This window comes from Mesocricetus auratus, unplaced genomic scaffold, assembly GCF_017639785.1.
Source record: "Mesocricetus auratus isolate SY011 unplaced genomic scaffold, BCM_Maur_2.0 Super-Scaffold_6730, whole genome shotgun sequence".
In the NCBI taxonomy this organism is placed as follows: domain Eukaryota; kingdom Metazoa; phylum Chordata; class Mammalia; order Rodentia; family Cricetidae; genus Mesocricetus; species Mesocricetus auratus.
Genome location: NW_024429184.1, coordinates 60,680,123 through 60,736,620, shown reverse-complemented (window position 1 = coordinate 60,736,620; position 56,498 = coordinate 60,680,123). Strand labels below are relative to the sequence as shown.

The 56,498-nt window shown below is 44.7% G+C and overlaps 1 protein-coding gene and 1 long non-coding RNA gene across 2 annotated transcripts; both read right to left on the bottom strand.

The window, feature by feature from the left end:
- Positions 1–8,906: 8,906 nt before the first annotated feature.
- Positions 8,907–37,757, bottom strand: Sbspon (somatomedin B and thrombospondin type 1 domain containing). The gene is made up of 5 exons (XM_005066768.4): positions 37,470–37,757; positions 24,232–24,426; positions 13,968–14,058; positions 12,941–13,117; positions 8,907–10,207 (listed from the first exon to the last, which is right to left on the bottom strand). Exons 1-5 carry the CDS (start codon positions 37,681–37,683, stop codon positions 10,090–10,092), a joined length of 795 nt encoding a protein of 264 aa, XP_005066825.1. The 5' UTR covers positions 37,684–37,757; the 3' UTR covers positions 8,907–10,089.
- Positions 37,758–39,077: 1,320 nt separating this feature from the next.
- On the bottom strand, positions 39,078–49,344 carry LOC121138968. Its single transcript, XR_005875836.1, has 2 exons — positions 49,233–49,344; positions 39,078–39,449 (listed from the first exon to the last, which is right to left on the bottom strand). It is a non-coding gene; the product is annotated as an uncharacterized LOC121138968 (long non-coding RNA).
- Between the last annotated feature and the right edge of the window lie 7,154 nt (positions 49,345–56,498).

Sequence of the window (56,498 nt, the reverse complement as noted above, 5' to 3'; positions counted from 1 at the left end):
AGTTCCTTCACCCCTGTTCCTACATTGAGTTCTTGCCCTGGCTGCCCTCAGTGGTACACTGTTGACCTTGTTCTTTCAAACCACCACAGTGTGTATACAAGTACAGGCCAGGAAAGACTACTATGAGAGGTGGGGAGAGGGTTGACAGGATGCATGGGACTTTATATGGCAGAGTTGGGAGAGGAATATGAGTAGAACAAACTTATAAGGACATGTATAGAAATGCCAAATGAAATTTACTTCTTTTATACTGATAATGCAGACTTAATCTTTAAAAAAAAAAAAAAAACGTACTTGAGCAGACAGCCAAAAACCTAGGAAGGTATTCAGAAGATGGAATGGAATGGGTCAACTTTCATGTAAAAAGCAGGAGGAGAAAGGGGAGAAAAACAAAAATCCAATAAACTAGAAGGTGCCAGGCAGCGTTTGAGTATACTTGCAATTTTTGTTCAGACCCCAGTAGGAAGTAGGAATAAGACATTAGGATGTTAGCAGGTCCTGGCCATTCTGGGCAGATTTTTTTTTTGAACTTTTGTTGATTCTTTGTGGATTTCACATCATGCATTCTGATCCCACTCATCTACCTGTCCACTTGAATCTGCCCTCTGCCCTTGCAACCCTCCCCCCCAAAATCAAAACCAAATTTAAATGAAAAACCGAAATCGAAGCAACACGAAAAAAATGAAGCGGAATCTTGTGGAAGCTGTAGTGGGGCCCATTGAGACACACAGTTTACCCTTTAGTAAGTGTCCATTGCCATGAGTCATTGGTCTGGCTTGAGGCCTGTGGTTTCTGCTACACCACTGATAAGCTCCAATTGGATAGCCTGTTGTCCTGTGTCATGGAGATCCTGCTGTTTTGGATTTGGGGATTCATCCCCTTCACATTCTAGGAAGATTATCACAGAAGTTTGGTTTCTAGGGTTGGTTGCCACAGAATGGGGACAAAGTTCTCTTGTCGTATAAATTCTACCCACTGTCTGTTAAAACATTCAGTCAATGGGAGTTGCCTCCAGTCTGGCTGCTATATTTTTGTGTTTCACTCGAAGTGTAATGCTAGTATGAGTTTGTGTGCACCCATGTGTCTTTCTATCTGTAAGTACACCATGGAGATGAAATCAGGGTTTACCGCCAAGCATCTTCCATTATCATTCTTATTTTCTTGAAACAGACTCTCTCTGAACCTGGAGCCTATCCAATTTAGACTTGGTAGCCAGTGAGTCCCAGGGATTCTTCTATTCTTTGTCTCCTTAGCACCAGCACTTAGTGTTGGAGGAGACGGGCCTCCCTCTCCTCCAACACTAAGCAGGCCCTCTTATGAGCCATGCAAGGCTCGAAAGCAGCCTGCAGTGATGAGAAAACTGGCTGGAGGGTGGAGGAGGTACAGTGTGGGATGGTAGTCCATTTTACTGGACCGTGTGGAATAAAGAACACAGCTCCACCTCATCTCAGGCTCCCATGCTGGATCATAATGCTGAGAATAACCACAATATTAGCTTTATAGCCATGGCATCAAAAGATGATTACAGAGTCTAGCCTCGGGCTCTGGGATCACACGTCTGGCAAAGCCAACTAAATGATAAGTGGCACATAAAATGCTTTTATTTGTTTCCCATGTAGCCTGCACCCTATACACATGTGTTCATGTCATGGGACTTCAATGTTAGGGTGTGTCGTTATTTCAATATGTCATACTGTGTGGAAAAAGCAAGAATTCTAGAAGACATTGTGACACAATAAATGTGATAGCTTCAAATGATCTATAATTCACAAATGAAAAGAATATTAGTGGGTTTTTCTGCTATTTATATGCTTACTTTTTAAAGGTAATTGTTTTTCTCCTTTTCTCTCGAGTCTTTGAGGTGCTCACAACTATAAATGTGTAAATACTTTACGCTGCATGGAATATCTCATTTCTTGCAACCCCTGATAAACACAGCAGTATTAACTGTTGCATGCCAGGGAGGAAAACACAAGCAGCAGTTACTTTGACTCTCTAAATTGCATAAGCATATCACAAAACAATATTCCACAGCACGAATGTCTTTGTTTAGGTAGGATCTCTCCCCTTTACTCCAGCGTGTCAATGTCACTACCATAAGGAAGCGCAGGACAGAGGGTTTCAATACCAGTGCAAGTGTGTGGGTGCAGCAGGTGGAGAGAGGCATGGGGATTGCCAAGAATGCTGTGGTGAAATGTGTTCTTCACAAATGCCTGTCTCGCAGTGTGGATCATGTCTTTCCCTCTCAGATCCCAGCTCACTCACATGGTGACACATCCAACTGCTACACGACTCCTTGCCTTTATGCAGCTTAATTCTTCCTTTATTTGTCTATTCTGTAAGCCGCCTGCTTCGTTACAGATGTGAGACGCACACCAGGCAGGCTCCCATTCCTTTGGTCAGTTCTCTGACGTCAGGGAGTTTGTTGGTTAACTGCTTTCGTTTTAGTTTGTCATTCAGTCTGACAATCTATTATAATTTAGTATTTGATGATTTAGATATGAGTTGATTCTAAAAAACAAACAAACAAAACAAAAACTATCCAGAAACCAAAATGGTGGCTCTTTCCTTTTCACCTGATTGCTTAGGAGGCTGAGGCAAGGAAGCCAGCTTGGGTTACAGGGACTGTGCTGCCCATGACGAGAGCCCTTCTGACCAAGACCCTACCGCAGTAGCCACTGGTTCCCTCCTCCCACAGGCCATCCAGCGCATGTCCCTCTTAACCTGTTGTGCTGATCATGAAACCACTGGCCACGGCCATGTGTGTCGCAGGAAGGCCTGAAGAACACCCTAGGGAAGTCATCCAGCTGTTTCTCGGCCCCAGGGCTAGTGGTTGCTTTGTGTTGACCGTTGATACTATTTTACTGTATAAATGTAATTTATCATTTGAAAAAACAAAGGCTAGAGAGATGCCTCAGCATCCAAAAACACTAGTTCCCCCCCCCCAGAGGATCCAGATCTGATTCCCAGCACTCACATGGTGGCTAACAGCCATCTGTAACTCCAGTTCCAGAGGATCGAGATCTGATTCCCAGCACTCACATGGAGGCTAACAGCCTTCTGTAACTCCAGTTCCAGAGGATCTGACCACCTTCTGATCTTTGTTGGCCCTGTACACACATGGTAAAGACAAACATGCAGGCAAAACAGCTATTCATATTAAATACATCATTTTTAATAGAAAAAAAACAGGGCTGCAGAGATTGCTCAGTGGTGAAGAACATACTGTTCTTGCTGAAAACCCAAGTTCAATTTCCAGCACCCACATCCAGTGGCTTACCCTTCCTGTAACTCCAGCTGTAGGGAACCTGTTGCCTCACTTCTGCTGGCACCTACACTCATGTGCACATACTCAGATACATAACAAAAGAAAAATAAGTTTCAAAAGAAAACAAACCTGTTAGGATCGTGTATTGTTTACAGTAGATCCTACAATTAGGGTTAGCTCATCCAGATGTAATGCTGTGTATCTCAGAATTCCCTGAAGTCGGGATAGATCTTGAACTTGTGATACTTCTGTCTCAGCTTTCCCTATCATTGGGATTACAGGTCTCTGCTACCATACCTAGTCCATGTCACCAATCTGATAAAATTCAGAAACAAAACGTATTCTTGTATTGCTGTGGCATTGGTGTAAAATATCCTTAGGAGGTGTTTGAACTCTTGGTCTCCCGCTGATGGCAATGCTCTGGAGGTTATGAAATGTGGGAGGTGGAGCCTTCCTAGAGGAAGTGAGTCACCAAGAGCAGGCTTTGGGACTTTCTAGCCTGGCTTCGCCTTCCCCATCATGGAAGACAGCACTTCTTACTCTGTGAGCTGAAACAAACCTTTCCCACTAAAACCGCTTTCAGTCGTGTACTAGGTCACGGCTAGGAGAAAAGCAGTGTATTCCGACTGAATTCCTCCCTGGTTCATGATTTCTGGGCCTAGGTCCCCAGCCGACAGTGCTGTTTGGGAGGTGATGTAGATACTAGGAAGTGGGCCTAACTGGAGGAAGCAAGCTCCTGGGGCTGAGCCTTTGAAGGTTACAGCTGATTCCTGGTCCCTCCCTCCCCTTGACCCTCCCTTCCTCTTCCTCTCCCTCTCCCTGTCCCTCCCTCCCTCTCTCTCCTTGTCCCTCCCTTCCTCTCCCTGTCCCTGAGTTGAGTGTCCTCTGACACGTGCTCTCACTGGCTTGATGCTATCTCACACATGCCCAGGATCAACGACTCAGGTACTTGAGATCTCCAAACCTCAGCCAGAACAATGCTCTCTGTAAGTCAGTTGTGATGGGAACAAGAAATGTGACCAATACAACTGCCAAGGTCAATCGTACATTCTCTTTTTGTTGTCGCCCCATTCTTGGAAGCTCAAAATCATACCATGTTGAGCTCAAGTTGTATTTTGATACTTTTATTTACAATTTCTTTCTGAAGCTTTTATTTTTATTCTTATGAAAATAATACATCTTCATAATTTTAAAATTAAAATTGCTTGCCATAACTTAAAAATGAAGATCCCTTCCACCAACTTTCAGTATTCCCTACAAGTGGCTCTTCTCAACCATTTTCATTTTTTCTTAGATATTTTAATACTTATTTTTAAAAATGTGTTCATGCTTTTCTGTTGTTTTTATTAACCTCTCATTATAGGTGCGATTTTTTTTATTTAAATTTAAATTAGAAACAAGGTTGCTTCACATGTCAATTCCAGGTCCCTCTCCCTTTCCCTCCCCTCCTCCCATACCCTCCCTCCCACCAACTCCTTCAATATCGTCTCATTTCCCCAGGGAGGGTGAGGCCCTCCATGGGGTGTCCAGAGTCTTTCATTTCATACAGGGCAGGGCCTAGAACCTCCCCCGAGAGTCCAGGGTGAGAGTGCATCTCTCATTGTTGGATGGGAGTCCAAAGTCCATTTGTATACCCGGGATAAATACTGATTTACTACCCAAGGCCCCATAGATTGCCTAGGCCTCCTCACTGACACCCACATTCAGGGGTTCTTGATCAGTCCCATGCTGGATTCCCAGCCATCAGCCTGGGATTCAAGAGTTAACCCTTGTTCAGATCAGCTGTTTCTGGGGGTTAAACAAGCCCAGTCTTGACCCCTATGATCATCAGTCCTCCCTCTCTGTCACTGGATTCCTTGAGTTCGGTTCAGTATTTAGCTGTGGGAGCCTGCCTCTGCTTCCATCAGCCATTGAATGAAGGTTCTGTTTCTCAGACTATCTGGCCATGGGATTGTAGGCTGGCACTCCCCAGAACTATGTCTAAAATCCATATGTGAGAGAATACATGCCATGTTTTCTCTTTTTGTGACTGGGTTACCTTACTCAGGGTGGTTTCTTCTAGTGCCATCCATTTGCCTGCAATTTTCAGGATTCCATTGTTTTTTTCTGCTGAATAGTACTCCATTGTGTAAATGTACCACATTTTCTCTATCCACTCTTCAGTTGAGGGGCATCTAGAGTGCTTCCAAGTTCTGGCTATTACAAATAATGCTGCTATGAATACAGTGGAACAGATGTCCTTGTTGTATGAGTGTGAATCTTTTGGGTATATGCCTAAGAGTGGAGTTGCTGGGTCTTGTGGTAGATTGATTCCCATTTTCCTGAGGAATCTCCATACTGCTTTCCAAAGTGGCTGAATGAGTTGGCACTCCCACCAGCAGTGGAGGAGTGTTCCCCTTTCACCACATCCTCTCCAGCATAAATTGTCGTTGGTGGTTTTGATTTTAGCCATTCTGACAGGAGTGAGATGGTATCTCAGAGTTGTTTTGATTTGCATTTCCCGGATGGCTAAGGATGTTGAGCACTTTCTCAAGTGCCTCTCAGCCATTTTAGACTCCTCTATTGAGAATTCTCTATTTAGTTCTGTAGCCCACTTTTTAATTGGATCCTTAGGTGTTTTTGGAGACTTGCTTCTTGAGTTCTTTGTAAATTTTGGAGATCAGCCCTCTGTCAGATGTGGGGTTAGTGAATATCTTTTCCCATTCTGTGGGCTGCCTTTTTGTCATAGCCGTGGTTCTTAACCTGTGGGTCATGACCCTTGGGTGGTCGAATGACCCTATCACAGTCACCATTGGAAAGCACAGATATTTACATTACAATTCACAGCAGTAGCAGAATTATGGTCATGAAGTCACCACATGAGGAACTGTGTTAAAGGGTAGTAGCGTTAGGAAGGTTGAGAACCACTGCGCTATAGGAACAAGTGTTAGGTTTCTTGTATGTTACACCGCACAAGGAACTGTGTTAAAGGTTAGCGTTAGGAAGGTTGAGAGCCACTGCGCTATAGGAACAAGTGTTAGGTTTCTTGTATGTTACACCTATCTATACCCCAGCCCCTTCCCCCAAATGCCCATAAATTTACAATTGTCTATACCCCTAGACCCCACAAAATTACACCCGTCTATTCCTCCGCCCCTACTCCCAGCCCCCCACACATTTACCCTCATCTATGCCCCAGCCCACACACACACTTATGCCCATCTATACCCTAGCCCCTACTCCCAGCCCCCCACACATTTACCCTCATCTGTACCCCAGCCACACACACACTTATGCCCATCTATACCCTAGCCTCTACTCCCAGGTCCCCAAATCCTTACACCCGTCTATGCCCTGTCCCTGCCCCTGCCCCGGGCCCCCACACACACTGCCTCCACTCCTCGCCATACCTGTGAGTCTCCACTGTCCAGCATTTGTCTTTATACTAAATGAATAGTCATGACTTTTTCATTGTTTTGTGTAATGATGTAATGGTTATATCATAATTCTATGGCTGTTGTTACACCTGCTCTGTATAGCTTCTGTGTGTCTGTAATTTCCATATCTCCAGTTCCTCTAATCAAACCTGCTACCATGTAATGGGCGTTCTGCCACTGCACTGTCTTCTTGTCCTGCCTCCAGGTAGTCTGGCTCTCCTGGCTGTGGGTAGCCTGGTCTGGGCTGCCCCTCTACCCTGACAATCCCATTTGTCTTTCCGGGGAGTGTTCGCTATTCTCTGGTAGTCTTGCTTAGTCTACACTCCACTCCAGTCTAGACCGAGCACCCCTCTGATGCCCTCCCAGAAAAGGGGCATAGAGTAGTTTTTGTGCTCTTCCTGTCTAAAAAATACCTTTGTTTTTTCCTTGTATGTGGTAAATAATTTTATTGGATATAGAATTTTATTTTGAGAAATATTTCCTCTCTGAATTTCAAAGGTATCACTGTTGTCAAATGTTACATTATAAAGTGACCTACACTGTTGTAATTACTGATCCTATACATATGAACCATACTTTTCTGTCTAAAATATTTTGTATTCTTCTGTGATTTGATATCCTGGACTTTGTTCTGTGTCTGGCGTGATGCACCTTAGAGAAAACCAATGAGCCAGGCCCTCGGTGGGCCTTACGAGCTCCCAATGCCTGATGACGGGCTTCTCTGATCCTTTGACTGCCTTATGTTTGTGTCTTCCCCTTTCTGTCTCTTCAAAAATTCACTCTGTGAGGAAGAGGGAGGCGCTTTTAATAAGGAAGTGCATCTGAAACCTCATCTGTCTAGAAGGCTGAGGTGAGCCTTCGTGCTTAGTCAGTGACTCCTGGACAGACAGCTGGCTTCAAGTTTATTTTCTCTCAGAGCTTAGAGGTTTTGTTGTTCGATTTTCAACACTACTGATGCTGAAGAAAGTCTGCCTCCGCAAGGGTCTTGTTCTTCTCTAGGTGGCCAAGTTTTCTCTCAGTGAACAGGATCTGAGACCTCCTACCTTTGGGAAGAAAGCTGCTCGATGCTGATTCCATCTTCTCTGAATGATATAAAATGAAGTTCCTGCCACCTCATCCAGCTCTTGTTTATCCATCAGTAAAATCTTGTTCTCCTTCAATCTTTGAAACGTGTGTCCCAGGTTGCTAGGGTGCTTTCCTAGCATGCATAACGTCTTAGGTTCAACCCTCCATACCAAAACATCAGAGTGAGGATGCACACTTGTAATGCTAGCACCTGAGATGCAGGGGGAGGAATCGGACCAAGGTTGTCCTCAGCTAAACAGTGAGTTCCAGGCCAGTTTGAGTTGCACGAGACCTTGTCTCAAAGGGGGGAAAAGATACATTCAAAGTTACTGAGTTGAGACTGCCTCCCCATCTTCTCACCTGTGTTGTCTGCGTAATTTATTTGGGAAGGAGAAGTAAGCTGTATTCCTCACCTAGACCTAAAAGTTGCATGACTCTTTCAATACACTTAACTGGCTACTTACGCCTGAGTGCCCAACCAAACATCCCAGAGCTATAGGATGTTTGTTATAAGCCATCCTTCATGGGTGCTGGGAATCAAACTTCAGGCCTCTCCAGGAGTAATGATCACTCTCTTAACTGTGAGCCATTTCTGCAGCCCCAAAATTCAAGGGTTATGTTTTTATTAATTTTCCATGAAAACAAGCTTGGCAGTTAAATAAAAATATAGTCACAAATACTATTGGAGGCATTTCCCACCCCTTTAAGCTTGCTACTGGCCTCTTGTTACATGATCAGTGCCAAAAAAATGCATATTTTAGGTGACCATGTTAGTGAATAATTATGCAATTCAATTCACCAAAGGATTTAATACCTTTTAAATATTGATTCCATTTTTCAAAGAAAATATCTTCAATTTAAAACCTCCTTCAAAAGGAAACCAGGCTGAGGTCCTGTACTGGAGTCTTGGGCGTACTCAGAGTGATCTTTACTGAAGTAGAGTCTTGGATGGGGAACCTGGAGCAGATGACTGCAGAATAGCTTGCCATCCTAGATCTGGATGTACACCGTGCCATTTGACTACAAACTCACCTATCTTCCAACCATAAGGTGAAGCTAATATTTTATTGCCTGTGTGTGAGAGCATAACATCTTCAGCGAGGTCAGTGCCTCCTATCATATGTACCGCTACCTCTCACCCCAAACATGTGCTGAAGTTGGACATTAAAAGATTGTTTTATTCTGCTTCAGGTACTAAACATTGGAAACAATCTTACATATGAATGATGGTAGACGGCTTATAATTAAGGCATTTGGCTCATTCATTGGTGCCAAAATTTCAGGAGAAGTTTAGCACTTTAAGCAATTCCCATGGATATTTGATCTTTTCAACTAACGAAAGAAAATTTCTTCTTTTAAACTTTTTTTTAGCATGGGCATTGACTTTTCATTACAAAACACCAAGAGAAATTTTAACAACTCCCTGTGGAAAATTATTTGTGACTATTTACTTGTAAGTTAATATATAGGAACTTGATGTGTGAGAGTCACATATATGTATATTTTTTGAAGTGAGAAGCTTTTTTTTTTTTTTTTTTTTTTTTTTTTGGTTTTTCGAGACAGGGTTTCTCTGTATTGTTTTGGAGGCTATCGGTCCAGCCCAGCCTCGAACTCACAGAAATCCACCTGCCTCTGCCTCCCGAGTGCTGGGATTAAAGGTGTGCGCCACCACCGCCCGGCAAGTGAGAAGCTTTTAAGAATGGGCAGTGCATGTCTTTTATCCCAGCACTTGGGAGGCAGACACAGGTGGATTTCTGAGTTCAACACCACCCTGCTGTACAGAATGAGTTCCAGGACAGCCAGGCTACACAGAAACCCCACCCCTCCCCACTCCAAAATGAAAAAATGAAGGACAAAGAAAAGCCAGCATGGGTGTAGTGGGACACTGTAGTCCCAACACTCACAAGGCAGAGGCAGTGAATATATGAATCAGGCCAGTCTGGTCTGCATAGTAAGTTCTAGGCTACATAGTGAGACCCTGTCTTTAATTTAAAACAAAGCACCAATAAAGACAAAGAATTTGTAGATGCCCTTAAACAAGAACTTACCCCAAACTGGAGCCCATGGTAGTGATTCTAGTACAAACAGACACATATTCTGTGGCCAAATGTAAGGTCAAGGTCATAGGCCACAGAGCCTGTAGTATGGGTCCTTAACTCAGTAAAAATAAAGGCAAAAAGGTTGTGAACCTTGGGAACTATCCCTAAGTTTTCTTTCTCAGAGGCAAAGCATGGCAATGGAGGGTGCCCGGGACTTGGCATAGTTTTGGAGGCTTGTGGAGTGTTGAACTCAGCAATGCTGTGCCCGCTGGTGAACGCACGCGGGTGGCTCCCAGCTGCTCTATATGAAAATGAAGTGGTGCACTTCTGGACAGGAGCAATGCTCTACTCGCCGCACTTTCTTCCAGGTCCCCTGACATCGAGGATTGCCAATGGCTTGCCAGCGAAGACTCTGATTTCTGAAACGATATTGCAGAAATGTAGGTTATACTAAAAGCAAACCAAAGGAAATTCTAATCTCCACAGTTATGTTTTTAAAAAGATCTGTGTATTCTTATTTGTGTGTATGGTTGTTGTGCCCAGACACATGTGAGTGTGCTGTATGCAGGCCTAGTGACCACAGGGGCCAGAAGAGGGTACTTGATCCCCTGGAGCTGGGTTGTTAGTCCCTGTGTGGGTGCTGGAAACTGAACCTAGATCCTCTACAAGAGTACCAAGAGCCAGCCCTACTGTTTTATTGTTTGTTGTTGATTTTAAAGACAATATGCTGACTAGTAGAATGTCAATCTTACACAAGCTAGAGCCATCCAAGAAGAGGGAACCTCAATTGAGAAAATGATCCCCACCAGATTGGCCAGTGGGCAAGCCTATGGTACATTTTGAAAGTTGATGCTTGATGTGAGAGGGTCCAGCTCACTGTGGGCAGTGCCGTCCCTAAGCTGATGGCCCTGGATGCTCTAAGAAAAGCTGAGCAAGCCATGGGGAGCAAACCAGTAAGCAGCACCCTTCCATGGCCTCCGCTCCAGTTCCTGCCTCCAGGTTCCTGCCCTGACTTCCCTAGGTGATAGACTTACAAACTGTAAAGTTAAATAAACCCTTTCCTTCCCAAACTGCTTTTGATCATAGTGTTTTATCACAGCTATAGAAACTATAACTAAGATAGCAATCCCAGTTTCAAAGTATATTACAAATCAGCTTTTTAAATTATTCACTTTTTATTTTATGTGTATTTATGTGTTTTGCCCAAATGTATGCCTGTGGGGGCCAGAAGTGGGCATTGGATCCCCCTGGAACTGGATTTACAAATGGATTTGAACTGCCATGTGGGTGCTGGGAATCAAAACTGGATCCTCTGGAAGAGCATCCAGTGCTCTTAACCACAGAGCCGTCTCTACCCCCTACACCCTCTTTTATAGTCACAAAGATTTCTCTTTCTGGGGTTCTGTCAATGTGAGTTACGAGTTAATCCCTATTCAAGGGCACTTAGGTTCAGAGAATGGTTTGGGTGTTTCCTCGTCCTTTTCTCCCGAGTGGATGCATGTACTGCACACAGGACAATAGTGTGTTGGGTATGTTTTAGTAAGGAGGGTCTAACCAAATGACCATTTTCATCTGTTCCAACTCTTTGATTTCATAATGAAAAATGAAAGAAGTACAGAAAGCAAAGCCAGAGAATTAAAATATTATTTATTAAGTCATTCATATAGTAACCAGTGTTTTAGTGCTTTCTTTATTGGGTACAAACTGAATTATAAATTCATTTAAAGTCATAATGGAGATGAGGTATTCAGAAAAACATCAAATCTAAATACTGGGTTTCATTTGATATGAATTCCTTACCTACTTTATTGCTCACATGGTGAACTCGATAAAGACTGCTAGGCACAAGCGACTAATAAACATGAACCGAATTATTAAATATTAAAACATTACGGGAATAACGATTAACTGGAAAGGTCAGTGTTTTACTTTTAATCTATTTTTACCAGTTACACCTTACATGCTGTGTGTGACTAAATTGGTCCTTGCCCATAGTGGTCCCAGTGATCCGTCTCCTAGCTGTGAATGGCATTTAGTGGGAGAGGCTTGCGGGGAGACACAGTGTCTGCAGTTGCTCCTCTCAGAAAACCCACCTCAAGCACAGCAGCGCTGGAACATCCCCGGGGTCAGAATCACCTGGGGTGGACTGGCATAGTATGATGCCTTATTTGCCCACCCCTTCTTTTGAGTGGCACTTGTGAGTTAAGGATGAATGCTATTTATTTTTTAGATTGTAGTTGTTTTATCGTATACGCACATGTGTGGGGGTCTTTCAGGAACCCAAAGAGCCGAGCTGCAGTTGCCAGCAGTGGTGGCCGCCCAACCTCGGTGCTGAGAACTGAACTCAGGTCCTCTGAAAAAGCAGCACAAACTCTTAACTGCTAAGCCGTCTCTCCAGCCACAGCTTTTATGTTTTTAAGAGTGGAAGGAAGCCGGTATGCTAGTCTACGTTTCTAATCCAGTATTTTGGAGGCGATTCTGGAGGGCTGCCGTGAGTTCCAGGCCACCCTGGTTAGAGTGGGATCCTATCTCAAACAGCAACCAAGAGTTAAGGAAGAACCAAAAGAGTAATATTTCACAACACATGAAAATCATACAAAACGTGAATTTTGGTGTTCACAAATAAGGTCTGTTAGAACAAAGCCAAGGTTTAAACAGTATCAGTGGCTGTTCTCCTGGCCAATATTAAAGTATGGTAGTTATGACAAATGATGTATTGGATGAAAAGCCAAAAATAACTGCTTTCTGATGTTTTATAGGAGAAGTTTCAGGTCCAGACCTAAGAGATTACTAAAACTCTGGTTCATTTGGTCCTAAGAAGTGGGGCCAAGAATGTGCATGTTCTAATTCTCCAATCCAAAAGATTCGGATTCAGGAGTCTATATAGTACCCTTGGAGTGAGCAGGGTTTTGGTAGCCTTTGGGGAACTTCATCTGAAATGAAGCCAATAACAAAACTGGCCTGTGTATTTCTCATGCAGAGAGCTTCTGGGTCCCTTAAATGAGAACCAAAGCCCTGCATTCGGGTCCTGGACAGGTTCTCCTCACTGCCCACATTCTGTGTTGATAGGCTGCACGCTGCTCATCGCTTTAGGACACAGAGGATGGGTCCTCAGGGAGCAGAAAAGCCCGTCAGTCAGTGTCCTTTCTTACCCATCAGAATCCAGGCCATCTCCAGAACAACGCAGGCTCACAGAATTCATAGCTGGAGGCTGACAGTCCACACACACAGTGTATCCCTCTCGGAGATACTGCATCCATCGAGTCAGGGGTCGGTTGTCCAGGGCACAATGAGGAGTCAGAGACTCTGTCTTGAACTCCATACAGTATCTGGAGCAAAAGAAGTCGAGAGGTCACTATACTTAGAAGTGGCAATAGTGTAGGAAGTCTTAAGGAGCCATGTCAACCCCATGTAGCAAAGATTATTCACTCTTTACTTTTTGAGGCAAGGTTTTACTGAGTAGCCCAGGTTGATCTCGTAACAATCCTCTTGCCTCAATCTTGTAAGTGATGACATTACAAATGTGTCACTGCCCAGCATGCATACTTACATACACACATACTCGAGACTGAGATAAGGGTTCACATAGCTCATACTGGCCTCAAAACCAACACTGTAGTTGAGGCTGGCCATGCATTCCTGATCCACTTAACTCCACCCCACACCCCAAATGTGAGGATTACAAGTGTGCACCACCATGCTCAACTCCATACTGTAACTTTTCTAAGGATAAAAGTCTGACGTTCAATGACTCATCGATAGTAAGCAGCATGGGGATCTGAACAAGTGGCTGTTAGGTCCCCTTCTCTGATGGAAGAGCAGACTCGGGTGAGCACGGACATGCCTTCCAGCCTGTGCATGCAGTATCAATGGGAAGCCCTCTGAATGAAAGAAAGTGTGTCAACTTTCAAATTCACAAAACAGTTCATGAAGACTCTCAGAAGCTGTTGGGCATAGTAGTGTACTCCTTTCATCCCAGACAGGCGGATCTGTGTGAGTTAGAGGCCAGCCTAGTCTACAGAGTTAGTTCCGGGACACCCAGGACTACACAGAGAAACCCTGTCTCAAAAACCAAAATGGGAGAAGGGGGAGGGAGGGAGGGAAGGAAGGAGGGACGGAGGAAGGAAGGAAGGAGGGAAGGAAGGGAAAACGCAACAGTAGTTTTAAAGCAACCATTACCCGGCATCTTCGGTGTGTGTAGACCACTGTGGAGATGTGGCTTGTATTGCTCTCTTCTTGTTGAATGCAGAGCTAGTTATAAAGGCAGGAACTAGAGAAGGGAGAATTACACTGTATTCATGCAGTCAAAGTGCTCAATAAGGTTTCCCAAACTGGGTTCTGTGCCTGTCTGAGGTCTCCATTTCCAAACCCAAAGATTTTAGTGACACGGCATCAAGAGTGACAGTTAAAGCATCTTCTGAAGCAAACTGAATAAGTATTTATATATATCTAGATAGCCAGAGAGAGAGCCACAGACCTCTGCTGAACATATTGGCCTCCAGGCGTGAGATCATAAAGGCAGGAGAGAGGCAGAAATAAAAGAAAATGGAGAGGAGACAAGGAAAGTGGTCATGGAGATTATAGCATGAGAAAGGAAGGAAGGAAGGGGAGGGAGGGATGGAGGAAAGAAAAAGACGACATAAGACAGGGAAATGCAGTGAAAATGAACTTCGAGAATAGATGGGAGGAAGACCAAAGGAAAGAAAAGGAGAGAAGGCAAGCAGAGGAAATGAGAAAGAATAAGGGAAGCAAGGTAAAAAGATATGGGTGCCCCCAAGCCTTTTGGGAGCCACAGCCTGGTAACCGAGGTCCCACAAATCCCTACAACTGAATGTGGAGCTTGTGGAAATTTAGCAAGAGTGAAATGTTTCTGGATGTGCACTGACAAAAAAGAAGTAACTTAAAGTCAAGTACACAATGAATAGGAGGTGTTTTAGCAATGGGCACCCTCATTGCATAACATGGCTTTCCCACAGCCTTGTTTCTGAGTATGCACACTTTACACTGTGAATGCCATCACATCAGGAAACACTGGCTCAGCTCTGAGACCACTGTGTATTAGGGTTTACATGTTTTTAGTGTAGATGCAAAGTCTTCTGCCCTTGCTGAAATAGAATGGCTCAGTTACAGTACACAAGGCCTTGATGTTTTCATAGGAGTGTTAAATTAGTATGTTTTCATATAGTGTTGTGTTAGAATGTCTGAATTTAAAAACTGCTGTTTGAGTTGCTGACTTGAGTTTCCTTTAAAAAAATTAAATATCAGTCAGTGATTTTGACTTGGGATTAGGACAGAATTTCCAACAATTTCTGAAATGGCCCTAAACATCCTTCTGCTGTTTTGTACTTTATATTTATGTGAGGCAGGGTGCTCAACATTGATGATTATAAAATCAAAAGTCAAGCTCTGAAAACGTCAAAGATGCTGTGTTCTGTGTATCAACCAGGACTTAACTATTATGTAAACATAAATAAGCCCATCCATCTCACTAGTGTGTATATTTGCCTTTCTCTTTAATAAGGGTAAAATTACATCAAAAACCAACTGTTTTAAAGTAAATTTCATTGTGACAGAAAACATTTCATTTGCTTACCTGTTTTATATACTTATGTATTTGGGGGTGAATTTGGAGGTAAAAATTTGGAGGGCAAAAAGGAATTGCAAGTAAAGAAAAGTTAAGAAGTCCTGGTTTAGTTTGGTGGTGGTGGTGGTGGCACACACCTTTTATATCAGCACTCAGGAGGCAGAGACAGGAAGATCTCTGTAAGTTCAAGGCCAGCCTGGTCTACAAAGTGAGTTCCAGGACAGCTAGGGCTGTCTTGAAGAAAAAAAAAGCAAAGCAAAAGACAAAAACTGCTGGTTTAGAGAACAATACCAAGGGAAAGAAGTTGGGCGGGGGAGGGTGGCTCAGGTGATAGTGTGTCGCTGCTGCACAAACTTGAGGACCTGCGCTCTATGCTGAGAAATCACATTAAGAAAGAAAATCCATGCCGGGCATTGGTGGTGCACACTTTTAATCTCAGCACTCGGGAGGAAGAGACAGGTGGATCTCTGTGAGTTCGAGGCCAGCGTGGTCTACAGAGTGAGTTCCAGGACAGCCTCCAAAAAACCCTATCAAAAAAATTAAAAAGAAAGAAAGAAAGAAAGAATCCAGGCGTGGCGGCAATTCCTATAGAATCCCAACACTGGGGAGAAAGGGGCAAGAGGATCCCTGGGTTCACTGGCCAGCCAACCCAGCTAAATCAGTGAGCTCTAGACCCAGAGAACCACCATGTCTCAAAATGTAAGGTGGAGAGAGGCTGAGGAATAGACCCAGCATCAACCATTGACCTCTGTATGTGTGTGTGCAAGCACATACAGACAGAAGGACAGACAGATGATATACGTGCACACACACATGCACGCGTGCGCGCGCGCACACACACACACACACACACACACACACACACAGCTATGTATGTTCAGTATAGACAATTTTTCCCAGAATATTTTCAGTCCTGCTTGGGTGAATCTACAGATGGACAGAGCCTGTGAGTGACTCAACAACCCCTCCTGCCGTTTGCATCAGAAACTGAACAGTCTAGACAAGGACAGTCACAGGCGGGTGTTAGGTTTTCAGATTCTAAAATTATTAATATGACCAAGCTGGTGGGAGGAAACAAGTTAAAAAAAAAAAAGCTTCCCACTACGTGTTGATTTTCCTGGCACCTGACTGCCACAAGATGGCAGGCCTTAATTCTTTTTCAGATTTTCCTTTCTTTTTCCCCTATTTCTCTCTCCCTCTCTTCCTTCTTATTTTAAGAGAAATGATCGTTTATTGACGTGTTCCTCAGACAAAATCAGTGGAGTCGGTTTTATTGGAAGCATTAGTCATGGACCAAATTCCATATCTTCCTCAGCTCCAAGTCTGGCTGGGCTGCAGCAGCAGCAGGTGTCTGCAAATGCGGAATGTAACAGCCCAGAAGACCTTGGCCTTTCCAGATGGGAAGGTCTAGTAAGTTTTCATAGGCAAAACCTGGACGTGTGTGTGTGTGTGTGTGTGTGTGTGTGTGTGTGTGTGTGTGTGTGTTCATGCAATAGAAGGTCAGCAGAAACATCAGATGTCAGTCCTCAAAGCTGTCTACCTTGTCTTATGACACAGGGCCTCTGCTGAGACTGGCTGGTCACTGTGGTCACTGATCTTTAGAGAGCATCTGTGTCCATCTTCTCGACACAGGCATTATAAGCACATGCTACCATGCCTGGCTTTCACCCATTCGTCTTCAGGACTTACGGTCCAGGGGCTGACAATGTAGCTCAGTTAGTAGAGCATTCTCTTAACATGACTGCGATCCCAAGCCCTATCCCTAGCACTAGAGAACAAAACACATTCTCACACACACACACACACACACACACACACACAATCCTATCCCTCAGGAGATAGGTGTATGAAGATCAGGTCAAGACCAGCCTGGACTGCAGGAGACCCCCCCTACTCATGTTTAGTTTCTGTGCTGATAGTCTGTGTTATTGTTTGTCTTGATAAGTAACCCAGACTGGTCTTGAACTCCCAGTCCTCTTGCCTGAGTCTCCACACCCCTGGCTCATGGCACATCATAAAAGCAAACCAGCTCCTCGGGATCCTGTCCCCACTCCAGCCGCTGCAGGGTTTGGATCCAGGTTCTCCTTCTCCCACGCATGAGTCTTCCATACACAGGCCAGGAGCCAGATGGCCCGCAGCAGCACTGGAACCAACGCCGCTCTTTAATAATAACCCACAAGTTTGACTTTCATATCTTTAGGGTTGTAAATAATTTAAACGTTATTTTTGCCTTCAGCCACACCTCTGCTTCTGTGTGGAAGCACATGCCTCAGGACACAGTCTCTCCATAAATGACGGTCCCCTTCCTGGCAGCAGTGTTCAGATGTAATATAGTCTTTGTTCAGAGGCCATCTGCCAACTCTTTGGCAGCCTATGAACCCACCATTGTTCACTTTTACAACAAACTTCACCTTTAAAAAGCACGGCACTGCACATGTTTCCTTTGAACATGAAAGTAAATGAAATTTGCTCTGAGAATTCCATAAGCCCTCTGACACAAGGGCATGCCACAAAAAAAAAAAAGCAGGCTGCTCTGTACATACAATACAGAAGAGAATAAAAGGGAAGTTTGGCAAATAGCCCCTACCTGGAAACATAGTTTATATTATTGCACACTGGTCTTTTGTGGGGAGGAAAATGCATATAAACCTCAGTAATGTACAACAGTTCGGTTTTTATATTTGCTTTTAGGATAAAATATAATCATATACCTTAAGTCAAACAAGAAAAACTCATTAAGGAGAGAGTAATCTTGTTCACTGGCTTCATGGGGCTCTTATATCTTGACTTAGTCACCAGACTCTGTAATCCTAATTTTGATGATGACAATACGGAGGGGAAAGCGGGGCAGGAGTTGTAGCCATGGGCTTCAAGTTTTACTTCTGATAGCCCCACACTATCAGTTGCCTCCCAGAACTCTGTTGTCTTCATGTGTAAGCCCTATTCCCTGTGGAAAACAGAACAAGGCATTCCTATAACCTCAAGATGTCTAAATCCCAATCTCCAGAATGTGTGGATGCCTGAATGTGTGATGTTACATGGCAAAGAGGAATTAAATGTAGATGGAATTCAAATTGCTAGTCAGCTGAATCTGACATGAGAAGGTTCTCCATCTTCTAGATGTGTCCCAGGCAATCACAAGGAACTTTTTAAAAATCTGATGGGAGATTTTTTAGAAGATTTTTTAAACAGATTTTCAGAAGACAGGCATCGACAGATGCAATGTCGCTAGGTGTGAAGATGGAAGGGACCATGCGACAAGGACTGTCCTTAATCTCTGAAGATGAGAAAACATGCCCACACACCAACCTGAGGACCTTTTTATGTATAGTTAGTTAGTTATTGGGGCAGTGGTGGGTGCATGCCAGTGTGTGTGTGTAGAGGCCAGAGAAAGGCTGGCAGGGGTTGGTTCTCTCCCTCTACTGTGGGCTCCAGAAATTGAACTCCAGCTGGAGAACCTGTCTACCACCATGCTCTGTTGGCCTGAGCTGTGATGAGCTGGGATGCACTTGTTGTTTGGCTTCGGATCTCTAAAGCCTACCACGGCCATGACACATGAGTGTTTAATGAATGAGAGATGACTGAATGAATGAAAATGTGAGCGAGATCTGGCTATGACATGTGTCACCCACTGATCATAGGATTGGTTCAGCTTATCTGGCTGGCTAAGCAGGTGTCCCCATCTTCCCTGGACACTCCCTGAGCCTCCTATCTCTCTCTAGCTGTGTGTTTAGCTGAAGAGGAGGACAGCTCCTGACAGAGGAGGGCCAGCCTTCATGGCTGTGAGAGCAGCTGTGCTCCCCTGCTGGGACCTCCACACAGTCTCAAAGAGTCTGAATGACCAGGAGCCCTGAAGAATCCTCCAGATGGGATGCTTAATACCACGGTTTCACTTCCCTCCTTTCCCTGAGCTGTTCATCTCCTAATGTATACTTCATGGACACTCGTGCCTTTCCTGAGTTTCTTCTGGGGTGGGGGTGGGGTTGTTTAATTAAGCCAAGTGAGGAAACCCTGCATATTCTATCTCTGCAGAGTGAACATGTCTTAATCATCATTAGTTCTGAAATGTTCTTTGGTAGAGGAAACAAATCCCTTTTGTTCACATTATTAACACAAAAGAAGATATGCTTGGAAACTTTTTTGCCAGCCGTGATGCAGGCAGAGGTGTGAGGCAGAGGTGGGATCTTCTGAAACTCTAGTGAACATTAGACACTCCAGAAGGGTTTGTTACAACTCAGACAGAGCTGGATCCACCCTAGGTATTCTGCTCCCATGGGCCTGAGTCGGCCCCAGAACGTCTGTTTCTAAGGAGTTACTAAGAAGTCCAGATCCCCATGGTCTAGGATCTCATGTTAGGAAGCACTGCAGTGGAATATTCAGTGGGCTCTATGATCCTCAGCAAGCCTGAGTGGAGTCGTCACTACAATCCATCCCCCACCCCCACCCCCTGGGGGGGGGGCTTGAGGACCAAAGCTGAGACTAAAAATGTGAAGATTGCCCTCTTCTTTACAAACTATGAGGTTGTTACTTACGAGTTTAGGAAGGGAGTGTAAACACAAAGTCTGCACAGCGTTAGAGCAAGGCCACAAGCAGCTTCAAGAAGCAAGAGCAAAAGACTACTGCATCAAATCCTCAAGGTGTGGTGGCAGGCCTTCGAGAAGGGAGATTCGTGACCAAGTGGATGAGGACTTCAGAAGAACATCTGGAGCTGCTGGACAGACGTAGGCACCTCCAGGCAGAAAAGAGACTGTCCAGGGCTCTGAGCACCGCCAGGTTCTCCTGGGTCCGCGCTGTCCCTTGAGTGTCCGATAACCACACTTCCTGGTGCTCGCAGCTTGTGTCCCTTCCTAGCTTCCCTGCTGTCTTTCAGAAAGAGAGTCTGGACTGGGAAGTGGCGGGCAAGAGCCTGGGTGTTAGAGAAACCCTTCTAGCAGCCAAATACTGTGAATAAACGGAGCAGATGCCCTTCCTGCTGAGTAGACTCTGCGTCTTAAGTGCCACCGATATCCATACAGCAACTGTCTTGTGTCTGGAGAGGGCCTGGACTGAGTCTGAACTATACCCTGTGATCCCTCCTGAGAGCTGCCCCTTTGGAGCTGCATAATGATCTCTCCCTGAGTTTAACACGACTGCTACAGCACTGAGAGGCCTCCACCATGATCCTTTGCAATCACAGATCTGATCACAATGGTTCCTACAGAAAACACCTCAGTGGCTTTCCTAGGCTCTTCACAAAAAGACAAGAGTCTAAAAATATAATCCTCTCTAGTTCAAAAGTTTGCTGGCACCAACCCCCAAAATTTCCCACATCCAGTATTTTTTAATAGTCAAACAAGGGCTTGAGGGATAACTCAGTAAGCAAAGTGCTTGAGGACTTGAGTTAATCCCTAGAAACCACATAAAAACAGCTAGACATGGGGGACCCCAGCACTGGGGAGGCATAAAGAAGCCAGCCTAGTTTAATTGGTCAGTTCCAGGCCAGTGAGAGATCTTATTGAAAAAATGAGAAAAACCGGTACCTGAGAAATGACGACTGAGGTTGTCCTTTGACCTTCAGATGCATGAACACCTTACACAGTCAAAGAAGCAGTTTTTTAGGCACTTGGGGCTCGCTTCTTTGCTTGCTTGCCTTCCTGTGGCATTACACACAGTATCCACCGACCACTCACATTGTACAGTCTGGGATTCCACTGCCCTTCGTACTTCCCTCAGCCAGAGGCACTTCAGAATGCCGTGGAGTTACATCACTAAGAGCCCTCTCCAGCTCCTCTACCTTGGTGTTACTGTGCCCTCCTCTCCTCTGGAGAGCAGTCCCACCCTTCCAGAACACAGTGCACGGTGCTGTGTGGATTGCCCTCTCATCCTCTGCTCAAGCACTGCCCATTGAGGTTTGTCTCTCATGGGCCTGTGGTCAGCCCTTCAAACTGTCTACAACTGACCATCAGGTTTAAGCATGCTGGCCTCTCTTCTGGGCAGCTCAGGATTTCTTGGCCTCATCTCCGAGGAAACCCCTGTCCCTCAGGACTAAAGGGAGTTACCTCATCACTACTGCTTACAGTTCCTTGTGTGTCTGATTTCCTTGCTTCATTTGGACAAATTACCATGCATCTAAATTTCTATGATAATTTCCCGGAGTCACAGATATAAATGTCCTGGAATCATCTGATGATTATGTCCCTTTCCTCCATATGGCAATCTCTGGGACTTTGGGCCTCATGTTAACTTTCCTCCCCACCATAACCCCAGCATACAGCCCACGTCTGGGACCAAGCTGGCGCTCATAAAGTAAATACTTACACGTGGGGGCGTGGGGGGGGGGACAAAGAATGAAATTGCTTGATAAAGATCATGTTGATGTAAAATTTTCCAGGTTCTTCTAAAAAACATGTGGACTTTTCTGCCCAGGGAAGTCAACATTTTGCCCCACTGGATTCAGTCATATTGATGCTGGGCTCTGTTTATTTCTTTGTGAGACTCACAAAGTTCCTGGTGCATTAGTGAACTAAATTGCCAGCCCACTTCATTATCTGTGGCACATCGGATCCACCTTTCCTTCCTTCCTTTCCTTCTTTCCCTCCCTCCCTTTCTTTTTTTTTTGTAGATGGGCTCTGATTATGTTGTCCAAGGCAGCCTTGAACTCTTAGACTTAGTGATCTTTCTGCCCTAGAGTATCTTGAAGCACTGGTCCTTGCCACTACACCCAGACAAAATAACCTTTTCACCTGACTCACACAGATCTGACCACTTCAGCCCCAGTCCAGTAGGCAGGAGATGAGAGGAGGGGAGATGAGAGGAGGGGAGGGGAGGGGAGGGGAGGGGAGGAGAGGAGAGATGAGGAGGGTTTCAAAAGATCACTTTATCATATCACTTTGCTTCCGTTGTTCATATTTGTTAGTGTGTAAATTAAAAGCTCTGTTTAACCAGAAATCATAATGGAATGAAGTGGTTACCATGGCTAGAGGATTGCTAGCCTGTGTGAAATACCATCACCCTATCGGATGTCCTCTGCCACCTGCTTGATTGATTTGCTGAAAACCGAATGCGTGTGTGCAAGCGCTGGAGTGAACCAATGCACGCATTCCAGTGCTGGAGTGAAAACCAATGCATGCATGCCAGTGCTGGAGTGAAAACCAATGCACGCATGCCAGTGCTGGAGTGAAAACCAATGCATGCATGCCAGTGCTGGAGTGAAAACCAATGCATGCATGCCAGTGCTGGAGTGAAAACCAATGCATGCATTCCAGTGCTGGAGTGAAAACTAATGCATGCATGCATTCCAGTGCTGGAGTGAAAACTAATGCATGCATGCATTCCAGTGCTGGAGTGAAAACTAATGCATGCATGCATTCCAGTGCTGGAGTGAAAACTAATGCATCATGCATGCCAGTGCTGGAGTGAAAACCAATGCGCGCATTCCAGTGCTGGAGTGAAAACCAATGCATGCATTCCAGTGCTGGAGTGAAAACCAATGCACGCATTCCAGTGCTGGAGTGAAAACTAATGCATGCATGCCAGTGCTGGAGTGAAAACCAATGCACGCATTCCAATGCTGGAGTGAAAACCAATGCATGCATGCCAGTGCTGGAGTGAAAACCAATGCACGCATTCCAGTGCTGGAGTGAAAACTAATGCATGCATGCATTCCAGTGCTGGAGTGAAAACTAATGCATGCATGCCAGTGCTGGAGTGAAAACCAATGCGCGCATTCCAGTGCTGGAGTGAAAACTAATGCATGCATGCATTCCAGTGCTGGAGTGAAAACTAATGCATGCATGCCAGTGCTGGAGTGAAAACCAATGCGCGTATTCCAGTGCTGGAGTGAAAACTAATGCATCATGCATGCCAGTGCTGGAGTGAAAACCAATGCGCGCATTCCAGTGCTGGAGTGAAAACCAATGCATGCATGCCAGTGCTGGAGTGAAAACCAATGCACGCATTCCAGTGCTGGAGTGAAAACTAATGCATGCATGCCAGTGCTGGAGTGAAAACCAATGCACGCATTCCAATGCTGGAGTGAAAACCAATGCACGCATTCCAATGCTGGAGTGAAAACCAATGCACGCATGCCAGTGCTGGAGTGAAAACCAATGCATGCATTCCAGTGCTGGAGTGAAAACCAATGCATGCATTCCAATGCTGGAGTGAAAACCAATGCACGCATTCCAGTGCTGGAGTGAAAACTAATGCATGCATGCCAGTGCTGGAGTGAAAACCAATGCGCGCATTCCAGTGCTGGAGTGAAAACCAATGCATGCATGCCAGTGCTGGAGTGAAAAATAATGCATGCATTCCAGTGCTGGAGTGAAAACCAATGCACGCATTCCAGTGCTGGAGTGAAAACCAATGCATGCATTCCAATGCTGGAGTGAAAACCAATGCACGCATTCCAGTGCTGGAGTGAAAACCAATGCACGCATTCCAGTGCTGGAGTGAAAACCAATGCATGCATTCCAGTGCTGGAGTGGTGCTCAGTGGCAGAGTGCCTGCTTTACTTAGTGTATGTTCAATGCCCAGTAAGAGGAAAAAGGGTCAGTCAGCTGGGTGCTAATTCATGTGGTTTATTACTGAATCCATGCAAAACTGAAAGCACCATCCCCTTACACACACACACACACACACACACACACACACACACACACACACACACGGAGGGAAAAACAAGAGAAAGAGAGGCATGTATGCACACAGCAGGCTATTGATCCCTTAATAAGCGTTTCCTGAACTCCTATCTACTTTAGTCAGACTGGTCCACCCCACTCCCTCCACTTTATGGAACTTTCCCTACACTGAACATGACCTTTCAGGAAGTAGCCAAGTCATCAAAAGCAACAAAGGCAGCAGCCATGAAAACATCAGTACCAAAGGAATGCCCGCAGTCCTGGCCCTGCGATGAGGAGTACTCGAGGCAGCCGGCTCTCTCTTCCAGGGGCGGGCAGGGTGCCCCTCCGTTCAGTGGCTCCTGCTGCACTAAGCGCCTGCGTACACGCGTCGTGGGCCGGCACTGGCCGGCACAGCCACTCCAGGGACTCCATTCTCCCACAAAGCAAGGGCGAGCTGGGAAAACAGAATGACAGCACGCTCACCTGAGTAAACCCTGTCAGCCGGGTTGGTCTGCCCACGCAAACAGCGGCTTATCTAGCTCGTGTAACTTCATAAACTCAGCCATGACTGTATTCTGGGAACACAGCAAGTCCCAGAGACATGAACTCCCCCTACCCTGATGGTTAACCGATAAGTATGTACTTCTGAGGAGGTCCCGGATCTTGAGGGGTGGCCAGGGACACATCCCAGGTAAATTGCTACAGGATGCTTCCTCATACTCCTAGGCTTACAAAGCTTTCTTTCTCCTCCCCCCTTAATAGTAATTTTTATCCCCACCCCTGACCATAATATGATTTTCTTTCCAAATTATATTTTCACTTGTACATATTTATGGAAGATGGTGTGGTGTTTCAATACATGTGTACAGTGTGTAATGATCAGATTATTCATTGGTAAGTCAATTTTCTTAAATACGGAACTAATAGCCATTCCAGTTAACAGCCACAATCACCGAGCTGTGCTACAGAACATTAGGAGTTATGTCTCCTAACTGTATCGCTCTACCTGTGACTATCCTTTCTCCATTCCCTCTTCCTCCCTCCCTCCCTCCCTCCCTCCCTCCCTCCCTCCCTCCCTCCCTCCCTCCTTCCCCAGAGCCTTATTAACAGTAATATACGTTCACTGTAAACCAGAGAAAATAATTAAATAACAAAAATGTACCTTACCCACCAATAGCCCCAGTACTTGCTGATCAATCCTTATAGAAAATGTAATATAGCTATAGTGTGACTCAACAGTAATAACAACAAAATTGTCACATAGACCTGTGGGATAGAACAGAGGACCCTGCCGTAAGTCCACATAACTACAGCCACCTGATTTTTCACAAAGAAGCAGAAGCACACACACACTGGAGGAAAGATACCTGCCAAGTCCAAAAGCACCCCCCCCAAAATGCCACTGCTGGTGGCACTGCCCTAAATAGAAGGACTCTGACTGGGTAAACGGAAGGGCCGTTATTAGGCAAACAAGACTAAATGTTTCTGTTCACAGGAATCCACCCATAACCTTCCCCCGAAAGGTTCACCACCCCTGGCAAGGGCAGCTAGTACTGGACCAATGGAGACAGCCTGTGTCAGCTCAGATCCCTACCCTGCTGGCTATCAGGAAATCAGCTTGCATTTCTACCATTTGCTTCTCTAAATGATGCTGGGGAAACTGGATATGTATATGGAGAAGAATGAAACTGGATGCTTATCTCTCTCTCATCCTGAATAAAAATCAATTCCAAGAGGATCAAAGATCTCAGTGTTGTCCCCTGAAACTGCTACAAGATAAAGCAGTGTGTCTGCTCTAAAAATGTGGGCAGGACTGTCTGAATGGGGCTCCAGGAAATAAGGCCAAGAACTGACAAGTGAGATCTCACGAAACGTAAGAGCTTCTGTATCGCAAAAGAAACTGTTTATGGAGTGAAGAGGCAGCCTACAAAATAGGAGACAATCTTTGCCAACTATACATCTGACAGAACTAGTGCCTAGAAAACTCAATATCAAGATAACAAATGACATTGTTAAGAAATGGTCTGTGCACTGTCTACCATACCAGGAGCTGGGAGACATTAAAGGTGAACTTGTTTTTATTGATTGACCAGTTTTCCTCTGCCTTTCTATCTGCTTTCTCCCATTTTTGTTTACCTTTGCACACAGACCCCCATTTAATAAATGCTATGGATCTTAGGCTAAATAAATAAATAAATGATGGTTTAAAAGACTGGAGCTCTCAAAAGAAGCACAAACGACTAATAAATACTTTTAAAAGTGTTCAACATCCTTAGTCATCAGGGAAATGCAAATTTTAAAAAGTGCTTTGAGATTTCATCATACTCCAGTAAGAATGGCTATTATCAAGGAAACAAATGACCGCAAAGGCTGGCAAGATTGTGGGGGAAAGGCAACCCTTATTCACTGTTGTCACTAGAGTTAAACTGGTAGAGCCACTATGGAAATCTGTGTGGAGGTTCCTTCAAAACTCTAAAAATAGAACGGCCGTTTTATTCAGCAACACAACTGTGGTCTGTCTCCTAAGCTAGAACACAGCACACTTTCCCCCTGAACCTCTCTTTTCTTTGGTTTTGTTGAAACAGAGTCTCTCTACGTAGCCCTGGCTGTAACGGAACTTACTTTGCAAACAAAGCTGGCCCCAAACCCACAGAGATCTGCCTGACTCTGCTGTAATTAAGACATGTGCCACCACACCGCCCGGCGCCACCTGAGCCTCTGGAATCCTAGTATTATAGATCTGTCCCTGAGCTAGATGCTAAAACTTTCTTTTCTACAAAACAAGATCCCCTTCCCCTATTGCCCTCATACTCAAGTCCATAGTGCTTCTTATATACAACCTCTCTGACTTTTGAAAACTTCTTTGTTTCCCAGCATACTCTAGCTGAGAAGTCATGATTTGGGGAGGACATATTTAGTAACATATATCTTATCCCTAGTAAGAAAAGTGTACACAGAATCCAAAGTTCAAGAAACTTTATACTATTTAAAGCATCCTTCATCTACTATCCAAAACCCATTGGTATCACATGTCAACCACCTTCAAGCACAAGGTGAACCATGTTGGTCTCCTAACCCTTTGGGAAATCAGAAACATGTCACTTCTTGCTCTGTTCATCTCTGATATCCTTCTTCATTTGAATAATGTGTCTAAAGGTGGAACTCCACAGTTCATATATTGATGGCCTCGTTGTGACTAAGATACTGAACAATCTATGGACCATTTAAAATTGTCTATTCAAGGCCCTTGTCCATTTTTAAATTGCATTTTTAGCTTTCTGTTCTTGTAGAGTTGTAGGATGAATAGTAAGTTCTTGTCAAATTGATAGTTTTCATATGTTTACTTCTATGCCTGTCTTTTTTCTTTCTTGGTGGTGTCTTTTCATGCAAAAAGAAAAACTGTTTTTGTAATCCAATGGAGACTGACTCACCTATTTTTGTTGCTGGCTTACCTGTGCCTTGGGCTCAGAACTGGGTGTATTTTGACACACAGCTGCCACATTGTGGAGAATTTTCCTAGTGATTTCTCCTACAAGTCTATAGCTTGTCAGGTCTTTTATTAACTTTAATATTTGTCTGTGGAAATAAGCATTGGTTTGCATTTGGATACCCAGTCTTCCTGGCACCACTTGAAGAGACCATCCTTTCTCCTCATCATCTTAGCACCCTTGTCAGAAGCTCACTAACCAGTAGCCAGGTGTGGCGGCACACACCCACCTTCTCAGCACTTGGAGACTGAAGTAGGGGCCTGGGAATTCCTGGTTAGAGAGTGAGACTTGTTTCAGAGGTGTCCATCTATATAGTGGGACAGGTGTGGTCAAACAGAGCAGCCCATATCATGTCATCAAGGAGACGGAGAGAGCCCCTCTCCAGAAGCCACTCTGTAGACTCCCCGGCTGGTAATTGGTTGTGAAAGATGTCTCTGACCTTCATTCTTCCTTTACCTCACTTCCTCCCTGGACCTCCTCATCCGGAGTCGAGCTGGTCTTTCATGTGTTGAACTTGAACAACACTTAATATTTGGATTTTAAAATTCATTTATTTCAAATTTTAAATTTTGAGCAATACTATAATATAAAATTGGGCCATGCCATTAGCTTGGAATTTAGCTTAGGTTTGACTTTTACCATACATTAACAGATGACACTGGGGAGTATTTTCTGAAAGAATTGAGTCTCTCGGGAATTCTTTGAAACTGTGTCTCATGCCCAGAATTTGTTTGGTTGGTTTGGTACCATGACTGAATTCTTCAGAGGTCACAGAATCACTGCGTCAACTGTTATTCTTATTGTCTAAGATGTGTCCTTGACCAAAAAAAGTTAGTTGCTATTTTTCCTATCTGACTTTCAAATTCCCGTAAAGAGCTGAGTATCACAGTGTATCTGTAGTCCCAGATACTAAAGGGCTGAGACTGGAAAATTCATCAGTAGCCTGGACAGGGTTTATTGCAGCCTAACTCAAAATAAATAAATAAATACAAACAGAAGTTCTAGGTTACAAGACAATGTCTCCATGGCTTCCACCTAAGACAAAATGGAAGAGGGGTTGAAATATAATTATGTGAATAAAATTGTGTTCCATAAGATTTTGTGCTAGATTACTCTGGTATATTTATTTGCCTTCCACTGGAAGGATCTATTCTTGATTCTCTTATGAACTTTTGATTGAGTTGGAATTCACTGTAGACCACAAGAGATCATTGTACAGGAACTTCTGGCAGATTTATTACAAGTCATATATTAGAGCTGCATGACAGGTATTTCCTTTTGAACTATTTCATTAACAGCCCTGCCCCTTTCCCGCTAAACTTATCTTTACAGACAACATGCTAGAATATTCTTTCTTCAGATTCAGTCTTCTCATTCTTTACATCTGCCTTTACAGCTGTAAATGGGGTCTGTCACTGTGTTACCTAGTTAGCTGGTGCATGATGGCTCTGGACTCCATGCTGGTCAGCTGTTTAACTGTTAGGATTTGATGGCATCATTCCACTCCCTTTTGAGGAAGGAAGTCTAGATTTAATGAGTGCAGGAAATTCGGTGACGTCTTTCTCTTCTTTGTTTAAACTGAGCCCAGTATTCAGGTTGGGTTTTCTACAGAAGCAGCCTATGGGATGTGGACTTGAATGCAAGGCCTTGATTTGGAAAGTGGAGAGCAGACACAAAATACACATCTGTTCCTACCGTTGGCCTCGCACACCTCTGACTCTCGCCTCACTGGACCGTGAGAGTAATGAATCTTCCAGAGAGTGAGGAATGATGGAGTTCTTCTTGTTGGTTAACTGGTCTCAGATACCCCTACCTCCAGGCACAGAATGACCAAGAACAGAAAAGCAGTTATACTGCATACAAGAATAAGGTACATTTTTACATGTTCTGATAGGGAGAGCTGGTCAAATCCAAAGTCAATAACCTTAAAAACTGTCTCACTATTTATTGTTTTCAGACAGGGTCTCACCATGCAGTCCCAGCTGTACTGGAATTTATATGTAGACCATGCTGTTCTTGAACTCTCAGAAATTTGTTCAAGTGCTGAGATTAAAGATGTGGGCCGCCATACATGACTTTTCTTTTGCTTTTGTTTGTTTTTGTTGTTGTCTGGTTTGGGTTGGAAAGGGTTTGGTTTCTTTGCTGTGGAAGAGAACGTTAAGGAAGAAGGCATTTATTTGGTTTACGGTTTCAGAGACGGAGAGTGTGGCACAGCAGCTGAAAGACCAAAAGAGGTCATCTCAGCTGCACACAGCAAACAAGGAGCTAGAGCAGGAAGTTAGGTGGAGCGAGTTGGGTGGTGGTAGTGGCGCTCACCTTTAATCCCTGCACTCAGGAGGCAGAGGCAGGCAGATCTCTGTGAGTTCGAGGCCAGCCTGGTCTACAGAGTGACTACCAGGATAGCCAGAGCTACACAATGACATAGTCTCTCCAGCAAGGCTCTACATCCTAAACTTCCATAACCTCTTCCAAACAGTGTCAGTAGCTGGTGACCAAATACACAAGCCTGTGGGGAACATTTCTATTCAGGCCACTCTCATTTCATATATGATGAAATACAAACTCCTTATTACACATGCACACACACACACACACACACTCCACCTTGGCACCAAGCTTCAACTACGCTACCCCTTTATTCCCTGAACACAGGAAGCATATGAACTCTAGACGCTTAACTGACATTTTGACTTTGTTTAGAATTTCTTCTTGTATTGAGTGTGGCTGAGCACTGATCATCCTACAGTCTCAGTCAAACTAGTTTGTCTTTACAGGCCTTTTCTGTCCATATCTTAAAGTTCATGAGATCTGGCCTCTGCTGGCAATCAAGAGTCTTAATCCTTTCTAGCCCGTTGACATCTCTTGCCAGCAACTCCACTGAGGAAAATTTGATCACACTGTGAATCCCAAGTTTTCATTTGTGTTAATTGAATAAAATTAGCCTTGGGTCAGGAGGATGAGTTAGCAACTAGTTGACAGAAAGTTATCATAGAGCATCAGAGGGCATCCAGGAGAGATAGAGAAATAGGGATTTTGAGAGGGTAGCTTTTTTTGTTTTGGCAGGGCAGAAGGGCATGCTTTTTGGAAGAGAAGGTTTAGCTAGTTGCTACTCAACCTCTCTGAGCTAGCAAGTTTTCACCCCAGCCTTTGAATCTAGAGTCTTATTTATAAATAGAATGATAGAGATTTAGTTAAAACTACTTTTAGAGGCAGCGACAGAGTCAATGCCTGCTGGGACAGAATTCCCACCAAGCTGCAGCCTGAGCGGTCAGGCCACTGCCAGAGAAGCAGACCAGTAACTTGGGAGTTATACTTGCTGACTGAAATAGCAGTAGATTAAGGTATGGCCACTGTGCCAAAGATGAAACAACACACCTCGTCTTGAAAGTACTGAGCTCCATCAATTTTAACATCTGGGGATTGAAATGGCCTTTCCTTTTATTTGATCCCAAATTTTCTCACTCAAGGGTTTCAGCATATAGCAAAAAAATATTCCCTGCCTGTGCCCCTCATGGTCTTTCTGTATCTGTATGTCTCTTGCCTGCTCACTGTGGACTTTTCCCATGGAGTACCGAAGTTCTGGGAGTGTCTTTCTGTGGAGAAAACACCTCCCATCTTAGGCTACCATGGTCTTTCTCTAAGCTGACCACAGCCCTGTGGGTTATGTTAAACCACTATTCTTGGTCTCTAGGTTCCCAGGGGTAATTTTTTTTTAATTTGCTGTTTGGTTGGTTTTGTTTTGAGACAAGATCTCAATGTTTAGCTAGGATGACCTCAGATTCATCATCTAGCTCAAACTGGCCTAATATGGCCATCCTCCTCCTTCAACCACCTGAGTGCTAAGATTATCAGTAGGAACCACTATGATGTCTTCAAAAATAATTTAATTCGTTTCCAGCCAGGTGTTGTGGTGCATGCCTGTAATTCCAGCACTTGGGAGTTGGAGCAGGAAGGTCATAAGTTCATGGGCATCCTCAGTTACATAGTGAATTCAATGCTATCATGGGATACCTGACATCTCAAAAAAAATTCTAATGTTTTTCTTGATGATGCTCTCTTCCACCACCACCTCACAAATTAAACTGCTATCAAGAGAAGAGTCCTTCATTTTGTCAGTACCATGGGGGTCTTTCTCTCTGCTGGGGCATCTTCATCTTGTCCCCATGTAGCAATCTCTCCTGGGTTCATCACGAAGACACACGCATTCTTCTGTCACCCAGCACTGCCTGCTTGTTCTCTGCCATCTAAGAGTCAAAGGCTAAGCGCTCTCCCCTCACATCAAGCTGGCATATCCAGATATCCCTGTGGAATGTTCTTTGCGTACATTACAGCAATAGCCATTTGTTCAGAGCTATTACTTCTTGACAGTCTGTAGAAGGAACACAAAATGGCTCCTTAACCAGCACACGAAAGGCTGGCACATCTCATGTTATTTTACATGCCCGTCATCTTCCTTTTCCTTTCTAGGCATGTACATCCTTTTCTGGGAAGTCTTGTCAAAGCTTTTATGAGACCTGATAAAGTCACATTGACCAATGGAACTATTTGTACCTCAAAAGCCACAGTTTTTTGTTGTTTTGTTTTCCCCTGGTAATAACAGTCATCTACCTCAATAGGTTTTAAAAATAATCTTTTGAGGCATCAGGTTTATGAATTGTAGCAAAACAATGGAATGAGTTACTTTCTTTAACAAGCAGGATTTTAGAGATCATGTAAAAAAGGGGGGGCAGAAAACAAACAAAAATGGCCATGATGCCTTCTTCTAGGTAGCACTTCCAGGACAACTGAGTTCTCAGATGCACTTCTGGGCCCCTCACCTTTTCAGCAATGCCAAAGAACAAACCCAGAGCCTCATATACACTAGACAAGGGCTCTCCCACCAAGCTACATCTACACTCCCCTTTTGTTTCTATTTCTTTACTTTCCAAATTCCTCTCAATAGATACATATTCTACAGTCAAGGACTGTATGCATATTTCTACCTTTCCTCTGGGTTGCTGTAAAGGATCCAATACAGCCCACTACTTATTAGCATGAAGTCCATAGGAACCCAGCTCCTGAGTTAGCAACTTGGGAGAGGCGCTGGACAAGCATAACTTCCACTAAGTTATCCCATGGCAGAGTAACTTGGATCTGGATTTGTCCCTCTTCTGCTGTTTTATATATACCCAAAGGAGATTGTTTTGGTGGTGGTGGTGGTGGTGATGGTGGTTTTGTTTTCTTTTGGGGTGTAGAGTGTCTCTCTGTAGCCCTGGCTGTCCTGGAACTCACTGTATAAACCAGGGCTTCAAACTCAGAGATCCTCCTGCCTCTGCCTACCAAGTGCTGGGGTCAAATGCATATATCACCACCACCACCACCCAGCAACTATTTTATTGTTAACTTATTTTTTGTAGGAAATGAAGAGACTTATGATATATTATTGGTATTAAACCAATGCCACCACCAAAATGTTGTTTTTTGAAATAATTCATTTCAGAATGGATTTCTTTGACGACTCACTTATTCTATAGGTCCCATACATTTTTATTTTACTTGTCCAATAAGGATATTTCTTTCATCTAAGGGTCCCCAGGGTTAGAATAGTTTTTATTTTTACATAAGAGGAAAAAACTTTCAATTTTAAAAAACAAAACCTTTCAACTTAGATAAAGAAATGCAATATTCCATCTCTTTGCCACAACTACCCCAAATGTATTATGGGGATGAAGGAATCAGTGTGCTTAGTCATACAGACACAGTTACACTTTTCATCAAGAGGACATGTCTTCAGGGCAAAGGGCTTCAGAAAGTAAGATAGAGAGCATAACCTTGGGCAAAGAGACTATAGGAGGTGAGGTGATTCTGAGTACTGAGTAACCTGGGACTCTAAAGACTGGAATTTGCAGTATTCAGGAAGGTGTACGTAGTCACTACAGAGTCCATTAAAAGAGGTGTCTGGTAGCAACCTGAGATCAGAAAGCCCTGTGCTCCCAGCCTTCGCTCCACCCTCATTCATGTGAAGTCGGGAGGTAGGAGCCTTGCTCTACCCTCATTCATGTGAAGTCGGGAGGTAGGAGCCTTGCTCTACCCTCATTCATGTGAAGTCGGGAGGTAGGAGCCTTGCTCTACCCTCATTCATGTGAAGTCGGGAGGTAGGAGCCTTGCTCTACCCTCATTCATGTGAAGTCGGGAGGTAGGAGCCTTGCTCTACCCTCATTCATGTGAAGTCGGGAGGTAGGAGCCTTGCTCTACCCTCATTCATGTGAAGTCGGGAGGTAGGAGCCTTGCTCTACCCTCATTCATGTGAAGTCGGGAGGTAGGAGCCTTGCACGCCTCAGCTTTGGTACTTGTAAAATGGTAACACAGGGCAGCTACACTTTTCCCAACACCCTTGAGTGGTCGGATGAGTCTCGGCCTTCAGGACTTCTCTGATCTTAGGCAGACGTGCTATGTAAGATAAACATCAACATATATTTGGCTGTCTTCTCTCCCCAGGGTCCAGGGTAGATTTTTGCAAAAAGAAAAATAGTGGTGCTGGTGACCATACTCAAGACCTACTCACACTAGACAAATGCTCTACCATTAAATTACACCCTGCGAATGTATTTTTGAACTAACTTACTCACATTGGTTTCAGATTTATTCCATAGACCAGGTAGACCTGGGACTTCTGATCCTCTGGCTTCAGCCTCCTGAGTGCTGGGATTTAAGTGTTTGCCACCATGTCTGGGTAGACCGTTGTGGCTTAATATTAACAAGCAGAAATAACTATGCTGTGTATTCCTGAAATTGCTGTGTAAGTGTTATTAACTGAACTATGTAGCAGTGCCCACTGCGGCTGCGAGGTGATGATGGTACAGTTACTACAGGAGAGCCTGCCATATACCAAGTTCTGGGCTTCGTAGGTGTTGCCTGCTAGTAACCACGTGACAGTCCCTGTTGTGTTCTTGTCATTTTCCTTCTACACATGAGATACTTTGAGCCCCAAGAGACTGGCACACATTCTCCAAAGTCATGAGTCCAGTAGATGGCAGGTTAAAGGTTAAACCCAGGATTCTCTGAGTCTAAGGACAAAATCATGGCATTATGGCTACTTCAGATGGAAGGAGATCACAAACAAATAATCAGTATTTGGAGGGAAAATTCCATGAGAATAAAGGCATTCTGCCAAAGAGTTGATCTCACAGGCAGTTTCTAGTTGCAAATTTAGCTCTGGCCAGTGGAGGCAGGCCCACAACAGTCCTGACCCACAGTAAGTCAGCTTGCCCAGGGCTGAGGAGGCTGGGCCTGTGAGCTCCGCCCTGCCCTTGGCTCTTATCCCTAGCTGTAATGCACAAGCAGGCTCAGTCTCACCAAGTAGCCAGCTTCCAGTGGCCTCTATTTCCTTCTTCTCTTCACAGGAAACCAGACTACAGCATGTACCAGCAAGTAGCCTTGTGGGTCTCAAGCCTGCTTCTGTGCACCCTACAAGCTCTCTGCTGACCCCCAGGGAAGTACATTTAGGACTCAGATATGCTTTGAAATCCCACCACACCACTCCCTTTTCCTCCACCTATCGCCCATAACCCTTCCACCAGATTTGCTGTAGAGCTCCTCACGAGATGATAAACTCACTTATCTCCTGAATTTATCCAATAAATCCCCAGTCCAAAATAATTGATTTTGCTATTTCTACATCCCAAGCTAAAATGAGGGCATTGCATTTCTTTGTGGCCAGATAAAGATGGGGGGGGGTTATTTAGCCTAGCACTGCCAGGTCTCTTAGAAACCATTGAGTCAGGTGTGGTAGGACACACCTTTAACCCAGCACTCCAGAGGCAGAGGCAGGAGGATCTCTGAGAGTTTGAGGCCAGCCACATTTACATAGCAAGTTCCAAGTACAGCAGGAAATTCCTCTCACTATATTCCCCTGGGCTTGCCATGCCTCTGGAGAGCCTGATCTGGATATCCGGTTGTGTTCACAATCTGCCATGTTCACTCTGTTAGCTTCAGGGGCACGCAGAAGCACCCTGACCTCCAGAGGCAACTAGACAGAGATGTCATGAGACTTCCTACAGGTATTCTAGGTGTTTCTTCCAGACTGTCTTCCAGATTACCTGTTTTTTGGAAATAGTCCCCTCCCCCACCTAGTTTCACTGCCTAGGACCTCAGAAAGCATTAAATGGAACATTCCGGAAATAGTAAAGTTTCACATGGATGCAGTTCCAAATAACATGAGACCTCACACTGCTCTGCTACTGTGCTCCTTTCAGAATATGACTCATCCGCTGTTCATGACGTCAGTGCTGTGCACACCGCCTGCCCACAGCCGTGAAGTAAGTTGCCCTCTCAGTGAACGCAGCCACTGTGGTAATGTTATGGGGCTTTATTTCACTGAAATAGAACCATGAAGTGCAGAAGTAAAAACACAAAAGTACTAGAACGGGCTGGAGAGATGGCTCAGAGGTTAAGAGCACTGACTGCTCTTTCAGGGGTCCTGAGTTCAATTCCCAGCAACCACGTGATGGCTCACAACCATCTACAATTCAATCTCGTGCCCTCTTCTGGCACGTAGGTAGAATACTGTATATGTAATAAATAAATAAATCTTTAAAAAAAAGGTGTGCACAAAAGTACTAGAACATAAAACATGAAAGGGAGATGAACCCTGGTACTGCTCAAAAGGACATACAGAAAAAAGCAGAACAAAACATGGCGTCAGGCATGCCCCACTCATCAAGGAAAGTGTCCCCCAGGGTAAGAGGGAACCAACTCTACTGTTACATGTGGGTTCTTGTGTTTCTGGGTGCACGGTGACTTCCCAGGGAGCAGAGACTGCATCTGCAGTGCCATTTCATCCTTGTGCTTGCCAAACCGTAGGCTACAGGAACTCCATACTTAACATGTAGGTGGAAGAGTGGTTTCAGAGCCAAATTCTGGCGAGATGGCGTTGCTGAGTTATTCAACTGGCTGAGACACACAGTTTAAGGTGCTGTCAGGGTTATAGTAACTGCATTTCCTGAATAATTGACTTTCCCAGCCTCCTTTACTCTGAGGCAAGGCGTCCTGGGACAGGAAAAAAACACATATGAAAAAGGGCATCCCTATCCACAGGTAAATACTTAGTCCTCAGTCAGTAAATCGGCTGTGGTCTTCCTGTATCAGGTCTGCATGACTGGCCTGCCTGGGGGCTGACAGGCTCTTAGCAGAGGCAAGAGAGGCCTTGTTCCTGGATCCTGTGGGCCCTCTCCCCAGAAGATGCTGAGGACACGAGTGAGGACCAATGTCATGTGATTGGCAACAAGCAGGCTGCTTCTGTTTCCAGAGCTGACTTCTTCGGCAGCGTTTGTTTTTCAGGATTGCATTCCCCTTTACCTTTAAATTCAACTAAACCAGCGTTGTTGACTGAACCCTGAACTGAGATGCTATGGGGAACTTAAATGAGAAAACGCCTCGCTCTAAGGAAAGCTGGTCGATGAAAACACTGGAGACCTGAGACCTGAGGCGGGAACATCCTAAGGACAGTTCTGGAGCGCATGGAAACCCTCCTCACCAGAGGCCGCAGTATCCATATTGGAACCCTCCGCCAAACACACAACCTCTGAGAGCCTTAAGCCCTCACCTCACCCCCCAAGGACAAGCTTAGCACAAAGTGGGCTAGTCACACCTTCCTGTTTGTTCCCATCACCCTTCTTGAACTCCAAACTCGATCTATGAGGCGGACAGGATAAGTATAGTGAAGGCTGGCCCAGAGACACACCCTGAAAACTGTCCGCAACACCCTTCCAGGCCCCAGGTGACTCTATGCAGCTGGAGTTCTTGAGTCACAGAATTCATCCCCAGAGGTGGCCTACAAAAGGAGATGTTAAGTGAAGAGGACCCAGAAACCTAGGGACCCAGCTGGGGGTACTGGGATTGGGAGGCTGAGACCGGCCTGGACTAGAAGCAATCAGAAGACTCCTGGCTTCTAGTGGTCCTGCGCCCTGCCTTCTGCTCGACGGCTGGGGTGTACAGGGCTTGTGGCCCCTCCCCGGGCCCAGCCACCCACCTGGACACGCCCTGTCGTAGTCGAAGCAGCAGTCCCCGGTGAGCCGGCAGGCTTGATCGCAGAAGCACGTTCCGTAGACCCTGTCCACCCTCCAGCCGCGAGCGAAGCAGGCTGGGTCCCGACCAGGGCAGCAGCGCCCGGCCTCTGTGCAACCAGCCAGGGCCCCGGGCCACAACCGTGCCAGTGCGCACAGCACCATCCACAGGGTCCTCATGGCCAGAGCTGCCGTGGCACCTGCGACCCGACCCAGCCTGAGCCTCCTGCCGGCGCTCAGCTCCTCCGACAGCTACAGCCCCCGCCCCCGGCCCTCCGCCTTTCCGCGCCGCCCCTCGGCCGCCCTGGCTGCACGCCCGGCGGGTTCTGGGCGGGTGGCGGGCTCTGGGCGGGTGGCGCTCGGGCCCAGGTGGGACGAGCCTCCGCTCCCGGCCGCCAGCCCGCAGTGCCCAGCCAGCTCCGGCCCGGCCCGGAGAGCCACCAAGCAGGTGCTCACTGGCGCGCAGCTGGCCCGGTTGGCCACTTTTCCCGGCTCCAAACTCTGCCTCTTCAGTTTTGAAGCCAGTGCGTGTGTGCACCCCAAAGCCATCCAGAGCACCCGGGAGCCCTAGTTCGCTCTAGAAAGTCCTCAGGAGGTTTTTCCCAAACTACTGCTTTACCAACTCTCGAAGGCTCTGCCGGGCACACAGGAGCCAACAGTATCTTCCTGTAACATTTTAAAGCGACCTTTTCTCCGCCAGGAAAATGCCACTTCGCTCCACTTAAGGGACAAATAAATGAATAGGAAGGAAATGATGGAGTAGAAACTGTGCCCTGCTTTCTGTCAAAGCTGATTTTCCCAAGGGAACCCTCACCAATACTATTTTTAAAAATAACTTGCACTCTAAAGTGTTTGTCTGATGCTGGAAGTTTTTATTTGTTTGCACTGCTCGCTAGTTCTTGCGGTGCTGAGGATGGAACCCAGACCCTGTCCAGTACAAGGCCCTACCTCTAAGCGACATCGCGCCCCCAGCTTAGCTCGGGCTGTCCTGAAAATTACGATATAGATCTGGCTGACCTCGAACTCACTCAGAACCGCTTGCCTCTGCCTCCCAAGTACTGCAGTTAAAGGTATACACCAACCACTATGCCCGACTTCGCCCCCAACTTTTTAGATGCGTTCTTTCTTTCCTCTAAATAATAATAAACTTTCTACACTTTATTCGTCCAAATTTATTCTAGAAATTCCAATTTTCCTTTGTGACTTAAATCATTTAATTGGCATAATTTTTGGAAAGAAACATTTTCCATGTCTGAGAACTTAAGGAATCAAATTAAATTTGGAATCTACTTTCTTCCTCCTTCATATGCGGCCTTCTCAAAGTGGAATTTATGTCATGGGTGAGAAAAGTAATGACAGTTAAAATTCTAAACTTGACTACAAATGTGGTAAAGCTATTCAGCAGCCAGCATAAACATCAAGCAGCTGTGATATGCAAAACAACTACATTGTAAGGGTTATATCTGATAAGCCCTAATCTTAGATTACTTTGACCAATGTAGAATGCAAGCTTCGTTGATTGTCCAAAGAAAATATACTCCAAAGGAAAAAAAAAAAGAAAAAGAAGAAGAAAATCTTTCTTTGTGAGTTTATATAAGTAAGTTCTCAGCATTAGAAAACTTTTTTTTTTTGTTTTCCTTTCTGGCAAGTCTCTGTTCCTTTAAAGTTTAAAGAAATAATATGTTCTTTGTGGTTTTAGTCCTTGATAGTTGGAACTAAATAGTCTTGCCAACAGATCACGCCCTCTGCTTTCCTCCTGTTGCAGGTTTTATTAGCAGGTCTGTAGCAACACATTCATGTAATTTATCTTCTAGCCTTCTCTAGTTGCTCTTCTTCGTGGGATGCCTCTGGGCAGATACTTCTGTGATGCCATAAGAATCTGGACAGGTGCCAGGAAGGTGTAAAAAGCAAACAACCCACTGAATGGTTCATTTTCCAGAGTAAAGCTGAAATGAAACGGTAACAGAAAAGCGGGGCTGGGAGATGGCCGAGAGGGGAAGGGCGCGCTTGCTGTTCTTCGTGAGGACCCAGGTGTGGTTCCCAGCACCCACCTGTGTGGCTGACCGCTGCCTGCAGCTCCAGTGGGCAGAGGATCAGACACCCTCTTCTGGCCCCAGAGGACACAGACACACGCACACGCTCTCACACACACATACACACCAGAGAAGCAAACAGCAGAATGTCAAATGCTTGCTCAAATACCACATCTTCGCTCCCTTTGGTCCTTATGCACAGACAAAAGCAAAAGTCGAAAGGAAAAAGGCTTGAAGCAGACAGGAGCTGCAGTGCAGCAGGAGCTGCAGTGCGGGCTCGAGCACGTGTCAGTCATGAACAAGGCCCTGGGTTCTGCCTTCAGCAGTGCTCTGCCCCACAAGTTTTGAGTCCACACTGAAGACACGAGCTTTGAATGTAGGAAGGAATTGGGTCCAGCTTTGGTTCTCCCATCCCTGACAACTGCCTCAGTATCTTCATCTCACACAGAATCCAATCTGATCTCCAGGAGAAGCCCACAGGAGATCCCATGACAGGTGTAAACCGGGCACAAATCGGGTGCTAAGCATCTATGGTGACAATGTCCACTCCCCACCCTACTTTTAGGCTAAAGGCAAGAAAAAGACAAATGTAGCTTTATTGGTTTAGATACCCAGGAAAGCACAAAGTTTAAAATTAAAAAAAGGAAGAAAACCACTAATGAATGATTATGACTTAAAGCGAACAAAGGGGAGCTTGTCTCTGATAACACTTAAAGACTCTCACAGTGTCAAGTACAAGCTAGCACTGCCTTGAAGGCATCAAGACTAGCCTTCCCTAGGAATCCACAGACACTTCTACAGGGCAACGTGAGGGACAGCAACATTTAAAGCAAAGGTGTTCACATTCTCACTGGAAACTGGATGCAGTCAGACACAATAGTGTCTCACGTTGTTCACCATGCTGTGTGGATATTTGAAGGATAGAAATCTCCTTGACCATCATGTGGATGAACAGGAAGTAATCCAGTGCACCTTTAAAGACTTCCTCTCTTGTTTTGAGGAAAATTACAGAGGGAAACTGAGACCTAGCTGTTCCATCAGATTCTAGGACGCAGAAATGTTAAGGCTTCTCTACCTGCATGGCCCCACTAGCCCATGTATAACTGTGAAGCAAATATCTCCCTCATCTAATAGCTGAGGGACACATTAGGCACGCATCTAATTAGTGACTAAACAGGCCACAGACCAAAATCACCCTTTCCACAGAACTAAAGCTTCTTTCATAACTTACAGCTTCTTGGATGGGATAGTAAAGAAGACAGTAATGGAAAATAGAGGTGGGTAACACTGGGAAGTATTTATTGAATACTGTAACTGGGTATATGGAAATAAAAATACCAATGATTTCTTAAGAGGCTGGAATGCATTTAAAATGTAAGCTTTGGGGGTCCAGGAGATGGCTCAGCAGATAGGGATTATACTCACTGTAAACTTCAGGCTTGCACACATACATGAACACATGTATACACACACACACACATACACACACACTGTGGCAAAAAATTAAAGGTTTGAATTCTTACTCGTGAAAACTGAATGAAGACTTTTATCAAAAAGCATCCAGGGTGCTATGAAAGGAAATCTCTTGAGGTTAGGTGACAAATAGGATAGGTAACACAGTTTGGGGCAATTTGTCAGAGCACTTCATGGATTTCTGTGACATATTTTATTGAATACCAGATGTCTTTGACTATAAGTTGTGGGGTTTTTTTTGTCCTAAGAGAAAAAAATTTAAAAAAACCAAACCAAAAAAATACCACAACCTGACACCCAACTCACTATCAACTGTCAATTAAATTATGATGCACACATATTATAGGAGGGACTTCAGTTTCAGAGATGAATGTACTTTGTGTATCAATATCAGCCACATGGCTATTGAAGACTTTCTCTTCTTCTGAAGGCAGCAACCTATTACTAGTTTCCTTTGCTGGGAAGCATTTTTGTTGTGGTTGTTGTTTTGGTTTGTCTTGGTAATTTAAGGTCTTTGTTTTTCTTGCTTTCTGCTTAAAGCCTAGGCGTTGTAGCCCGGGCAAGTCTGGAAGTTACTGTATAGCCCAACCTGGGCTGACACTCCTGCCAGCTCTCCTGCCCAAGCCTCCCAACTTTAGGGACAATACACATGAGCCACCACACCTTGTTTGGAAGCTTTCTAATTTCATGAAGTCTCCACATACATACTTTTTTTAAGACATAATTTTATCATGTAGCCATGACAGTTCTGGAACTCAGTATGTATGTCATGCAAGTTCTCAGGCTTTTGCCTACCAAATGCTGACACTGTAGGCAGGCACCACCAACCCAGACATAATTCTTGCTATTATTTCCCAAGCTACTGAGGTCCTTTTAAGAGTCCTTTCCTGCCGAGCATTGGTGGCACACGTATTTAATCCCAGCACTCGGGAGGCAAAGGCAGGCGGATCTCTGTGAGTTCGAGACCAACCTGGTCTACAAGAGCTAGTTCCAGGACAGCCTCCAAAGCCACAGAGAAACCCTGTCTCAAAAAAAACAAAAAACAAAAAAAGAGTCCTTTCCTGTTACCAGCCTACAATTGACACCACCAGAGAAGCTAGGAAACGAAGAGGACCCTAACCATGGCTTCTCATGGTAACCAAGAGAAGGGGAAAGGGACAAGATCTCTTGAGTAAAATGGGAGCAAGAGGGGAGGGAGTTAGGAGAAAGAGAAGGGGAGAAGAGGAGGTGAGAGGAAGACATGAGGGAGTATGAAGATTGAGTCAGGGGAAGAATAGAGGAGAGAAGAAAAGAGATACCATAATAGAGGGAGCCATTATAGGTTTAAAGAGAAATATGGCACTAGGGAAATGTTCAGAGATCTACAAGGGTGACCCCAACTAGCAATCTAAGCAATAGTAGAGAGGCTACCTTAAATGCCCTTCCCCTATAATGAGATTGATGACTACCTTATATGCTATCCTAGAGCCTTCATCCAGTGATTGATGGAAGCAGAGGCAGACACTCACAGCTAAACACTGTACGGAACTCCTGGAATCCAGTTGTAGAGGAAGAGGAGTGATGAGCAAAGGGGTCAAGACCAGGCCGGAGAGACCCACAGAAACAGCTAACCTGAACAAAGGGGAGCTCAAGGACCCCAGACTGATAGGACCGACCCAGACCCCCTGAACATGGATGTCAGTTAGAAGAGCTGGGCCATCTATGGGGCTTCTGGTAGTGGATCGGTATTTATCCTTAGTACATGAGTGGACTTTGGGAGCCCAATCCACATAGAAGGATACTCTCTCAGCCTAGACACACGAGGGAGGGTCTAGGCCCTGCTCCAAATGATATGAGAGACTTTGAAGATCCCCCATGGAAGGCTTCACCCTCCCTGGGGAGCAGAAAGGGAATGAGATAGGGGGTTGGTAGGAGGCAGGGGAGGAGGGGAAGGAGAGGGAACTGGAACTGACATGTAAAACAAGCCTGTTTCTAATTTAAATTTAAAAAAATTTTTTAAAAGAGTCCTTTCCTGGATCTGCATCTCAACATGCTCACATGCTCGACATCTCCCTCTAGCAGTTTAGTACATGCAAACCTCCCATAAAGGTCCTTGGTTCATTTTTAATTATATTGATTTTTGTTAAGGTTTTGTTAAGGAGATCTTCATTCTCCTTCTCACAGATATTTTCCCCAGCACCATGAAAGTCACACTTACACAGAGCCAAATCAACCTGCTACATTCTGACTTTAGTTCCTGTGCTACTGAAGTAAAGCTCAACTGGTTAACATATATATTTGGGTTTTTTGAGACAGGCTTTCTTTGTGTGTATCCCTGGTTGTCCTGGAACTTGCTCTGCACACCAGGCTGGCCTGGGACTCACAGAGTTTGCCTGCCTCTGCCTCCAGAGTTCTGAGATGAAAGACAGGTACCACAGCCACCCAGCTCAACTGGTTAATATTTTTAAAGTACTGGGGCTCTGCCACTGAGTCACATCCCTGGCCTTTACTTTTCTTATATTATGCGCTTATTTTACGTGTGTTTGTGTCAAGCAGGGGACATGAGTATCATGGCACATGCATGGGGGTAGCAAGACCAGCCTCATGCGATGCCTCTGCTTTCTGTCCACCATGAGGATCCAGAGGATTGAGCTTGAGTTGCCAGGATTGGTGGAAAGTGTCCTCACTCAATAAGTCATCCAGCTGGCTCCTAGCCCTTGTACACTTTTGGGGAGGGAGTTGTTTGTTTGCTTGCTTTTTGCTTTTAATTGATATAGTATATCACTGTGTAGCTTAGGATGGCTTGTCATCCTTTGCCTCTGTCACCCGAATATGGAATTAGATGCACATACTGCCACCACAGCAGGTGTGTTTCTTTCCATTCTATTGAAGTCTTTTTATTTGCGCCATCTGTGTCTGCTCTTTCCATGAATCCCACAGGACAGTCCCTTTAGAAAGGATTATTCCTGTGATTCAATTGGAAGTGAATTTCTGAGATCTATGGCTCTCTACAGTGTAAACCCGGTGAGTCAGAGGTCCTCTCTGGTAACTGGAGCTGTAGTGGGACAGTCTGGTAACTGTTGACTCCTACAGGCTCTGTGCCCCAGAATGACAACACTGAAGCCACAGGGGCCTTGGTTGGTGCTTCTTCTTTAGAGCAGTCAACATGCTAGGGTTTAGCCTAATGGCCATAAAAAGACTCACATACTAGTGTGTGGAGTGTAGTTTTTTTCCTTGCCAGTCACCCGGGCCCTGCTGCATTGTCTGAACCCCCAAACAACTCACAGGACACTTTATTAATTATGGGGCATCCATCTTCAGCCCATAGGCCACAGTGTGTCTGGAATACATCTCAGCAAAGCAGAAAGTTTCAAACTGTCCATCTGCATTGGCAGTCTGTCAGTCATTTTTCTGTGTCCTGCTGAAAGTCTGGCAGACTCTTCCATGAAGCAGGAACCCTTTTAAGACTGTCCAAATTCAGTAGTACTTTTCTGTGGGTCCTGTATGTCCAGTTTATACAGCAACAGTCAAACAGTCTAGGCAAGAGCAGTTTCTTGCCCAAATGGCTAATCTTGCCATGTTGAAAGCAAACTCCATAACAAGTTTCTTCGATGTCCATCTTCCTCTCAGACATAATTAGTGCTGCCAGGAGCAGACATTTCTCATTGTCAAGAAAAAGCCTAAACCATTTTAAATGCCATTTTCTGAAGGTCTTTGAAAAGTTTGAAGACTATCTATCTATCTTAAATATACCTCTTTATCTAGAAAACCTAACTAACCTAACTATAAATTCTACTATAAGTAACTATCTATAATCTGTATTTAATTATGCATTACATTTTAAAAGATCAGTATAAGCACAATACTTAATCAAGAGGAGAAATATACACATCACAAAATTCACCTTGAATTTGTATCAATAAATGAAAAAACATACCAATACAAAGTTTTCATTTCCAGACCATAATTTCCTTTTACCTTTAAAAAGAGATTGATAGTGATCATTAATCAATTATAAGCAGCCCCATTCAAATGAAAACAAAGATTTATAAACAATATGGGAATTTGGACGTTGCTCACTCGAAACTGCTTCCTGCTGATAGGGGCGCTATCCATACCATGGGGATCATGACAAAACTCATAAACCTGGCTAAGTCATTGTTTTTGTAAGGTTGCATCTTAGCTGTTTTAGCTGTTGAATCACTTGGGCCCCAACGTTTCAGTGGAACTTCAGGTGAGTGTCCAGGTAGCAAGATGTCTCTGTCAATCCTAGTGTTTATATATTATCCTTCTGTGGTCTTTGATGGAGTTGAAGGCAGATAGTTATAATCATAGTTTTCCTTAGTTATGATAAAAGGTAAGTTACATATAAGACTTTAGACTCACAAAGATAGGATAGATGATATTTTCTTTAAATCTTAATAAACGTTAATGGACTAAAAATTGTAACTATAGTCCTTACTTGATAACTGTTCTGTTACATATAATTTGACTCTGTTAAAGTCAAAACCTTTCTTTTTATTTAGACAGAAAAGAGGAGATAATGGGAGATGTCATTCTGAAATCTGTGTCTTATTGGTTGTTGAATAAAGAAAGCACTGTTGGCCAATAGGGAAGCAAGATAGGTGGGACTAGGAGTCGAGGAGGATTCTGGGAAAGAGAGGCAGAGAGAGACACCAAGTAGCCTCCAGAGGAGTAAGAGGTCCAGACCCTTTCTCCGGTAAGAGAAATACTTAGATTAACAATTATGGGTTAAATACTTAAATTAGAGCTAGCCAGTAAGAAACCAAGCAAACGGCCAACAGCTTTATAATTAATAAAGTGTCCTGTGAGTTGTTTGGGGGTTCAGACAATGCAGCAGGGCCCAGGTGACTGGCAAGGAAAAAACCTACACTCCATACTAGTGCCCACATAACTCCAGAAAAAGTGAAAAGGAAGGCACACAAAATGCTTACCAGCAGACCCTTCAAGTAATGTTCCCTAGTGAAGCCAACCCCAAAGACTTGAGGATATAGCTCAGTCATAAGGTGACTGCTGTGCAAGCTCAAGGACCTGAGTTTGGCCCCCAAGCACCCACTAAAAGGCCAAGTGTAATGGTGGACACACAATCCTTGAGATGGGGTGGAGATGGGCAGATCGTGTTGCCTAGTTAGTCCAGCCTAACTGGGAAGTCCCACATTTAGTGAGAGCCCCCAAAATAAGGTGGAGATGCCAACCCTGGCCTCTACGTTCATGTTCACACACACTCACTCACACACACACTCACACACTCACACACACCTCGTACCCACTCCTGCCACCCAAATCAACCCTAAGCCTAACTGAGGCTCATGGGGGAATTTCTCTCAGTGGGTAGATGGTGACAAGAAGTAAGGAATGTGTTCCAGTTTTACTGTCGTAGTCAAACAAAGGCTCACACAGTCAGGGTCTCCTGAGGAAAAAATGAAGGACTAGAAAGTAAAAAATGCTCCCAGTTGCAATTGGGCAAGTTGTTGTTGTAACCTTTTTATCACACTACCTCACATGTCAATAAGAGTTCATTCTGATCCCCACATCAAAATAGCTTCAGTGCCAAAGAGCAATAGCCCGTATCAGTCTGGAAAATGAGCTCCTTCAAACCAATACTGCACACACACAGCAAACACAGCCTCCAGGTTCCGATGGGCTTGTCTGCTCACAAGATGCTCAGTAAACATGGCTACTTGGGGCTTTTGCTGTGGTTAATAGACTGATCAGACATTGGTTGGGTTAAAGCTGGCTAAGGCTGTAAATCTCTATGCAGAGGGACCTCTGTTGTAAGATGCGTCTAGCAGCCACAGGCCAGAAACAATGATGCTTTATTGAAACACACTGAGCCTTTTTGGCCTGTCATCTGTTACTAGATGCAAAATACAGACAGGGTGGTTTAAAAAGAATAGATGCTCACTTTGCTCACAGACCTGGGACATCCGTGAGCAGAGCACCTGCATCTGCCCAGCTGCACCATACCCTGAAGGAACACATAAGACCATGTGACTGAGCAAGCGGAATAGAGAGCTCATTTTACAATGAAGTCATTCTGAGATACCCCATTGGTTCATTACTCTATAAAGAAGCTCGATGATCTGAGTCCTCCCAAAGGTCAGACTTGTTAGCACGTCGCCCTGGAACTTTGGGGAACACATGCAACCAGAGCATGTACCAGGATCAGCTATCCTTCCTCTCAAGCCAGGGACACAGATGCAAGTCGCTGTAGCAAATCAAAGCTGAGAGACCCACAGGCCTAACTTAAATCATCTCGGCCTTTACAGAAACTGTCTGCAGGCCCCTAGTCAATTTGCCCAGCTCTAAGGCTCTGTCATTCAAATACACATCACAGTTTGTGAGCTACAGTGCCACGGGTAAGGGGTTCACGGAAAATGAGATTCTGAAACTTTAAAAGGTGCAGCCAGAATACTCATGCCAGCAAACACTATTGACTGTGGCAAAGCTGTGTACAGTGCCAAGATATGCCCTGTGCTGCTCGGAAATTCTTTGGAATTATAAGCAAAAGCTGAAAAACGCAAAGGAGAAAATCATCTGGTTGACATTAAAGAAGATGCGTAATTTTGCTCCTTTTACGGTAAAATAGCCTCTGATCTGCACCAGGAATCTTTATAGAAAAATTGTTCTTTCTTCCTACACGAAAACTCTGTGTCAGCAAAGGGCACAAAGTCCTAAGAGGGGGCTGAATGAGCCAGAGAGAAATGTGCCCCTTTGGGGAGAGGAATGTTCCTACTCCATTTATTTCAAACAGGCAAGTGGGAAGTGAGGGCACTCCCTGCCCAAGCAGGCGGCCCTGTGTGGGTGTGGAGGCGTTCATAGCTGTGACCTTGAACCTAGACATTTGCTTGAAAGAAAACATGTTCTTTGCACGCTAAGCCTCCAAATTCTCATATTGAGGAAAATGGAGCTACTTTGTGTTAAGGCCTATCTGGCCCCGAGGATCTACACTAGCTCTTAATGTATCATATCTGGAGTTGTTGGGTAGAGTTACTATCTATTCTTCATAGCAGAGGGGGCTGTGATTGTTCTCGTTATATTAATGTGCAGAGCAGAGACACTCAGATCAGCTCTAATTGTATAATTAATGACTTGCTATCAACATTTCATAGACCACAGAGGCCCATGTCTACTTCCAGTATTGGGGAGGCAAAGACAGGCAGATCTCTGAGTTTCAGGACAACTTGACAGAGTGAGTCCCAGGCTAGCTGGTGCTGTATAGTGAAACCTTGTCTCAAAAAAAAATGGAGACTGGAGGGATTGCTAAGAAATTAAGAGTGCTTGTTACTCTTGTGTAGGGCTGGGTTCGATTCCCATCACACACACTATGAATGACAGCCATCCATAGCTCCATTTCCAGGAGATCTGACTTCCATGGACACCAGACATGCTGTTAGTGAACATACATACACAGAGGGAAAACATTCATTCACATAAAATAAAACAGATACATCTAAAATATTTTTAAAAATTAGAATCACATAAGCATTGTATAATTAGTAAGGAATGGGGCAGAGACTACTGGAAGGCCAAGGGTGGGAAGCCATATAGTCTACAACTGTTTAAGGTCTGAAAATGTAGAGTAATTGAGAGGATTGAGTTGGAGGGTGGGAGAAATGGGTTCTAAAGCTGACTCTGTTGTTCCCCTTGAGTGTTACTTGGAACGTTTAGCAAACTCTGCAGGTCTCAGTTTTCTGCACTGTAAAGTAGGGACAACAAAACCTATCTCAAAACAACACACACGGGTGTGTGCGCGTGTGCATACACACACACACAGATAAAACAGATCTCTCGAGGATGAAGTAAAATTGCACCTGTGACAGTGCTTTGTAAGCATTGCTGTGTCTTGTCACTGTTAATGTCTCTATATTAAAATCTGTTCGTACCCTGGTGTCATAACGTATGTAGGAACATACACCAGAGGCAGACTGATTGAATGGGTAAGGCAGGGTCTTGCTGTGTGGCTCAGATGGGTCTTAAATGTCCAAATCCTCCTGTTTCAGCCTCGCAGGGGGTGGATTTACAAGTGTGTGAAGCCTCACTTAGATAACTTCAAAAAACTTCTTAAGAGTTGTGTGTGTGTTTGTTGCATGTGATGTGGTGTGTGTGTGTGTGTGTGTGTGTGTGTGTGTGTGTGTGTGCGCGCGCGCGCGCGCGTGCAGGTCTCTCACAAAGGCTCTGTGCTGTGGAGGTCAGAGGTCAGCTCTTGCCATCAGTCCTCACCTTCTGCCTTGTTTGAGATGGGCTTCTGTTCTTCCGCACCTTGTGTGTGCCAGGCTCACTGGCCCTCGGGTTCCTCTGTCTCCATTTCCCTTCCTACTGTGCCCCGGGTCACGTGGTTCTGAGGGCTACAGCTGTGTGCACAGTGCCCCGGGTCACGTGGGTTCTGAGGGCTGCAGCTGTGTGCACAGTGCCCCGGGTCACGTGGGTCTGAGGGCTACAGCTGTGTGCACGGCCCCGGGTCACGTGGGTCCTGAGGAGTCAAGCTCAGCCCCTCACACTTGCCCTGCAAGTTCTGTAGTCACTGAGTCATTTCTCCATCCCTGGGAGATTTAAATGCAAACTTTGTACATTGGTTTAGGAAATGCAATATGTCGCCTTTTAGTAAACTTAAAAGGATAAAGTTTTTACCCTTTTAAAGAAAGGGAAAAATGCACGCAGATGTTTGCTATCCAGCCCAAGCAGGTCTCAGACATGCAATCCTTTTCCCCTGCCCTTCCGAGAACTGAGATCACAGGCATGTGCCACCATGCCAAGCCAGAAAGAACGTTTTCCAACCTTATCTAAGATGCTATGCAAACAGAACAGCACATCCGACCACAAACCCTTAAGCGGTTTACATTTTAGCTGGAGATAGCAAATGTTTAAATGCTGTGTCCGCATACCATACTGAACTGTTTGTCTGCACGGATTAGAATCGCAGGAAATATTGTCCCTGCTTTTCCCGTCTTCCAGGAATCATAGAGAGATGCTGAACCACAGCTCCACAACGGGCTGCAAGCTCCGCGGTTATTGCAGCCTGGCTCCTTGTCTCTCTCACTTGAGAAAAGAACACTTGCCAAGTTAGAAAGATCCACCCAGACTAACTTTTTTGCCCTGCTTCCACAGAAAGCTGTTCCAATCAACAGCCCCACCTGCTGGCAGGCGCCGGGAACTAACTCACTGCCCTCTCCTCTGACTTCGTTGTTTCACCTGTTTACAGAGCTCTTCCGTTCCTCTTTTCATTTGCTAGAGCATCCATGACAAAGTACCACAGACGAGACTGCTCAGACGATTTGTCTCCGGTCTGGATGCGGGAGTCTGAGAACCAGAGATGGGTGAGTTGGGTCCTTTACCCCGACCCACCTCCAGCCTGAGGGGACGATCTGCTCCATGCTTCCCTTCTTGGTTATAGATGACCCTCATCATATTCAAGTGGTTTTCTTTCTACATTTGTTACTATGTCCAAATTTTCCTTCTTTATTTTAGAGTGACTATGCTCTTGGATTACTCCCAAATGGCCTCATAAGACCACAAGATGAGGTGCTGAGGGTTAGGACCTCAGCATATGAATAGGGGGGCACAATTCAACCCTCAGCAACTTCATTTCATCTTCTTCCAAACCGCACACATACTGAGATACCCTTTATTTTCATTATGCCTCTGCTCCTTCCCTGTCTACCTGTGTCAGGGCCTCGTCTATGGTAGAAACACATCAGAGGCAAGAAGCTCATGTGCTTTGAAATTCAACTACACCTGGGTAGACAGAGGTGGGGCCAACACCTACAGTCACTTGGGGTATGCGACTCTACTTTAAAATTTGTATTCCATTTATTTTATTTATTTGTGTGTGTGCGTGTGTGTGTGTGTGTGCAATGTATGCATACCATGTGTGTAGGTCAGAAGGCAACTTGTGAGAGTCAAGTTCTCTCTTTCTACCATGTCAATTTTGAGGATCAAACTTGGTTTCCAGGACTGGTGGCAAGTCTTTTTATCTAATCTAACATCTCACTGGCCTGAGGTGGGATTCTCTTTCCTCGGTCCCTTCTCATCTTCTCCTATTTAAACCAGATTTTTCTCTTTTCCTCAAGCAACAGTAGGATAAATATTTTCTACACAGCGTTTTCTGATTCCAGGCACTAGTATTCAGAAAATGTTGGGTTCTTATGTATTCTCATTGCTAATGTATAGCATTTTACTGCTATAAAAAAAACACCAGAATAAAAGTTCTTACGAGATGGTCACTATCCGTTCTCCAGCTCTACACCCCACCCCAGCCATCAATGCAATCATTTCTCTAAGTCATTATTAACTGATTATGTGGTCAGTGTTGTGGTAGATGTTGGAAATACAAACATGAGAAAGTCATGATGTCTGCAATGGACACATATCATGTAGCAGAGTAGCCAGACATAACTAATAGATCTGGAAATGGGGTACAGTGATTATACATCATCAGCTGTCCCTCTAATAAAGACTAGCCTCTGTGAGGCAGGAACAGCTTCCTAGTGTATTGAATGAGAAGAGGGAAAAGGCTACCCTGTGGAAGAGAAGGCTTGGTAGCATGCTATTTATTTATTTATTTATTTAGTTTGTTTGTTTTGTTTTGCGAGACAGGGTTTCTCTGTAGACCAGGCAGGCCTGGAACTCACAGAGATCCACCTACCCCTGCCTCCCTCGTGCTGGGATTAAAGGCATGAGCCACCATGCTTGAAGTGAGCCAGAAGGTAGATGGGTTAAGCAAGTGTGATAGCAAATGTAAGAATTTTTGCGTAGTGTCTTGAATAGGGTTCCTGTTGCTGGGATGAAACACTATGAGAAAAACCAAGTCAGAGAGGAAAGGGTTTATTTCAGCTTACAACTCTCAGGGCACAGTCCATCACTGAGGGACGTCAAGACAGGAACTCCAACGGGGAAAGAACCTGGAATCAGGAGCGGATGCAGAGGCCATCCAGGAGTGCCACCTGCTGCCTTTCTCCCTGTGGTTTGCCCAGCCTGCTTTCTCATAGCCCCAGGACCACCAGCCAGTATGGTGCTGGTTACAAAGGGCTAGGCCCTCCCCCATCAATCACCAGTAAGAAAATGTCTTACAGGCTTGCCTACAGCCTGATCTCACGGAGGCATTTTCTCGATTGAAGCTCCTCTCTCCAAAGACTTTGGAGTGTGTGGCTGACACAAACACTAGCTAGCACAAGCGGCCTGCCATGTAGCCACAAACTTCAGTCTGCACCTCTGGATGAGTTTGAATTTGTTAAAGTGACGGATGCCGCCGGTGACCTCAGGGACATAGCACATTGTTCAGTGCACAGAATAAAGTGCTTTCAAACCTGCAACTTGAGCCTCTTAAGTTGGATCCATTGTGATCATCGAGACAGTGCATTGTTGACACACTGTTTCGTCCACCCTCCCCAATGACTGTTGTGAGCTGCTAGGTGGCCATCTGTTCATGGAAATGGTCCATTTCTTCTTGGAGGTAAGTCCTGAAGTTTGTTTGGGGCTAAAACTATTTTAGCACTTACCATTCACTCATGAGGCAAAAAAATAGAATAGACTCAAAAGCAGACTTTGGAATTCTTTTGAAAAAAGGTTTCAGAATCCTAGTTAAATCATTTTATTATTATCAAACCCCAGAAGGGCACATAAGTGTGTTGTTTCGTTTGTTTGTTTACAATGTCACATTGGTCAGGACTGTCTACACAGAGCCCTCTACAGATGATGATTTCTCAATTTTACTTCTTAACAATTAATAGGAAGTAAGTTGGTTTACTGTAATTCTGGGGGGGGGTGCCTGTGTGTATGTACTTGTACCACATGTGTACAAGAGCCTTTGTATGTTTAAAAAAGGTGTCATACCCCTGGAACTGTACTTCTAGACAGTTGTGAACCACCGTGGGGATACCAGGAATGGAACCTGGATTCTGATGACTGTCCCCCAAAGGCACATGTGCCCAGGGTAATGCTACTGGGAGGCAGGTAAGAGCTAGAAGTTGGGGCCTTCTGTGCCCTTCTGTGTGGTTCCTAGGTCATTGGGGGCATGCACTTGAAGGAGATGGGGGGACCCTGACCTCTTCCTCTTCCTCCTTTTCTTTCTGTCTGTGAGAGGAGAAGTTTTCTCCATCACACGCCACCTAGCATCCCCACCCATGAGGGCCTAAAAGCAATGTGTCCTCCTGGGTTTCTGTGCCCAGTATTACAGTGAAGAATCAAAAAAATTGAGCGTCTTAAAGCAGAATGTGATAGAGTTCATCTAACAGTGTTGTTAGAGAGCAAAAGCTGTGGCCACAGCCATATGACCGACAAAGCAGAATCCAGGGCCCCAGTATTCAGTTTTGCTTCTGGTTATTCCTATTCTATTTTCCCCATTTTAACACCCTTCCCATCCTTCCCACATGAACCATGTGAAGGAATTACTATTAAGACAAGGAACCAAATGAAGGGTTTTAAAATGAATTGAGCCATTAAGTTAATACATTTTTTAACACTCCCTAGTGACAAAGAATGAATTGAAGGAAGTACTGTAACAAGCATGTCTTCAGGGTTTGCCCTGATCACAGCCCTGAAGTGGCCCCATGTGACTGTTAAAGCCCAGCTACTCATACCAATGCTCAGAGTCCTTGGGTGGATGCTAGACCCAAGGGCAACCAGTCGGCTATATCAGACTACACAGACAGAAGTATAGACATACACTGGACATGCTTGTTTATATTCTCTCTCTCTCTCTCTCTCTCTCTCTCTCTCTCTCTCTCTCTCTCTCTCCTCTCCCTCCTTTCTTCTCCTCTGTCCTTCCATCTATTCCTCCAGATATAATTGAATTATCAAGGGTAAAACTCTTTTTTTTTTTAAATGGGATCTTCAATTTCTTTTCATGCCCTAGCTAGCTCACTGGGAGCCATTGAACAAACACAAAATAAGACAGAAACAATTCTCAGATGTGGTAGAGACCACAACAGGACTGTCGTGACATTAAAGCAGCTAGGGACAATTGCCAAGAGGGTGATTCAAAATGTGGCCTGGGAGACAGAGGAACAGAAGAGACACAGACTGACAGAGAAGGAAGACTCCAAGTTCTCAACCAACCCAAATTGCTGCGCCTTTCCTCAGTCCCCGTGACTCCCAAGAGCATCTGGTCTGTATGGCGGCCATTTCTTCCCGGTCCCTCTGTGTGGGCATACTTACATGTGCATGAGTTGGGATGGTTTGTGTACCTTGTGACTAGGAACCATAAAGTTAGATTAAGTACACAGCTCAGAACCTTTGTTTATCTTTCTCTTCTTTGACTCTTCCTTTTTCATCTTCCCACATCCTATCCTATCCCCCCCATGATTTTAAGTTAGTTGGCACGTTCCTAATTGTCTACTAAGCATCAGTGTGTGGTGCACAAGCAGACTCAGTCTCCCCCCCCCTTCCCCCGGGGGTCTTCCCATTGGAGATATGAGAGCAGAGGAGACTGAGGAGGAGAGCTTTTGGTGGCTCTGGGAGGAGGCTTCCTTGCCTTTTTCAATCACACTTTGTCAGGAAAGAGAAGACAAGCCTGCCCAGACGGCACTGATAGTAGCAGACACTGACTCAGGACTATTAACCTCACGTCACCTTATCAGACACAAACTCTAGGACCGATCTCAGATAATGCTGACCCGAAAACTGCACCATATTCCACAGCCCGAGTTAGCAGCCTGTAAACAAAACCAAAGTATCACCAGCGAAGGATACAGGTAGACGATTCTATTTAGAACTTAGAATCGGATCAAGTTGGAGGAAGTAAGAGTCATCACACACACACACACACACACACACACAGAGAGAGAGAGAGAGAGAGAGAGAGAGAGAGAGAGAGAGAGAGAGAGAGAGAGAGAGAGAGAGATGAAATGAGATAACACAGAGACAGATGCATGGGAATTCTGGATAAGCAGAGTGTTACTGAAATTAATGTAAATGAAATGACACATTTTCATTTGATGTGTTGAGTTTTTGCTTATCTGTGTTTCTCTTAGTATTTTATAATGAACACTACATTTACAACACTATGGCATTGGTGTTTTAAGAAGACAGAGGAGAGCTAACAATGTAGCGCCATCGGTAGACTACATGAAGCCCTGGGTTCCACCCCTAGCATTTCATAAGCTGGGCCTGCTGTCGCACTCATGCCTCTAATTCTAGCACTTCCTGGGAGTCAGGATGACAGAATCATACTTGGCTAGATAATAAGCTTAAGTCTATCCTCAGAGGAAAAAGAGGAGTAAGGGGAAATAATAATTTTTCCAAAAAAAGAAGAAAGAAAATGGAAAACTGAGAGGAGGGAAGGAGGGAGACAGAATTATTATTTTTTAGTTGCCCTGTCACAGCGAGGTCCTGTAGTGAGCCCTGGTGTGACAGATGTTTTGCTGATCTGCTCTGCATAGGAATAGTTTCAAAGTTAGTGTGTGTGTTTCTGTGTTTGTCTGTGTCTTCGTGTCTCTCTGTGTGTGCATGTGTGTGTGCATGTGTGTGTCTCTGTGTATGCATGTGTGTGTGTGTATATGTATCACTAAAAAGGGGGAAACAGAGGGAAGTCATCTGTATACAGAGAGCCTCCTCACAGAGGATTTACTCAGTAGCAAAACCCTTTGTTCCCAATTCAAGTTTAAATTATAGCCACAGCAATATTGAACACTCAATGAGACAATTGTTCAGGTCAACTTCAAAGCCAGACTGAGGTGTGGCTGCGGGGGAGAGCCACACCTCGACTTTTGGCAGAGACCCACCCGGCCTCCCTGCAAACAAGCCAGCTTACTTTGTTGCTTCTCCAGGGGATTGGACTGATGGAGTCAAGATGGGGAGACTTCAAACATGCTGCATCATCCTGTTTTCTTTTTCTCTCCTCCCACCCTTGCCTCTTACTTCCTTTGTATCTGTTTACACTCCAGAGATACACACACAGATACACACCTCACTGCATACCCCTCAAAAGCCTAGAATGAAACTAGGAGCTGCCCAGTGTGTGCACATAAGGGCATGAGTCTGATTCACAAATTCATTCCTAAGTGACTAGTTGGTGGATGATTTTCCCTGGGTTGTGATCCCTAGTTGGGTGACTACCTAGAATTACATTCCCATTGAAGCCATGATTAGATCTTTTAGGTTTATTAAGAATCTTTTCATTTCATATAAAGATTACTTAAAAGATCCCTAAGGACCTTAACATTTGGCTTCTTTTGAATGAATTTGTCTCAATTTTATTTTTAATATTTGGGGTTCAGATTAAATGTAAAGATGATACTATACAAGGCGCATTTCAGAGAGGGCATTTCCTTCTAACACAACAATAATTAACAATTGTATTTACTTCTTAATGCACACAGATCATTTTTACATTATAGAATGGAACCCAGGGTCTCATGTATGCTTGACAAGCACTGTACCATTGAGGTAACCTTACATTTTTGAGAGTGAAACTTTGTACAGTTCTCAGAAGGAAACTGGACACATGTTACATTAACTCCAGCTTACAAGACAGGAAACAAAGATAAAAGA

What these genes read in the sequence shown, in the direction of transcription:
- Sbspon (XM_005066768.4), bottom strand. Translation starts at nt 37,683, where the DNA reads ATGAGGACCCTGTGGATGGTGCTGTGCGCACTGGCACGGTTGTGGCCC. An exon ending in CTACGACAGGGCGTGTCCAG is followed by an intron (nt 24,427 to 37,469) that starts GTGGGTGGCTGG and finishes CTGTTTTCCCAG; the next exon opens with CTCGCCCTTGCTTTGTGGGA. An exon ending in GGACTGCGGGCATTCCTTTG is followed by an intron (nt 14,059 to 24,231) that starts GTACTGATGTTT and finishes TCCCTTCTCTAG; the next exon opens with TTCCTGCCTTTATAACTAGC.